The sequence below is a fragment of the Durio zibethinus genome, chromosome 11, assembly GCF_047325235.1.
Source record: "Durio zibethinus cultivar Kanyao isolate XHJ-2024 chromosome 11, ASM4732523v1, whole genome shotgun sequence".
Lineage (NCBI taxonomy): Eukaryota > Viridiplantae > Streptophyta > Magnoliopsida > Malvales > Malvaceae > Durio > Durio zibethinus.
Window position 1 is genome coordinate 9,810,321 of NC_143172.1, and position 72,089 is coordinate 9,882,409.

The 72,089-nt window shown below is 30.6% G+C and overlaps 1 protein-coding gene across 2 annotated transcripts; it reads left to right on the forward strand.

Moving 5' to 3' along the window:
• Positions 1-18,576: 18,576 nt before the first annotated feature.
• On the forward strand, positions 18,577-47,001 carry LOC111291130 (translocon at the outer membrane of chloroplasts 64-like). 2 transcript variants are annotated; one of them, XM_022882724.2, is made up of 13 exons: positions 18,577-18,958; positions 20,084-20,236; positions 20,740-20,864; positions 21,303-21,428; positions 23,349-23,531; positions 23,642-23,786; positions 33,186-33,354; positions 34,417-34,551; positions 34,652-34,852; positions 38,105-38,232; positions 38,320-38,371; positions 40,387-40,456; positions 46,470-47,001. In XM_022882724.2, exons 1-13 carry the CDS (start codon positions 18,756-18,758, stop codon positions 46,550-46,552), a joined length of 1,773 nt encoding a protein of 590 aa, XP_022738459.2. In that variant the 5' UTR covers positions 18,577-18,755; the 3' UTR covers positions 46,553-47,001. The 2 variants fall into 2 exon arrangements, with proteins under 2 accessions (XP_022738459.2, XP_022738462.2); XM_022882727.2 differs by lacking the exon at positions 21,303-21,428.
• Positions 47,002-72,089: the final 25,088 nt, after the last annotated feature.

Sequence of the window (72,089 nt, forward strand, 5' to 3'; positions counted from 1 at the left end):
ACTATAAATGAAATGGAAAATGTCAAGACTACCATTAAAGCAACCCAAGCAAGACATACCATATCCATGTGTATTATATCCCCTATCTATATGAATATGAAACAAATAAAAAGGAATTTTTCCATTATTGTTCACTAATAATAATGGAATTACCAGCATAGATTCAAAAAGTAAAAAAAATTCTAACTCACCACTGTTGATGAAACATTATATTAAATCTGCTTATAATAAGTTCCTGTATGGTTTCTAGTAAAATTAAGAACCATTAAACACAAACAAAATACACAGTAACACCTTTGGAAGTATCAAAAGAATGTTACTCACATTTAGCAATAATAAGACTTATTATTTCTTTTGGAATTCCTTATTAAGTAAAAGCCGATTATCCATCCAATCTAATATTTATTAGATGCTTGAGCACTCAAAGACTTTCATCAGTCTATATAAAAAGTATCCTCTGACCCTTTTACAACTATTCATTAGTTAATTAGACACTTCCATTATCCAATCTAATTCAAGTATGGCTATAAAGGGGGTTTAAATCATACCTTTTAATAGTACTTTCAAGTCTTGGATCTTGGAATGACGATTGAATATGGGTATAATCAAATGATGGCTTGACATAGTCCCAAAAGGTTCTAACCTCACTGCAGTAAATGTTAGACATAAAGGAAGAAAAAGAAAAAACATATTATAACAAGAAAATAAAAATCCAAATTATAAAATTAAAAGAGTTGTTATCGATAGTGGTTTTCTAACATTGAAATAATCCCTAACAATGACTTTAAAAACTTGATTACTGCATTTTATAGCTTGCAAGTGCATAGGTTGCATCCAAGTAATAAAAAGTGAGTAGAGTTCACGTTCCCTTAACAATTATATATTGGGTGTGAGACCAAGTTCCAAAATTCTTCTTCCTAACTTTATATTTAGAAGATCAAAAAATGTTGGAGATTATATTGAAAGCAAAAAACTAAAGTGTGAAGGCTGAATGTAAAGCTAGACAAGATTGAAACTTGTTAGTAATAGGGCGGCCGAATAGAACAAGAAAATATAAGAAAACAAGTTGCAACTGAAATGTAAATGGAAAATAAGTAGAGCTGAATGCTTGTAAAAAAAAAGTTGAATTGGCCAAATGTAAAGAAAATAAGAGATCAAAAAGCAAAGCTTAAAATAAAACTTAAAAAAACTTTTTATAAGTAAACAAGAGTGATTGAAATGTAAAAGAGAGTTTATGCAAAGTAAATGAAGAAAAACTTTGAATAAAATGTAAATAGAACTTGTATTGAAAAATGAACTTTAAGAAAACAAGAATTTGTATTGAAAATTGAACTTTGAAAAAACAAGAGACTGTTGGCTAGTCTATCACCCTAGCCAAAAATAAAAGAAATTACAAAATTTTAGAAAAAATGAAAACTGGAAAGAAAGAAAGAAAATGAGGGATTGAATAAATGCTTAATGTTCTACAAGTGAGCTCTATATATATTGCATGGCTAGTTCTAAAAGGGATGAACCTAGACCCTTCCATTATGGTTCAAACACTTAAATTCAAAAATACAATCTTCTTGGATTTGAATAAGGCTTAACCAAATGGATACTTCTTGGATGATGTGGAATGTCTTTCTTTGCTTATTCTATATATGCTGCCCATGCTTAGGTGTCTTTGCCAAGTCAACCACAATTTGAATTTCAAGTGGAGATCATGGGAGATTTAATTGGTTTGAATTTGAAATGCATGATCTCTTGATTTGTTTCACTTGCCTTAAGATTCTTTTGAAAATTAAAAGTGTTCTTATGCACATAAATTCATCTTTGGCCAAACATACTACTAGCATTCATTAGGCTTATTGGTTTGGTGACACATAGGCTACTAAATTTGCCACCTTTTGCATGGGTTGAAACTTTTTAGATGTATAGTCGAATAGGTTTTGGTAGACTTTTTATGTTTTGGCTGAATGTTATCCATCAACTTTGTATGGAATGCTTGGTTCATGCATGATTGTCTTCTTGTCACTTTTGCATGTTTTACATGGTTTTTTTTATTTTCATCCAAGTTGTCTAAAGTCTTCATGCACCTTGAAAATCAAGATTTTAACACATTAAAGCATAAAATTTATGAAAATTTTCAAAATTTAAAGGCTATCTCTATATTGCATTAAAGCTTTTATGCCAACATGCTCAATATGCCCCATTCACCAACTCTATATTATGTTAAGCTTCATGCCAACATGCTTAATGCACCCTGCATGCCACTTCTAAATTATATTAAGGCCCCTAGCCAACACGCCAACACAACAAATATGCCTCATGTGCCATTTTTATATTGCGTTAAAGCTCTCACACCAATACACTCAACATATCCTATGTGCCACCTTTTTCTAACATTAAAACTTTTACGCCAACATGGCTAAACAAAGCTCATATGCCACAATAAGATCACAATAGAAAAACCATCTTGTAACAAGGAACACACGCTTTTTAGTAGACTACTTTACTTCTTTATAAAGCAACTATACTTAAGTACTATTGTACTCTTTCATTAACAAAGTTCTCTTTCACCATTTTTGATACCATTACAAATGGCATCAATTATTAATGATATTTTTAGGTGTTTAGCTAGACGAAAGCTGATTATGGGTTAAGTAAGAAGGGACTTGGACCTATAGTCAAAAAATATGATCAAAAGGCACTAGAGTTGGTTCTCCATAATGGGTACTGACATTATGAAAGGGAATGTCTAGTTTTTACGTAAAAAGGTAAATAAAGAGTATTGATGAAGCTTTAATGAGAGGAAATGTCTAGTTTTTACGTACTGAGGTATCCATTTTACCTTATATATGAGATAAAGGGCAATGACATCACTAAGACAGTTTATAATTGATAGTGTCTATGGAGGCTCAAGAAAAGTCCACGTAGGTGATTGTAAATTGCATTTAATGATCTCATACAAGCATGGGCTATATTTAATGGTCTCAAACAAGTTGGAGGCTAAATGTACAGTTTAAAAGCGATGCCTCGATAGGATATCAGTAAAAGTGTTGGGTAAGCCCTTTCTTAATAAAAATTGAGCAAGTTTTATGGCAAGGGATCTGGTTGTTGACCTTTATCATTGGTGACGTGGTAGTTAAGCTTAAGTTGGCTATGTGACCTATAAAGTTGACCTTGTTAACTAAGCAAATAGGTATAACAATTGGCCCCTAAATTTGAGTATGGTAATAAAGTGACCACCTTGAAATTGTTAACAAGAGTCTAAGAAATTCTTTTGGTAGGAAAGCAATGTTGGTTCAGTATTGATAACGTGTCCTTGTAAGGTGAAGAGTGTTCCATTAGCGAGTTGTGTTGCTAATGTGTCCCCAGGTAAAAAGTGATCGATTGGCGAGATTTGTTGATGACTTGTCCCTACAAGGCAAAAGGTGTTCAGTTGGTAAGCTGTGTTGATGACATGTTTTGACGAGGCGAGGGGTGCTCTTTTGGCAGGCTTTGTGCTTTGTTGAGGTATAAAGAATAGTAGTTGAAGACTTAAGAAAATTTTGATATGAAATGCTAGTTCATTACTTTAAGTGCACGTAAGTGTAGTGTGCCTATTAGTGTAGTGTGGGGTACGCACCCATATTTTTTAATAGTGCAACATTAGGACACGTGGTGCAATGGTGTTTAAGAATGGCCAGGCACACTTAATGGGTTTAAATTTTAAATTGTACAGGTTAATTGGGAAGGAATTCATGTTTTTTTTTTGAAAAAATGGGTAACCGAAAGGTCAAGTTCAATGGGAAATTAATATGGATGACTTTGTAAGCGATTGAAACAATCCAAATTGCTACCATTTCACTAATGTTGTTTGGTATTGAAATGGTTCTAATCAATGTCATTTCATTCATGTCAGTTGGCTAAGTATATAGGAAAGTTAGAAAAATTTTTAAACTTACTTATGCAATCTACTTATAAGAAAGAACTTGTTATTGGGGCATCATTATATTATTGATTGTTTTTTTGTGCTCTTGTAAAATTTTTTGTGGGTAAGTAATTCTTTTTAGATTCTTTGTTATATTTTTTTGAGTTTGCATAAGGAAAATGGCACAAAAGAAAAGAATAGTAATTGAAAGTTCTAGTAACAATGAGGGTACCAAAGTACCAATCACAAACACTAAGGGTTAGGGTAAAGATAAAGTAAGGTAGGCCAAAATAGAAGAAGCCTATAGTATGGGAAATGAGGCCCAAGGTAAAGGCTATAGGGCCCAATGAAGTCAAGGTAGTAGAAGCTACAGGTAACGTATGGTTATTAAGAAAATAGGAGATCTCTTGGCTAACGTGAATGTTCGTGGTGCTAGTAAGGGTAAATGGAAGAAAGGCAAAGGGAAAGAGGTGGTGGTGGAGAAGCCTAAGGATCTAGCTCTAAGGATTTGGACACTAAATATCTACCACTTTAATCAACATCAACCATGGTAGACCTGGTACTAGGTTACATGGCCTTCAACCTAACAACTCCATGTATGCCATGTTATTGGTAATGTTATGTTGTTAATTGATGTCAAAATTATGTGACTATTATGGATTGTGTTGTGATTGTAATTGTAATTATAAATTTTTTTGTTATTGTAGTGAAAAAGGTAGCAGTTAAGCCAAAAAATTTATGGCTCATCATAAGGGTCCTCTTGTTAGTGGTATGCAGTAGATGCCAGAAGAAATACCAGTCATGGCTGTCCCCACTGATGTAGAAGGTGTTGAAATGGGTCAAGGTGCGAGCATAGGGAAAGGTAATGTTAGGGCATCCATGAATACAGTAATGGCATTGGGCATGCCAAGTGCCAAAGCCTCTTTTGAACGTAATTATATTATATGTTACTAACTTTGTTTATAGTTAACTGATTCTAATTGTTGTGTGTTTATTTTATAGAGATAGGTTATGCTTCTAAGTTGCAAAAAGTGCTTCAACAAAAAAAGTAAAGGAAGAAAAGGTCTTTATATGTTAGTCCCATTCCCATTAAGAAACAAGTAGTGGGGAGCTCTAGCACACCTAATAATGCAATGCCTACAGTAGGGCCTAACCTTTAATGGCCTCCTAGACTTTTGCAATCAGTGTGCCTCTGCTTGCTTTTATTGCTCTTTTATTGCCCAAATCCAACATTTGTTCCCAAGTTTTCAATAATAATGCACAAACCTCCAACAGTTGCTATTACTCTACTCACTGCCACTACTTCAACTATTGTATCTTTTCTACCAACAGTCGTGGTCAGCACCAATGCCACCAAGGTTACAAATGAATAGTTGAAGGCCACTTTGAAAGCTGTTGCCTTGGATACAGGATATGCTAGTGAAAGGTTGGATAAATGTCTTCTATTGACTTTATCGTGATCAACCAGAAGCCTATCACTTTGTTTGCCAATGAAAGGGGTAGTAATTCCCAATCTTTAGTAACTTATAAGTTGAATTGTACCTGGCTATTGAGGTAAGTGTTTTAATGATTTTGGTGTGTTATGGTTGTGGTTTATTTATGTAAAATAGGTTGATTGACTGCTACTATTTTTTTGCAATCTTTAGCTAATAAGGTGAGCTTTTATGAGAAAGTGAGGCTATTGGTGAAGGAGTTACGTGCCAAGGGCAAAAACCTACAGAAATAGGCTTAGAATAGCTCTAACTAGAAGATGTTATTTCAAAAGAAAGATGCCTCCATCGAGGCCTAAGAAACCTTTAATGCCTTCTTGCTAAAAAATGTGAAGAAGTTGGAAACCTAACTCAAGGAAGCCAATGGAAGGAACATTGCTCTACAACGGTTGTTAGGTGAGAAAGTACTCACCTAAATAAGGTGGAAGGAGAAAAGAATAAGCTACAAGATAGCAAGTGGTGATAACGGTGCATGCCCATTAAGTAAAGGTGGAAAAGAACTAGGCATTGGTGTGGACTTTACAATTAAAGAAAAAGCTGGCCAAATTGAAGGCAGAGCTTAAGTAGGAACATGTTGAGTCTTTAAAGAGACTGGCAGATTAAGAAAAAGAGCGGACTTGTGTTTGTTTGGCCACTGGTAAGTAGTATCATTTGTTTGTATATATCAAGTCCAACTACAATTAGAGCCCTTGGTTTTGAAAGAGCTAGACTTCTCAAAAATGAGAATGCATTAGAAAGCTTCAATGTTGAATATCTAAAGGATCATGCTCTATTAGAAGGGTGAAAGTGTCCGAAAGAATGGAAAGGATCATGGCAAGCTCTAACTTGAATGTTGAGCAAGCTTCTGTTAGAGATCCCAAAGCCAGTAGCTTTGGGTTGAGCCTACTCTTATGGGTCATGATGCTGTTGTTCTAGCTTTTAATGATTCAACCATTTTATTGACTAAGGCTACTCTAACTTCTAACACTGATAGTGGCCTTTCACCTACTACTATTCTTTAAAATTTTGTATTAATTTTGTTTTTTTTATCTTTTGTAATTGTTGTCATTTAAGCTTTTGTACCCATAACAAACAATCAATAAAAACTGAATACTTTTATAACAACTCTTGTCTGCACTTTTATTATTTTTGTTACTTAGTTGCTCATATTGAAATTTGTGTGATAATCACCAAGGTAGGGCCTTGTGCTTGTTTATTTGAAATTGCTAAGTTAAAGTTCTCCAATAGTTCAAGCTTTGACTTATGGTTTGGGTGTTTTAACTTGCTTATGTCAATTATGAATTCAGCATCACAACAACAAATCTAGTTCCTTACCATTGTTTATGTTTTAAACTTAGTTGTTCTTCCAAATACTAAGTATTTGAGGATAATGGTTTTCTATGAATGTAAAAGGTTATTCAACTTAGGCTAAGTTCAATTTGACTTCATAGAAACACTAAGTTACTTGGGTAACATCGTGAGACAACGTGTGTTGTGAAAGTTCACATTTTTTGAACTAACTTATTTTCAAGTTTCCACAAATCTAAATAAACTAATCAGGTGATATGATGGGTTTTCTTTTTACTATAAGGGCCATGCTTCTAGTCTTTTTTAACTTGTGCAATAATTTGCTCACTCATCTTATAAAGTGATATTATGATGTTAAAAAATGTTGAAGCAAAACTTTGTTAAGGAAATAGTATAATAGTACTTAAGTATATTGCATCTTGAAGAAGTAAAGTAGTTTGTTAAGACTAATAAATATGTGTACCTTGTTTCAAGATAGTTATTTGTTGTGATTTTATTGTGGCATGTGAGCCTTATTTAGCCATATTGACGTAAGAGTTTTAATGCTAGATAAAGGTAGCATATTAGGTGTATTCAATATGTCGGCGTGAGACTTAATGCAATATAGAGTGGCACATAAGGCACATTAGGTGTGTTGGTGTGGAAGCTTTAATGTAAGATATAGTGGTGTGCGAGTCATATTGGGCGTGTTGGCTCGAAAGCCTTACCACAATATAGAGATGAGGTATAGGGTGCATTAAGCGTGTCGATATAAAAGCCTAAATGTAATCCTTTCCTTCCTTCCCATCCTATCTTTCTTTCAATACCTCTTGGACAATAGTACTCAAGTCTTGGTCCTTGCTTGAGATGAGACAATAGTCAGGATGTTTTCGCATTAGGCTAAATCAAGGTAAGACAACTTAGCATCCTTCAAGGCATTCACTTGCTTGGCTTTATTATCCTTAATATCAGAAATCCCCCTAGTAAGCATACTAGCATGATACTATCTAATCTTGAAAGGTTACCATATGTTAGGCAACTTGGTCTACACCACCACGTATCTATCGTACAATGGGTGGCTATTAGAGGGCAAATCCACCACACGACCACCCACATGCCTGAAGGTAGTAAAGCCACGCATTGATCTCCCATAGCATGTATAATGCTAGGATGAGATTAACTGAGGGCACTCACTTTTTTAGCCTACAATAGATGAAGTAGGTCACCATGATGGCCTATGCATTCGACACTGTTTAAGGCACAGCCAGGTTGAAAATGGCTACCATTAGGCAAAAGAAAAGAAGCAGGGGTGGATGGAACCCATGTTTGAAATTATGCATGTAAAACCCTTCCATCCTTTCGTTGACCCCAATCTAACTGATCGAGAAGCCTATTGGTGGCATGGATACGGCATATAAAAAGTTGTTGGGGTTAAAGGCCATGTGGTTTAGCCTTAGCACTACCATAGCTTGTGTTATATTATAGTGGTAGACATCTGGTGGCCAAGTTCCTAAAGCTAGATCCTTGGGCTCGTCTACCACCACCTCTTTCCTTTATCTTTCTTCATTTACCCTTACTAGCACCAAGGACATTCACATCAACCAAAAGAGCCCGAATCTCCTTGATAACTATGTCGCACCAGCGGCCTCATTACCTTGACTTCTTTAGGCCTCGAGTCCTCAACCTCGGCCCCTATCTCGCTTAAATTGGGCTCCTTTCCTCTACCCTACCTTACTTCACTCCTACCTTAACCTATAGTGTTTGTGACTAGTATCCTGATACCTTTATTGTCACTATAACTCTCTGTTAGCTTTATAGGTGAGATGGCGATCCAACAGGAGGGTGAATTAGATTTTTTTAAATTCTTTTCAAACAATGATTTGAAAGTAATTGAATAGAAAATTAAAAATAATATCAAAATATGATGCCAATAACAATAAATTGGTAATCTTAAACCAAATACAACGTAAAGAGATAGGGATAAAGAAATCAAATACAAAGATTTATAGAGGTTCGATCTTTCTCCATAAAGCACCTACATTTTTTCTTATTGGTTGTCTACACCAAGGCTTTAATCCACTAATCTTGAATTGAAATTACAATCCTATCTTTTTTTCTCTAAGGCTTAAGATAAAAATCATACACACTCTACTTTTTAAGCTAAGTAGCATCTTCTTAATTTCACAAATTCAAAAAGATACCTCACCTATTGATTACAAAATCACTTAATAAAAATACAAACTAAAAACACCTCTCAAAGGCTAAATGTTTCCTTAATATAGTACAAAGAAATTTGATGAATGAACAATAACAATGATTTGGATACAACAAATACAAAGATATAGACTTTAAAGCTCTAAAACTCTTGATTTCTTTAAGAAAATAAATATATGACTTATTTGATCTTGCTCTCCTAATTCATTAACCTTTTTGATGTGTTGGAGTGGCCAATATATAGAGAAATTGAATAGCTAGCCATTGGGGTCGTTTGGGAGAAGAAAATAGCTATTGAAAGCATAAGAAACTAGCTGTTGGAGTTGTTCCAAGGCATACCCGATCAATCCCTTCCATGAAGAGATCGATTGGTTCACTTTTACTACTCATTTCATGCTTGGAAAAGAAGACTCAATCTCTTCCATGAGGGGATCGATTGGTTCATGTTTTGAACCAATTCTCGACTTTGAAAATGCCTACCTAAAGGGATCGATTACTTCAAGAGGGTGATCAATCCCCTCTATAAGGTGATTAATCACTTCTTGCCATTTCAAAACAAAGTTTGCTTCTGGTAGAAAAAGTAATTAATCCCTTCTCTGAGGAGATTGATCTTGTCCATCTAGGCAAATATCTTCTATTTTGCACTCTACTTACTAAGTTGACCATATCTTGAGTTATACAAATCCAAATCATAAATCGTTTGAAGATTTAGAAACTAGACTTAAAGGGCTTTCTATCCATATAAATTCATCACCTAATTCATTGTGTATGAATTATAGTAAATTTTCAAAACTATCCCTTGTGTAGTTTTTAAACAACTACAAATTGTCTAGTAAAAATTAAAATATTTTCTTACAAAATTTGGATTTTCATTTTGTTTGATCCATTAGAAAGTAGACTCAAAGAGCTTTCTAACCATATAAAATTCAAATATTAAAACTTTGTGAATTAATACAAAAAAATGACACAAGTTCAATGTTGGAAAAACTTTGTTCTTGTAAAACAACTTTCTTAAGTCAATCTATTTCTCAATACCAATATTATTAAAATTGCATTAAGTCCAAAATAAATAAATTTACTTTAAAAAAAACAATTGAACTTTTATTTAAGCTCAAATAAATAATCTTTAAAGATAGATTTGGTTTGAGAAATATGAAACCAAGAAAAGTTTGTTTAAACTTTGAAAATCATATTATTTATTTAGTATCAAATTATAAAACTTAAGAACATGTACTAAATAAACTTTTTTCAAAATCTTGATCAAGCTTATTTAGCTTAATGTTTTGTCATTTCAAAATAAGGATCAATTCAAGGCTAACAATCTCTTTTTTTTTAATATGACAAAACTTAAAGATAAATTTAATTGATAAAAAAAAAACTTTTTTTGAACATTTAAGATTTTGAAAAATATTTTGAAAACTTAAACAATGCATGAAAAAACTCCCTCTCAATTTATGCATCCTAATCCAACACAACTCAATAAACATATGTTAATCAAATATATGAAATAAACATAATCAAATATATACATGTTAAGCACAATCAAACATATACATGTCAAGCACAATGATATTTCTCCCTCTTTTTGTCATAGCAAAAAAACATGAGCATATTAATGAGCAAATAGATACAAAGAGGCATCATTAACAAATATATTCATGAAACATTTCTCCTCTTTTTTGTTTATACTCTTTATACCAAATGTTTAAGCTTTTATATCAATTGCTCTAAGTATATAAGAAGAAATATCTCTAAAACTCTCCTCTTTTTTGTCATTTCAAGAGAAAGAGTGATTAATTCAAGGCATGGGACAAAATGCTAGATACCAATAATATCAAGAGTATTTTGAAGGCATCCAATCAAGTATAATATGCACAATAAATTTCAAATACATGTATTCAAGCACAAAAGTATAAGTGTATCCAATTAAAATGTTTAACGCAAAATCATTTAATTAACCTAACCACATAAAATTTATGAGCAAAAGGATAATAAATTATCTGCAACCTACTCATAAATCATGTTATCATAAGATGTGCTTAGAACCTAAAATATCAATAGCAATTAAGCATAAATTCAAGTACATGTATACAAGCTCATAACAATTGTTAACGATACTAATTGTTAAAGATATGTTATCACAAAGCATACCAATTGTTATCATACAATAAATCAAGCAAAATTATGTTCTAAGATTTCTCTTCCTTTCCAAAATAAGGATTAATCAATTTAAGGAACACACAATTTTATATGAAAGGTACAAACTATTTCAAAAATAGGTACATAAATAAGCATCTATGAAAGTTCAAAAAATCTTTAGTAATTTTGATACCAATTGTTACCAGTTGCTAGCAATTTGATTCAACAACTTTTATAGAGCACACATACTTCAAACATATGAAAGATTTATTCAACACATGCATAAATGATAATAGTAATCTTTCATAAGTTATCCTATAAAAAAAAAAAACCAAAAGCTCATATGTATTTAATAAAGCATGAATACTAATGAGCAATAAGTTTCAATTATCATCATGTTATAACAAAGATTATTCAATCATTTTTCAAACAAGATGAACACATAAGCTATAGCAAAAAAATAATGAAAGCATAATTATTCAAATTTATTCCTATTTATTTCAATTCATGGTAATGAACTTAATCTAAACATATGCAAGTATCTAAATATATATTTCAATCAAAATCATACAAGCATATGCAAAAATATTTCAAATCACATATACCAATATACTAAAAAAAATACAAATCTTTAGACACGATATGGTACATGCTATCTCAATAGACTCAATCAATGAACATGGATATAAAACTTCAAATTATACGTTCATAGTCCATGAATCAAGGCAATTGAAAGATCAAGAAATCAATATATTCAATTCATATCCATGTTCAAAGATTCAAACGAATATTTATGCAATAAAAACTAGTAATCAAAGCAATCAAGAACTAGGCATGAATATAAATGAAGATGACTTAATCTATCCAAGCTTTCAAGCATATTAGAATAATATCTACCAAGTGGCTTGGTGATTAATTTATGCAATATGTTCATATATTCTAGCATAGTATCTCATTTTTACACACAATCAAAGCAAGCATTTATCAAATAATACATTAAACATTATAAATCATAGGCATATAGCATAGATTCAATACAATTACCTCTATCCTTATCAAGTTATATTGTTGTGCTTATTGTAGTTGATTGAGGCTTTGAATCTTTCATTTCACATCATTTAAGCTAGTCTTTAATGTACTTGGGCTTGATTGATGAAGATGACTTGCTTTGCTTGTTTCACTTGAAATATCAAAAATGTAGGTTTATTCATGCTTATTTCGAGTTTTCTTAACATAAACTTAGAAAAATTTCTTGACAAAAGATTTTCATTAGAAGCATTAAGAAAATCAATTGATAAAAATTATACCAATTATTAGAAAACAATTCCATATTCTAAGTCATTATATTCAATAAACACAAGTTGCCAATTACAAGAAAGATATATTTATATACTTAAGCTAAAAGCCATATATCAAGTTAAGCATCAAATATCACAATATGACACAAAGCTAAAGTTCTCATGTAATATGCAAAACATAAATCCTTTCTAGATCATTTAGAAATATTGAACAAAAAAAAGACATATTCAATAGTCATGTATATTCAATAAATCACCAAAGAATACGTCAAAATAAATTTTAGGCCATATAAAAACTAAAAACTCAATGAAGACATATTTATCATCAAAAACATATTCAAAAAATTTTAGCACAAAAACATAAATATGTCTAAACAAATTATAGGCCATAATCAATAATGACTTAAGCTAAAAATAAGCATCATAAGAAATTCATTTACTTAAGTCATGTTGCAACCATGTCAAATCAAGAAAAATCACATTTATCATATATACACACACTTGACAAGAACAATAGATGAACTAATAACACATATCATTAAACACAATTAGTTAATCAATACTTAATCCCAAACCAAAAGATAAGTTAATTATGCACAAGTTTCAAAATATTTCACAAAATTAATAAAACATTTAAGTACAAAAATAAGCATATTTCATAAAATATCTTTCACAATCAAGAGATAAACAATTCAAGCATTTTAAACCATAAACATTAAGGTCAAATTGAATCAATCATCATATGAGCATATATCTTGATAAAAAACATAGATAACAAAGAATCAATATATATCTTTTAAGTACATAAAGTTCATCAATTCATCAACATAAGAGAATAAATAAATATTGAATTAATAAGGATAAAGAATTAAAGCATATTTCAAGACTATTTCATAAGAAATCAAAAGATAAATAATCAAACATCAATATTTATGATTTAAGCACAAGATAATCATCAATTTCTAAAATCACAAATCAAGAGTTAAAATAATTCAGAATAAAATAATCGAGTTTAAAAAACATTTCACAAGATCCAAGCATTACTAACAAGTGGAACAATTTCAAACATCATGGTTATATAGGCATGTTTAATAATCACAAATCAATATGTATAAAAATTCACAAAATCATTTCTATCATGCCAAATCATTCAAACAAATATATTTATGCAAAATACAATAGGATAAATCATTCAAAGCTTAATATTTTCAAGATTTTTATTTTTGATATTTTGAAGCTCATTTTCGCTCGAAAAATACCTTAATAAATCTCATAACTAGTCAAGCTTATTTTTAATCATCTTGAACCATTCAAACAAATTTCAAATGATAAAACAAAGTTGTTCAAGTGGTCAAATTGGCATTAAAAACAAGGGAATCAAAAAGTCAACTCTTAATCCCACATTTTTTTAAAAAGGCTATTAAGATGGGTAAATATGTTTAAAATCATATTTAAGCTCTTCAAACCATTTAGAAAAGTTTTATATCACACTTTAAAAAAAATCTAAATGGTTTTTATGCCTATAATTGTTCAAAAATAAAATTTAACTTTTTGAGCTTTAAAATCCTTTGAAACTTATAAGTAAGACTATGAAAAATTAAAACTAATGCAAGTTCTCAAGTTTTCTTTGTTTGAGCAAGTTTAAATTATTGAATTCAAGGTATTCAAATTCATTTTATAATTAAGAACTTATTAAAACAAAATTTCATATTTTAAGACTTGACTTTAGCAAAAATTATTTTCAAAGTAAAACATAAAGTCTCAAAATCATTAAGCTTTAAGAGCTCCCCCTAAGTTTGTGCATAAATATACAAACAACTACGCACATAAATAATCACACCAAGCATCAATAAAAAATTCATCAACAAAATTATGCTCAAGCAATTTAACACCATAATCAATTTCAACAAGCATTTCGAACATTTTTAAGAGCAAAATAAATGCATATTCAATTCAAGCTCACATTTTCTCAAGATTATGCAACATATGTCTTGTAATCAATGTCAATCAAATTTTGCATAATCAATCAAGCATTCAAATTTCATCAAGAATAGATAACCAAATTAAATTTATAAAAGTTTAGTGGTTACCTATTTTTATTATGTGTCTAGAGTTATAATCTTAAGTATCACATTATAGCTTTTTACTTTAGCACACCTACAAGAGACAATCTCATTTGATTTTTGGTACCCAAATTGCTTTGAGTCCTTGAGAGCTAGTGATCAAGTCTATAGTTTCTTTTAGAACCCATACTTACCAAATTCTAAATAGAGCTTTTCTCTTTATAGGATAAGTATGTATAGTATGACCATGAAAATTATAAAAACTACATTTAATCATTTTAGCACTTAAACTTTTATCTAAAAACTCTTGTTTTTCATTCATCAAAACATCAAATTTTCTTTTCAAATCAAAAAATTTTTTTTCTAAAAATTCATTTCTACTTTGAGAGGTTTCAAAATCTATTTTCAATTTTTCATTTTTTTTCCAAAACTTTTTTTGCATTCATAAAATACTCATTCTCTACATTCAACTTTGAAATCTTTTTCTTATATTTCCTCTTTATTGATTCACATTCAACATATAGCACATATCTTGCAATTCATCAAAAGCATATAAATTTGAATCAATAGAATTAGAGGTTACCTTTAAATCTTCAAAAGCCTTGAGACATGATGCATTTCAGTTGGATTGTTGTATTTCATATATTTTATCCAACTTCTCCCATACTCATTTGAGGTTGAACACTTTGATACCAAATTGAATTTGTGGGAGTTAAGAGCTTCATATAGTAAGCACTTGGCCTTAGCATCATCTATCACTTGCCTCATGTAGTTTGCATCATTTAAAGGAATTTCAAACCTTTTTTCAACCATATTCCAAGCTCTAAATTTTTGGGCTATTATGAACATCTTCATCTTTTTTTTTTCATTCACAAAATTCAAATTTATCAAACATAGAAGCTTTGAGGACTTTTTCACCATCTTGGAACCTAAATTAAGCCATAGGATCTTTATTCAAGGTGGTTAAACCTAAAAAAAAAATATCAAAGCTTTGATACCAATTGCTAGCTTTATAGGTGAGATGGTAATCCAAGAGAGGGTGAATTGAATTTCTCCAAATTCTTCCTAAATAATGATTTCAAAGTAATTGAATGAAAAATTAAAAACAATATCAAAATATGTGCAAATAACAACAAATTGATAATCTTAAACCAAATACAAGGTAAAGAGATAGGGATAAAGAAATCAAACACTAACATATATAGATGTTTGATCTTTTTTCACAAGGCATCTACGTCATCTTTTCTTAATTGTCCACATTAAGGCTTCAATCCATTAATTTTGAATTGAAATTGTGACCTTATCTTTTTTTTCCAAGGCTTAAGATAGAAACCTTACACACTTTACTTTCTAGGCTAAGTAGCAACCTCTTAATTTCACAAATTCAAAAGGATACCTCACCTCTTGATTACAAAATCACTTAATAAAAATGCAAACTAAAATCACCTCTCAAAGGTTAAGTGTTTGCCTAATGTAGTACAAAAAAATTTGATAAATGAACAACAACAATGATTTGGATACAACAAATACAAAGATATAGACTTTAAAGTTCTAAAATTCTAAAGTTCTAAAATTCTTAATTTCTTTGAGAGAATGAATATATGACTTATTTGATCTTGCTCTCTTGATTCATCAACCTTTTTGGTGTTTTGGAGTGGCCAATATATAGAGAAATTGAATAGCTAGCCATTGAAGGTGCTTGGGAGAAGAAAATAACCATTGAAAGCATGAGAAACTAGCCATTGAAGTTGTTCCAAGGCATACCTAATCGATCCCTTCCATAAGGGGATCAATTGGTTCACTTTTACTGCCCATTTCATGCTTAGAAAAGAAGACCTGATCGATCTCTTCCATAAGAGGATCGATTGGTTCATGTTTTGAACTAATTCTCGACTTTAAAAATGCCTACTCGATCGATCCCTTCCTTAAGGGGATCGATCGCTTCAAGGGGGTGATTGATCCCCTCTATAGAGTGATCGATCCCTTTTTGCCATTTCAAAACAAAGTATGCTTTTAGGAGAAAAGTCAACTGATCCTTTCCCTGAAGGGATCGATCTTGTCCATCTAGGCAAATATCTCTTATTTTATACTCTACTCACTAATTTGATCATATCTTGAGTATTACAAATCTAAATCACAAACCATTTAAAGATTTAGAAACTAGACTTAAAGGGCTTTCTATCCATATAAAATTCATCACCTAATTCATTGTGTATGAATTATAGTGAATTTTCAAAACTATCTATCATGTAGTTTTTAGACAACTACAAAGTGTCTAGTAAAAATTCAAAATCTTTTCTTACAAAATTTGGAATTTGATTTTGTTTGATCCATTAGAAAGTAAACTCAAAGAGCTTTCCAACCATATAAAATTCAAATATTAAAACTTTGTGAATTAATATAGAAAAATAAAAAAAGTTCAATGTTGGAAAAACTTTGCTATTGTAAAACAACTTTCTTAAGTTAATCTATTTCTCAATACCAATATTATTAAAATTATATTAAGTCCAAAATGAATAAATTCACTTTAAAAACAACAATTGAACTTTCATTTAAGCTCAAATAAATAATCTTTAAAGATAGATTTGGTTTGAGAAATATGAAATCAAGAAAAGTTTGTTTAAACTTTGAAAATCATATTATTTATTTAGTACTATAATATAAAACTTAAGAACATGTAATAAATAAATCTTTTTCAAAATCTTGATCAAGATTATTTAGCTTAATGTTTTGTTATTTCAAAATAAGGATCAATTCAAGGCTAACACTCTCAATCATTATTCTTCTATTTGGTGCCATTTTCTTCATAGAAGCTCAACAAAATACAACAAAAAACTTTAAAAATATTGCTTACTGACAAAAAATTTTGCAAGAACACAGAAAGATAATCAATAGTAGAATGACACCTAAGCAACAAGTTCTCTTGTAAGCAAAATGTAGAAGTGAAAATTTTTCTAACTTTCCTTTATATACCTACCCAAATGAAACGACATTAATTGGAACCATGAAACAATAACAATTTGGACTGTTTCAACCACTTGCAAAACGATCCTAATTTATCTCCCATTAAACCCAACTCTTCGGTTGCCTATTTTTTCAAAAAAAGACACATGCATTCTTTTTTAATGAACTGATACAATTTAAAATTTAAACTAATTAATTGTGCTTGATTATTCTTAAAGCCCATTGCATCACGTGTCTTGAACAATCTCACCATTAAAAAACATTGGTGCGTGTCTTACATTGCACCAATAGACTTGCTACATGTATGCGTGTTCAACTTAGTGAACTAGTATTTCACACAAAAATTTTCCTAATTCCTTACCTATTGCTCATTGTACCTTGACAAAGCATACAGCTTGCCAAAAAACATCCCTCGCTTTATTGGGACACTCCATCAACACAGTTCGCCAAATGAGCACTATTTACCTCATAAGGACTTGTCATCAACAAAGCTCACCAATTGAGCACTTTTCATCTTGTAAGGACACGTTATTAACACAACTTGCCAACAGAGCACCCTTTACCTTGCAGTGACATGTTATAACACAACTTGCCAACAGAGCACCCTTCACCTTGCAGTGACATGTTATCAAAATAGCTTGCTAAACCAACCTTACTTTCTTGCTAATTGCATTTCTCATACTCTTATCAATGGTTTGAGGGCAATATCTTCATAATACCTTTTAGATCTATGAGACAATTATTATACTTATTTACTTAGTCAACAAAATCAACTCTCTAAACTGCTTAGCCAACTCTTACCTAATTATTATGCTACCAATAATAAGGGTCGATATCAAAATCCCTTGTTATAGAATTGGTTCGCCCTTCGTTAAGGAGGGGCTCATTAAGGAAAAAATTAAGAATTTTCTATTATAGTATATTTTTATAAAATCTTGATTCCTAATTTAAAATAAATTTTTTTTGGGTTTTGAATTGATTTACTATATTAGTTTTTGTGCATAAAGATTTAAAAATATAGGAAAATAAAATTGAAGAGAAAATTTTAATTTCTTTTTGTAAATTTAAATATTTAAATTTTATGTAGATTTATTGTCAAGGATTTCAAAATTTTTTAATTAATTAATTTATTAATTTGGTGTGATTTATTGATAAGCTATAAATTCAAAGCGGTGCACTAAATATTAAGCCATTTAAACAATAACAACAAATAAAGAAATAAATAAAAACACAAGGAAATCGGTCACTCCGTCCCTTTGAGAAAGTAGAAGAAATCCAGCGCCTCATCCACCCAAAGCCAAATCCCCCCAAAACCCGCTCTAACCCCAACGCCTCCGCCCTCCCTTCCTTTCTCTCTTTTATTATCAGTTTTTTTCGTTGTCATTCAAGTTTCTAGGGCCTTATTCAAAAATCGACAGCCGCAGAAGACATGGCTTCTCACGCCGCCAATCTGTGGGTGCTGCTGGGGTTGGGCTTAGCTGGAATCCTTCTAATGACCAAGAGGCTTAAGAAAACTATTAAAGCTGATTTTGGAGCTTTTATTCAAAAGCTAGAGCTGCTTCCACCGCCTCAGCCTGCTCCTCCCAAAGCTCCCCACCCTCTCGCCGGTCTCACTTTCGCTGTCTCTGACGTGTATGCTGTTTTCCTTTTATTTAATATATATATATATATATATATTTATATGAGTCTGCTGTGGCTTTTGAAGTCGAGAAGTGTTGGGACTGTTTTATGGTCGCTGCTACTTTAATTGCAGCATTTAATTTTGTAGATGGGAGAAATGGTTATGGTTAATGGTCAATATGCATGGCATATTTATTCTTTAGGGAAAGAAAGAAAGAAAGCCAACATATATATGGGGTTTTGTCGCTTCCATTAAGTGTCAATTGCAAAAATGGAGTGGCATGCGAAGTTAGATTTAGTTGAGTGAATATACTCTTTCTTTTTCGGCCATTAATAATAATCCAGTTATGTAAAGCTGGTATTTGAATAAGAAATAGTAGCTCTATTTCTATAAGACAAACACTGTCAATCATATTCATGGACCTTAATAAGGATTTGGTTGTTGCTTTTTCTACATGTTCTTGTGTTTTTGGAAGCCAAATGTATACAGCATCGTTTGGAATCAAAAGAAGTAATGTTTTTGAATAATTAAAAATGAAAATTTTAGTTATTTATTTAATAAAATAAAATATTAATTTCTATGAATAATGAGATGCATGAGTTTATGTCTATATAGAATAGTTATGTTTGAATGTTTGTTTCATTTTAGTTTAGCAACTTGGAAGGAAGCAAAAACCAAAAGTAATAACCTAATTTTTTTCTGCTATTTTGAATATTTTGGAATTCCTTGTATTTCTCAGTTATTTATTTCAAAGGATTGATTTGAAGTACGGAAAGGAATTCATGAATTTTGTGATATTGACAGCCCCATTATTTTTTGAAAGCTTATGCAAGATTTTGAGGCAGGATTTTGCCTTAGGACTTTCTGCTTGCATATGCTCTGATTGGCTTGTGATTTTTCATTCTTCTTTTTCTCTCCTTTCGAGGGAAATGTTTAAAGAGTTGAGTAGGAAAATTCAATTGAACCTTTCAACTTTCTGGTATTCTTTTGTGCTTTTGGCATTTAAGTTTTCAATTTAGATTATTTATGTTATACATGTTCAGATTGACATGGTTTTGCTCTTTCATATGCTCAACATCATGTCTGTCACTATCTGTTTGGCTTCTAATAGTTGATATTTATATCATGCTTATCAGATTTGACATTGAAGGATATGTGACTGGGTTTGGCCATCCAGACTGGGAGAAGACACATGAAGCATCGTCTCACACATCTTCTGTGGTTTTGTCCCTTGTAGAAGGAGGTGCCACTTGTGTTGGGAAAACTATTGTGGATGAACTGGCATACAGGTACTTGCCATTACGAACTATTTTCATGAACAGCAGTCTTTGGATTTACGACACTGTTGGAAATTAGGGAATGGAGGGAAAGGGAAGAGAGGGGGTGAGTTGGAGGGGAATGGTTACTTAGTAGTAATGTTTTTAATGCTAAGACAAAATTGACCTTATTTTGACATTTTATTTAACTCATAAATGATGTAATAGTAAAATGACATTACACGTTATCATTCCATTCCCTTTCCACTCAACCAAACAAAGTTTCTAACATACCACTCTCCTCCTGCCTGTCCCTCTTATTTTTTTAAGCTATCCAAACAAGGGAAACCAACCCTCTCCTTTCTACACTTTACTTTACCCTCCCTTCCCTTAGTGGTTCCCAAGATTGTTCATCCATATTTACTAAAGACGAAAATCTCTCTTGGTTTAGCCATAGTAGTCATCAAACATGATTTAGTCTTTTGGTTGTTAAGATTTGCATGATTCTAGCTGCTTTTGGCATGTTTGATTTTCAGCATCCATGGAGAGAATAAACACTATAGCACACCAACCAATCCTTCTGCACCAGCATGCATTCCAGGTGGATCTTCTAGTGGAGCAGCTGTTGCTGTTGCTGCTAATTTTGTGGACTTCTCTTTAGGTCAGTTTTGTGCTACCTTTCTGACTGATTAGCTTTCTCAGTTTCTGCGAGTTGCATTGTTGGTCCTGGTATATATATAAGATATGACCTTTTGGGGAAATGTTAATATTATTAATCAGTTGCTGTAGACAATTGAGCTTATTCTGTCTCATCTTAAGAATGAATATTCCCTGAGTAATAGTTTGAAAAAGTTAATCTTATTCACTAAAATCTCTGTAGTTTAATTTAATTGTAATATTTTAGGAAGTGCTGCGACACTCTAGTTATCTCAATTAGTGGTATTTGGGATATCTAATTTTTCTATTGAATGGAAGTTTGATTTTCATAATGTGACTTTGATCAAACATGATGAGATCTTCTTGATCCTGTTTGATATTATATTCTAGAAAATCCTTCATAATTTTGGCTCTAATTTTTCACATAATATTCTATGAGTAGGTATTGATACTCTTGGTGGTGTGAGGGTACCTGCAGCTTTTTGTGGTGTTATTGGATTCCGACCCTCATATGGTGTTGTTTCTCACACTGGAATTATACCTGTTTCATCAAGTCTCGACACTGTAGGTGTGTATGAAGAAATATCAAGTTGTATGTTGTCTTATGGCACATGGGAACATGCAGTCATATAATTATGTGTCAAACAAATTGGTTGTTATTTGATTCAAGTTTCCTAGTTTTTTTCCTTGTATGACAGAAGCTTTGTAACATGCTCTAATTGTTTGCCCATGTTTTGATGTAGTTATAGAATAAAAACAACAGCATTTTTGTTTGCTTTCTATTATTTTCATCATAATTTAGTGAGAAAAAGAAGATATTTTTGAATCTACAGCTGCTTGTTTAAATTGGTCTTGTCTTAAACTAATTTTATGTTGGGGCTAGCCCTATTAGCTCCCTTGATTTTTGAAAGTTTAGTTTGGTCATGGTTGTCTATTCAAAGCAGCTTCTAAGTTGAATTTTCGCCATATTATTTTCTATTTTTGTTGAATTTTCCCTTTACCCTGGTTTTATTCTCTATCTGATTCTACAAGCAATCTGGTTATAGTTTTTCTTGTTTGTTGGTCCAGTTATATAAAATTATTGGTAGATAAACATTGAGTAATAACCTGTGCTGATATAGAAAAGCACCATGAGGTAGTTCTGGCTGATAAACTTGGTGCCAATCTCTCTCTTATTATGTCTGTTATCTATATATGTTTGTGTGTCTCTGTGTGTATCTATATATACATATATATGTATATATTATGTTTTATATATTTATTTTTAATTATTTTAATAAAAATAATACTATATACAAGTAATTGTAGTATATAAAAATTTTTAATAATGAACTCTGATCATTATCTTCTTTCTTTTTTTTTTTCTTTTCTTTAGATAAGTTTCGGTAAAAATGATTTTCATTTGAAGTTTTCTAACTATTTATTTTTTTCACACTAGTTTAAGTTTTAAAAGTTTGAACTTATTAAGCTATAGAATAACTACTGATTAATAAAAATAAAATAAAATAAATGTAATTCAACCAAAATTCAAAATAAGTATAATATAGTCTTCACAAAAGTTGCATGCCTCTTAAGTCAATTAAAAACTTGCATGTAGATACAGACACGAATATATTTCAATATTGCATAAATTTGATAAGGTTAAATACACATTTGATACTTGAACTAAAGTTAAATTGTCAATATGGTACCTAAAGTTTAAAAATTTGCAATTAGGAACTTTGCTTCTGTCTATTAATTTGCAAATGAGACTAACATCATTAGTCAAATGGGTGACATGTCCAAAACATCCAATAAAGTTGCAACATGTGGCATGTTTTTATTGGATGTTTTTGGACATGTCGTCCATTTGATAAAGGTGTTAGTCCTGCAAGCAAACTGATGGATGGAAGCAAAGTTTAAACATAGTTGTGAATTTGATTATAGTTTTTAAACTTTGTTCCAAATCAAGAATTTGATTATAGTTTGGGTACCAAAGGTGCAATTAACCCTATTTGATACATTTGGTCGAATAATTTTGGTGCATTGGGGATAAAAAACTTGAGAAACCTTCACGGATTTAAAGTTTTATCGATGAATGTTCCATTCATAAGCTACATTCATATTGATGTATGATTTGAACAAAATGCTTTGCATGTCCTTTTTCTTCTGTCTTATGTTTAACCAGTGCAAAGCATTTACCGTGCATTGTACTCTGCTTCTAAAAGATTCTAGCATGGTGTGGTTTTAAATTTAGTTATACATTATGAAGTTGAATTTAGCCTTGCAGCACATAAAATATTGGGTAATGATAATAACTTATGATTATGTATATCAATCAGTCATTTTCTGATCAGGCATTGTATTTGCTTTTGCACTTTTATTCTCTTTATATATTAATTTTCATGTTTCTGCTAGATTTGTGATTTTTTTAGGCAGAATCTTGTCGTTATTCTATTGTGCACTTATTAAACTTGATTGTATTTGACTTGTGAAACTACTATGGCAGGATTATTTGCTAAGGATCCCAACATTCTACGTCGAGTTGGCCCTGTGCTCTTGCAACTTCCATTTTTGGTTCAACGCAATCCTAGGAAAATTCTATTAGCTGATGATTGTTTTCAACTGCTAAAGATTCCCATGGACAGAGTTTCACAAGTGGTGATTAATTCCACTGAGAAGCATTTTGGAAGTATGTTCTTGTCTATATGCCTTGTGGCAATAAGCTTTTATGTAAATGAATTTGTTCTGATTTGTTTTTTAGAGTTGTGTTGAAATTGCTAACTTTTCTACTTACTTAAGGACAACTATTGAAGCATGAAAATCTTGAGAACTACTTCAGTTCTAAGGTCCCAAGCTTGAAGGAGTTTTATAGCGAGAAAATAAATTGCGGTTCAAAGATTTCATCCATAAGTTTGCTTGCAAATGTTGCACAGTTTCTTCAAAGGTGAGGTTTCATCTTAATGATGTGTACGCATGTTATCATTTGATGCCATTACATATGATGAAGTGCGTTTTTCTCCCTTAATTTCTTTTGTAAATGTGCAAATCTTTATTTATTTATTTTTTGTTTTAAAGCTTTCATGGTTTATAATTCTTTGCTCTTTGTAGTTTGATTTTTGGAACACCTTATCTGTTTTGATGTAGGACAAGTAGGGAGAAGAGACAGAATGTAGAAATTTAGGGAGAAAACTCAGAAATAGACAAACAATTAGAGAGAAACTGAGAAATCAGGGACAAACCGAAAAACTTAGCTATGTTTGGATAGATATTAGTAAAAGAAAGGAAAGGAAAATGAGGTTTTCTAAAGGAAAGGAAAAGAATACATATGCCCCTTGTTTAGATAGGTAAAATTAATAAATTAAAAGAATCATTACAACCATTGTTTGGTTAAAGAGTGAAAAGGAAAGGAAAGGATTTATTATAATATTTTTTTCAATTATTTCTTTTTTAAATAAAATTATTTTTTATATATTAAAAAATCTAAAAAATATATTTTTTTTCAAAATTAGAAACTAAAAGTAACATTTAGTTGATATATATAATTATCATGTCCAATATTTTGAGTAATAAATAAATATACATATTTTATTAAGATATATAAGAGAAAATTGTTTATAACTTGTCCCCTTGGTTACACATGTCCCATTATATCCTCACATTGTCCTGTTTTCCTTTTCCCATGACATCAACCTAGCAAACCATTTTCATTTTACCCCACCTCTGCAATAATATCTTATCTATACAATCTTGAAGCTTCTATAGTTTTTTCTTTTTATGTGTAGAACCTTTCTTTTCTCATGTGAACCATGTAACACCCATGTGATTTTGCTTTGAATTGTTTGTGGTTTTTAATTGTTTTTTTTTTATGGTGGTTTTCAACTGTTGTGTTACTGGACTAGCTAGTGAGTTGAAGATAATAGAAGCAAAAGAGTTTAATGAAAAAAAACCTCATAAGTTTACCATTTTATTTTTTAAATGTGTTAATATATAGTCTTTTTGTATGCGGTAATTATGGATGCATGACGGATGTAATCAGCACCTTTGCTTTTTCTTGGCCACAGTATATTTTTCACTAGTCTTGGCCATGGTATTGGCTCTCTTTTTATTCATCAAATATTCATGATGACTTGCCAATGTTCAAACAGATTGGAAAATCTCATCCATCATTATATGTTGGGTTTTTCTTAGTGACGATGCTCCAGAAAAAAAGTTTTTATATGGAGTTGTCATAGGGTTTGCAGAAATAATTGAGGGTTTTATGGACATTTCAATGTCTTTTTTTTTTTGCTTTTTTCCTTTCTCTTCCTTTTCCTCCAATTTGGAGAAATTGAAAAATAGAGCTTTTGAGGGAAACCAAGGGATGTTAAGTTCCCCTCCATTTCACTTTTTTTATTTTATTGGTTATCCAAACAACCCTGTTTCCCCACCTTTCCTTGCCCTTCATTCCATTCAATCCAAACATGGGCTTAGGGAGAAAACCAGAGAGAATCAATAGGAAGGAAAATCTTAATATCACAACAACTCCAATATTCAATATCCAATACCTAAATGAAACTAAAATAACTTAAGTATTTATAACTAAACCCAAAACCCTAATAAACTGTAAAATTCCAATACTAACCCCAAAGCCTTATTATTTGGAAAATAACTCAAAACACTTTATAAAATGACCTAAATAATTTAAGATAACTCACAAATATATGTAAAGATTTCACTCAAACACATAAAATATAAAATAAAGTCCTAGATAGTGTAATACCTCAACTAAAATATTTGCATTCTTCATTCTCTCTTGGTTGGAAAAACTCAACCTCGATATTTTAAGAATCAAAGCTGAAGAAATTTCCAACATGATCCATTAATATCAGCATCAAATCTGAACTTCATTAGCGGGACAAATATCTTCTACAAAACAACTTGCGCCTCATTTTAAGCACACTGGGAATGACAAAGTCGATTTAAGAACTAGCATTCACAATAATAGACTTTATATCAACAATCGTAAAGATCAGGTCAAGAAGTAAATGATCTTCATCAGGTAGCTTAACTTCTTCAATTGCTTGGACAACCAACAACAACCTCTAAATTTGTAGATTGAATGTTCTCATTTTCCACATTTGCAACTTTAAGCAAATCACCTCGCAATAACTCAACACCTTCTTCCTCATGCATTTTATCTCTTAAACTTTCTTAAGCTATATTTTTCTTTAGGTTCTCAAAAGTAGGGGTTGTCCTCACAATTGTAACATCTTCAATATGTTTATGCTTAGCAAGATTTTTTTTTATTTCCTTTGATTCATCGTGACACTTATTGAATGTATCTTTTATATTGATCATTCCATCTTTTACTTCCATCAATTTATCATATATAAATTGTGAATTCCAGTCTTCAAGTATTTTCTTACTATGAAGGATATAATCTTTAATATCATTATATTCATAAGATTGAAGAATGTAAAATTTCAAAGCCATTTCTATCTCTCAAAGCAGTCAAATCTTGTAAATGCAAAGTAGTCGTATAAATATCATCTTTTGCTCCAAATTATCCATATTCAACTCAAAACAAAGATTTTGGGTCCATAATTCCATTGGACCCACAGTTTGGTGTGAATGTATCTCTTTTTGGGTCCGATCGCACCACACTTGGTGTTTGGATCACCATGGGGCAGTGTGGTTGGTGCTTATCAATTGCACTACACCAATGGTTTGGGATTGGACCCTTAGGTGTATACTCAGATTTTCCAAACCCACAGCAACACTTATTTCCAAAAATGCTCATACTTCAGATTTTTGGCCCTTGAGGCTGCAGGGACGAAAATGCTGCAGCTAATTAAACCTTTTCCTTATCCATTCTTTTCTTTTTTTAAAAAATTTTTTATTTAAAAAATTTCAAATAACTATATTAATTTAATATAATAAATAAATTTATATAATTATCTAATAAATAATTAATGACTAACTAAAAATTGAATAGATAATAAATTATATAATCAAATAAATTATTAAATAATTGAATAAATCTTTTAGTCATTTTCAATTATTTATTAACAAAGTTATTATTTGAAATCAAAATAATTTTAGTAATTTTCAATTTATTAAAAAAGTATTATTTGATATATAAATGATTTTAATACATTTTAATATTTTTATTAACATCATAAATGTCAAATAAACTATAATTTGCATTATATACAAGTTTTACTCTAATATTCTTAATTGTCATTTTCACTTCTCATTACATTTCAACTCACAACCACCGTTGTTTTTGTTATCTAAATATATATCTCATTACTAATTTTAATTTCATCACTACGACTGTTTTTAGTCTCATCACCTATCCAAATGGACCTTAATAAATTGACCAATTAAAGTCTGACCTTTAGAGGATGAAACTTGGAAATATACCTCAAAACTGGAATCAGGACATTGAAATTATTAAAGAATGAGGTTCTGGAAAATTTGCTGACATGGCGGTCTATGCTGTCATGGCAGTCAAAGCTGATGTGGTGTTGGTAATTGATGATGTGTTAGATGATGTCAGCAAGATGACGAAGCAAATTGGAGCATGGAAGTGTAAGGCGTGTGACCAAACTCAGCTTCTGCTGAGTGTGTGGTGGCATCTAAAGACGAGACCTCATTGGTTAGATGAACTTAAACTGGTGATCTAAGCTGCTTACCTGAAGTCGGAAAACCACTGATCTAACGTTGAGGTTACTTTTATTTTTTATTCTTTTACAGACAAATGGTAGGGTGAACATTGGTGAAACTTTCTGGGATTACCAACCAATGGCTGGCAAAGGTTGGAGAGTGGACTGCTGGATGACAGTGAACAGAATTTTTTTTCCATTTGTCTTTTTAAATAACAGAACTGATCTATTTTTTCTTTTTCCAAAACAAGAGGCTGATTTTTTTTTCTGGGGTAAACAAAAATAGGATAGACAGATAGCAAAGGCTCAATCTTGAGCTCTGAAACTAATTGATGTAGGACACAAGTAGGAGAAGAGATTGAATATAGAAATTTAGGGAGAAACTTAGACAGATGAGAACAATTAGAGAGAAACTGAGGAAATTGGGGGAGAAATGGAAGAAAATATGGAGAAATGAGAGATAATCAATAGAGAGGAAAATCTTAATATCACGATAACTCCAATATTCAATATTTAAAATCTAATTGAAACTAATATATCATAAGTATTTGTGTAAACTGAATGTATATTGAAAAACTGCTTATCTACAATTATACAAGAATCTTAGGTTTATATACAACTAACTAGGGGTTAAACTAGGAAACTAAATCTTCCTTAATTCTAGGGATACAAATACTTAATTCTAGAGATACAAATATAAATATACAGATTACAAGATTACAACCAGTTGTAAATAAGTGTTTTCCCACTCTCCCCCTCAAGCTGGTGAATAGGTGTTTTCCATTCTCAGCTTGGAAATAATTTCTTGAAATGTTGCACTGCTGAGACCTTTAGTCAATACATCTGCAAGTTGACCCTTGGTTGATACATAAGGTGTACAAATCAACCCACTGTCTAGTTTCTCTATGAAATGCCGGTCTACTTCAATGTGTTTTGTTCTGTCATGTTGCACAGGATTGTGTGCAATGCTTATTGCAGACTTGTTATCATAGTAGAGTCTCATTGGTCCATCCCACTTGATCTTCAAGTCTTCTAGGATAATCTTTAACCATAGTAGTTCACAAATTCCTTGAGCCATTGCTCTGAACTTTGCTTCAGCACTTGATCTTGCCACCACATTCTGTTTTTTACTCCTCCAAGTCACAAGATTACCACCTAAGAAAATACAGTAGCCTGAGGTAGATCTTCTATCAGTTACTGAACCTGCATAATCAGCATCTGTATATGCTTCTAGAACTAACCCCGAATCTCTTTTGAATAAGATACCTCTCCTAAGATTGGCCTTCAAATAGTGCAATATACGGTAGACAGCCTGTAGGTGCACTTCTTTAGGACTATGCATAAATTGACTTACCACACTCACAGCATATGCTATATCAGGTCTAGTATGTGAGAGATAAATGAGTCTTCCAACTAATCTTTGTTACATCTCTCTATTTACAGCAACATCTTCATTAGCTTCTCCAATTTTATGATTAGAATCTATATGGGTATTTGCAGGTTTACATGCAAGCTTCCCAGTTTCCTTCAGAAGATCCATCACATATTTTTTTTGTGAGATAAAAATACCATGCCGTGAGTGAGCTACTTCAATTCTTAGGAAGTACTTCAATCTCCCAAGCTCTTTTATCTCAAATTCTCTAGCCAAACACTGTTTTAGAGATTCTCTCTCTTTTTCATCATCTCCAGTTACAATTATATCATCAACATACACTAATAGAACTGTGACTCCTTGAATCAGAGTGCTTGATAAACAATGTGTGATCTCTTTGACTCTGTTTATATCCCATTGCTAGCATCACTTTGGCAAATCTCCCGAACCAAGCTCTAGGAGACTATTTAAGGCCATATAAAGCCTTTTTTAGCTTGCATATTTTGTTTGCTTCTAGATGACCTCTAAATCCTGGTTGAACCTTCATATATATTTCTTCTTCCAAATCACCATGTAAAAAAAGCATTCTTTACATCAAATTGTTGAAGCTGCCAATTGTAATTTGCAGCCAATGATAATAAAATCCTAACTGTATTTATCTTGGCAACTGGAGCAAAGTTTTCCTGGTAATCCACTCCATAGGTCTGAGTGTAGCCCTTAGCCACTAACCTGGCTTTATGCCTTTCAACAGTACCATCTACCTTGTATTTTACAGTGAAAACCTATTTACACCCCACTGGATTTTTTCCTTTAGGCAACTCTACTAGTTCCCATATCTGATTTTTCTCTAAGGCCTCCATTTCTATTTTCATGACTTCGCTCCATTTCTCACTGGATAATGCCTCGGATAATGTAGCTGGAACAGAAATAGTGTTTAGGCTCACAAGAAAATTTTTGTGGGATGGTGAGAATTTTTCAAATGACACAAAATTAGATATTGGGTATAGTGGATGCTTGGTACATTCTCTTGTTCCTTTCCTAATAGCAATAGACAAATCATAATCACTAGTTATAGTTTTAGGAGATTCATGCTCATTTTGAGAAACAGAATCAAAAACTGTAGTTACCTCATTTCTAGAGTTAGGATCAGGTTCTTGGACTGGCACTGGTTCAGGATCTGGAACTTTCCTTCTTGAGTACACCTGTAATTCCTTCATAGAATCAAGAACAATATTATCCTTTGTCACATCTTCCATATTTGGAATGGGTTCAGACTCAAATTCAATGTTTGACTTGGGCTTAGCAAAAACAGGTTTCGACTCATAAGAATTAATGAGTCTAAATGTTGAAGAAGGGGGCAAATCAAGCAAAAAGAAGTCTTTATCCTTATCTTCCATGAATGAAGTCTCCCCCTGAAGATAAGGTTGAGTAAAAAATGGTTTATTTTCTTCAAAAGTGACATCTGCAGACACATAAAATTTTTTGGTAGGAGGATGATAGCACTTATATCCTTTTTGAGTTGAAGAATACCCCACAAAAATACACTTAATCGCTCTTGGATCCAACTTTCTCCTGTTATGACTGTGAACATGAACAAATGATGTACAATCAAATATCCTAGGTGTGAGATTGTTTGTGGTATTGAGGTTGGGATAAAATTGTGAGAGTAGTTCCATAGGAGTTTTAAATCCCAAAACTCTTGAAGGTAACCTATTTATAATGTGTGTGGCAGTGAGAACAACTTCCCCCCAATAAGATTTAGGTACATTTGCTTGAAAAAGAAAGGCTTGGGTTGTGGTTAATAAATGGCTGTTTTTTCTCTCTGCCACTCCATTTTGCTGTGGAGTATTAACACAAGATGACTCATGGATAATCCCTTTGTTTTGGAAATAGGTGGATAGACTCTGGTTGAAGTAGTCTCTTGCATTATCAGACCTAAATCTCTTGATTCTTACTCCAAATTGATTTTGGATCATGTTTTGGAAGCTTAAAACCACACTGTTCACATCTGATTTGGATTTAAGTAAAAAAACCCAAGAGACCCTAGTACAATCATCTATGAATGAAACAAACCATCTCGCACCAGAAATATTAGGAATTGTAGAGGGACCCCAAATGTCACTATGAATCAAGTAAAAGGGAGTAGAACTTCTTTTGTTACTGATTGGAAAAGACACACGTTTATGTTTTGCAAATTCGCAAATATTCCAATGAAAATCTTCAACATTTAATTCTTTGAACAAAGAAGGAAACATGTTTCTCAAGGTTCCAAAAGAAGGATGTCTAAGACGAAAATGATAAAGCCAGATTTTGTCTTTATTGGAAGATTTTTCAGAAAGAAATGACAAAGGTAAACTATTTTTGATACTACTTGTGTTATTTGATGTCTCAAGATAGTATAGTCCATCTTTCTCCTTAGCAAGTCCAATCATCTTCCCCGAACTCTGGTCCTGAAATTCACAATAAGAGGGATAAAAAGTTACTTTGCAATTCATATCTCTGGTAAGTTTTTGTATAGATATCAGATTAGTAGACAATCCAGGAACATGAAGAACATTTTTGAGAACAAACGACGGATTAACTTGAACATCGCCTAATCCTGCCACTGTGGTAAGTGAACCATCAGCAACAACAATTTTCTTATTACTAGGACACAGGTTATATGTACTAAACTTTTGTGGGGAATGTGTCATGTGGTCTGTGGCTCCTGAGTCAATGACCCAAGAACTCGTAATAGGCTTAGCCGAGACATTTAATCCATGAGAACCGGAAGCTTTACCTGAACTAGAAACTTTACCCAAAGAACATACCATAGTCGGCTTTTCAAGGATTTTCAATAAGTTTCTTAGCTTTTCAATCTCTTTCCTGTTGAACACTCCTTGTTTCTGAGACATCTGTAGTACTCCAGTGATTTTTTCAGTTAACATTTCCTCAAATTGGGTGATAGTGATATCTTTCTTTGAAAAGGTTTGGCAATGAAGGCCTAAACAGGATTCGGCAATGAAGGCCTAAAAAAGTCGGCAATGAAGGTTGAAAATTTTTCTTCCCAAGAAGAGCCTAAAGCTCTGATACCATGTGGAAATTGAATGTATATTGAAAAACTGCTTATCTACAATTATACAAGAATCTTAGGTTTATATACAACTAACTAGGGGTTAAATTAGGAAACTAAATCTTCCTTAATTCTAGGGATACAAATACTTAATTCTAGAGATACAAATATAAATATACAGATTACAAGATTACAACCAGCTGTAAATAAGTGTTTTCCCACAGTATTTATAATTAAACCCAATACCCTAATAAATGGCAAAATACTGGTATTAATACAAAAGCCCTAATATTTGGAAAATAACTCATTGTGGCTTAAACCATCAATTTATGAAACATTCATTTTGGTGTGGGAAGATTATCCTTATTGAAGGATTAAACATTTAGATTGTGTTATTAATTTTATACATTTTTCTAGGTTCAGCTGTAATTTCTATTATTTAGGAATTATTAGGACATTTAGCATTTATAGTATTTCATTTTTGCAAATTATGGTTAAGGGTGCAAGATACAGTTAGTTGTATTATTTTAATTTTATCAGTTAAAGATTATGAATTTGCAGTACAAAAGTATTAGTATTTCATATTTATAACATTCATATATGTATTTTATTATTTATTATATCTTTCTACATGTTAGGCTGTAACTTCTAGTATCTAGACAATTTTAGTACATTTGGGGTTTATGTGTTATTTTGTATTTGCATTGAGGATTGCGCTGTAGCTTATAAGTACTTATTTTAGTTTCTATCTGCTTTAGATTTTGGATTATTGTCTGTAAAAAAAGAAAAAGATTGCCCATTACTGAAATTTGAGTATTTGGAGTGGATTTTCTTTTCTTTTCGTTTATTTGTTTGTTCTTATATCTTTGTAATATCTCTCCTTTATATCTTATGTTCCCCCAGTCTTCATCACTTTTCCCTTAACCATAACCTTGCATCATCAGACATCAACTAAACATTACCCTGAGCATGCATATCTTCCTTTTTTGTTAGTTTTGCAGAAAAGTTTTCTGTAATACCATACCCTTTTTTTCAATTTAACAATATAAATGCGACAATGAAATCCTATTCAATTTGATGTGCAAGTTGGGAATCTGGAGTGGTGAGAAAGTTCTCGTTGAAAATGTCTTCTTCTGTGCTCTGATAAACTGTTGAATATTGTAAGTGCATGATATCCATTGATGCTGTAACTGACCTACCAGATAGTTCTAGTTTAACACCATAGGGGCCATTGCCTTGAGTGAGATTTTTCTGTACTCTTTCTTACTGCAGATATGAGTTTAAATGTGTGCATGAAGAATGGATTAAATCAGAAAAGCCTGGTCTTGATTCTGCTGTCTCTGCACAAATAAATGAAACACTGGATATGACAGATAGGGAGATTGAAATCTGCAAATCGATTAGAAATGAGATGGGTTTGGCAGTCGATTCTCTTTTGAAGGTGAGGAGTTTTCTTAGATCTTTTGTGTTGGAGATATATTGTGAGATTAACAATTCATTTCCTGGTTATTCTTAAAAATGCAACTTATCTTGCATGTAAGTTCAATTCAACTTAATTAATCCTTTCTGGAATGCAGTTGAAAGATGGTTGCCCCATCTAACCTCCTAGTTCATACACAACTCACACCCAATTACATATACATATGAATTTGTGGTGTGCGTCAATCTCAGGTGTAGTATTAATTTTAATCATGTAATTGTTCATCTAGGTTGCAACTAAGCTTTAACTAGACCAGATCTCTAGTCTGGTTTGTCCTTTATGAACTTGAACTGTATGTTTGTACTCTTCAAATCAATAAGTTAATTTCTGATAAGGACTTACAACATAGTCCTTCATGTTTGTCCTATGTTGCATTCATTACAAAACATGGTGTAGCAGATAGAGCCAAAATTTACTCCTCAGCTATGGGGATGAGGAACGAAAAGGAAGGGGAGTGAGAAGACCAGGTTACTATTTTAGTATGTTTGAAGACATGGCTGACAATTCTAGTGTGCTCCTGGTTTTTGTTTATAATCTTTACTCATCTCATGATTTCTAGATGTGTTCTTATTTTCTTTTGATCTGTGTTTCAAAACTGTATAATTTCTTTTGTTAGTTTGGCAAACTGGAGAAGCAGAATTTTCTTGTAAACTATTTGTTTGTCCTTTTCAAACTTGGTTTCTTATATTCGTCCTTTAAAGACAATAAAAGGCAATATTATGGGCAAATTTATCACTCAACATTGTTTGAGAACCTTTGCATTAACAATAAACTCAATAGTTGTTAATGATGTTTGTGATTGCTTTTCTTTGACTTTTTAATTTATGATTCACAACTACATTTATAGGCTTATATGTTGCATTATTATACATATATTTTCCACTTTTTTTTTCCTCTAGGTAGATGGCTTGCACGTCACTGCTACAAGGTGCACCTGCACTTCTCTTATTGTAGTGTTGCATCACTTTGGTTCTATTGGACTCCTTTATTTGAGGGTTCTTGTTTTATATGTATTTGGTTCAGGATGATGGAATTCTGGTGATTCCTACCACTGCTTATCTCCCTCCTAAACTTGGTAGCAAGGAAGTCTTCTCGGAGGACTACCAGAACTGTATGTTTAGTCTTTTGAGTATTGCTAGCATGTCTGGTTGCTGTCAGGTGAAATTCTCTCATATTGATGTGTGCTAATATGTATTGTTGTAGAAGAAAAGTTTTTTTTTATGAATATAAAATTATTTGTACTTCATTAATGATTCAGGTCACACTACCACTTGGATATCATGATAAGTGCCCTGTTTCAGTGTCCTTCATAGCCAGACGTGGGGGTGATCGCTTTTTACTGGATACAGTGCAGACTATGTATTCGTCTCTGCAAGAGTATGCTGATACTATCTCTAAGTCTAAATTATTGCGTAAGGCTGTCAACCAGGAACACTCCGCTGATGTTGCCAAAGAAAAGGTCAGTGTCATTTTTCTTGCCTTAAAACTTGCCAAATTTTTATCCTCTTGTAGTTAATATGAGTCGTAATTTATCAATAAGGTCAACTTTTTTTTTGGCCAATCATCAATAAGGCCAATGTGGAATGTCTTGGTTGGTGAATTCTTATCATAGTTGGGGTTCTTTGATCATGATTAAAAGACAGTTTACTGTTTCTTTGTCCGAATTAATATTATTATATGCTCTATTTATCAAAACAATATGCCCCTTTGCATGTTCATGTTCATTTTTATATGACTGATAAATAAGTTGATGTGCCATGGTTTGTTGTAGGGATGAAGGAACCAGGTAGAGGGAAAAGGGGATAGAAAGAGAGAAATAGATGGAAAGTTAGATGTTAGAAAAGAAAAAGAACAAAGGAAGAAAGAGAGAAGCACGAATATTTTGGACAAAATCCAATTCCAATAATGTAATATCTCAGTAAACCATCATCCAAGGTTATTGAAACTGAAAACAATAAAAGTACTTATGTGGTACTCCTAAACCTAGCTCATGGTAAACAAGCAAAGGCAGATTAAGATAAAGATCCGAGAATAATAATTGAATAAAATAAACCCTAAGTAATTTATTTTTTCTTTTTGATGCCCTGCATCATTCTCCCATTGTTGTAGAAAAGCGGACCTCAAGTTTTGAAATGGTGAAGCAAAACTTTCCCTTGATATTCTTGATTAACATGAGAAATAGAAGCTCTGGCTATATTTTCTGATTTTAGGTTGATGTTGATTGTAATTTTTCTACTTCTTGAGGTATGATGACTGACTAGGAGGCTCTAGCCAAGGAATGGGATTGTTGTATATGGAATCTATTTGATATCCAAATTGTATCCAAAACATTCCATTTGTGGAAAAAGAGAGTAGTAGGTTGTCTAATAAAACTCCTGCCCTTAAGTAGTTGATACATCAAAGAAGTTTTACCTGGATTAAAAGGACAAAAAGTAGATTCATGGAGCTTTAATTAGCGAATCACTTCTGAAGATCTGATTCTAGGATGTTTCAGGAAGGGTCTAATTGAGTTTTATACATATATTTATTCAAATTTTTCCGCAGTTGTTGGAATGCTGTATTTAGCCTTTTGAACCTCTTCCTCTCTCAACTATATATTACCTATTTCATCCACATCTTCTATATAAACTTGCCTGCCTCTTGTTTTGAAGCATATTTGAGGAACAAGATCATGATCCTGAAGTCATACTCTTGTAATTGTTGCTTGTACACATAGTACGTTTTGAAGCAATTATGGTATAAATGTCTTTTAGGATCACCTTACTAGTAAAATATTGAAGGATTAAAAATTCTGAGAACCATAACTATTTTACAAGGAAAGCAACTCTTTGAAACACAAATAGTCTTTCTTCTAAGTTCTCAATTGGGACACATGATAATACATTTTAAAACCTCAAAATCGATGTTTCGTCACACTAAAATTGGAAAATCCGAATTTTAGTCGATGAATATGTCAAAATGGAAAAATGGATTCTGCACAGCCAAACTAGTGGGAAGGGATCTCTGGTCAACTTGATCTGGGCAAATTATGACTAAAGTGTGGTGGCATGTTTGTCTGATAAGGTGACCAAACTTTGCTGTCCAGAAGGTCATGAGCTGGCCAGCCAAATAATGCTGTCAGATTTCCAATTGGATCAGTTGAGAGTGGAGAGCTAGGCTTTGGCAGTGCAACTTTTCCTCTCTTATTTTCTTTTCCTCCTTTGGAAATGGATCTGGATTTCTTAAATTTTAAAGGGTGGTTCCAGAAAGAGGTATTTGCAGGTTGTTGGTTTGCTTGGGAAGGATGACTTGTGTTTTACCTGAAGATTTTTCTAGGAACAAAGATTCAAAATTTTGTAAGCTGCGTTTTGATGCTCATATATGAAATTTCATGTGGTACTGTGTGAAGGAAATAAGAGAGGAATCATGATATCCAAATAGAGAGAGAAAGCTAGGTGAAGAAAGAATCAGTTAGAGGAAAGGGTGCAGACAAAGGAGAGAAACAGTTAGAGGAAAGGGAGCAAAGGAGAGAAACAATCCAAAAGTAATTACTAGTAATAAACAATTTTGATACATGAAATTTACTAGTTAGCCCCTAAAACTGAACAAATGAATTAATAGAACCCTAGATAATATAGTTCTTCAATTATCATCTTTATTTTCTGCTTCATTATTTCTTTATAATTTATTGCTTTAGGATCATCAAACAAGATTTTCGGAAGGGTAAAATTGAATAGTCTAACTGCTACGTACAGCTTCTTTTAAAACTTGAGACCTAGGATAAAAGAAGTCAGGAGAAAAAGAGTCTCACTCAGCATTCATTTAGCACTTGAACCCTTTTGAGATGGGTGTTGAATTTTCTGTATGCTGGAATTTACTAGATTATCATATGTATAACATAGAAACTTTTCTTCTAGTTTGTTTTTGCCTTGGAATGAGTTTGGAGTACCCGATTGTCATTTTTCAGTTACTACCCTCTCATGAGTCATTATTTATACTCAACGTTATAACATCAACCAATGGGAATATTATGATTCACTAATTCTTCAATCTTCTAATTTATCATGTTAAAGTGTGAATATTGGTTGGTGCTTTCCTTAATACTGTTGTCAATTGTTTAACTTGAGTGTTAATATCATGAGATTTTAGATTAAAATCTTATCAATTATTGAATATGTTTAATAACTCTTCTCGAAACCATCATGGTTGTAGAGAATCTGAGGGCAGTTGCAGGTCACTTTGTCAAGTCAAATTAGTGTTCATGTACTTCTACTTGTTAAATATCTTGTTTGTTATCATTTGATGAATCAATTTGAAAAACTAGATAGAACACTGGAGTGATACTGTATAGGATGACACATTATAGAAGCAAGTAATTACTTGGTTGGGCTGTTAAGAGTAAGTTGCTCTGAAAAGTAGCTGTAGTCATAGGAATTGGATCACTGTGCTTACCATTAAAGTGCTAACTTTTGAAAAGGAACAGAGAATATCGTGTTTTTTTAGTTAAAATTTTCTTTATGTTTGCTTATTTGCCCCCTTGGTGAGCTTATTCACTAAGGCTTGGGAAATGTCTTCTATTGTGCATGATTTGAAATATGACTATCCGTGTGAGGTTACTTAGAGCATAGTGTATGGTATCATATAGTTAGCAGTTTTACACAAATTTTTTGGTTTGCACATTTTCTTCTTTAACATAAATAAATTTCTTTTGTTTGCAAATTCAATGATTCAGGGCAACCAAGCGTACAAAGACAAACAATGGCAGAAGGCTATTGGGTTTTATACTGAAGCTATCAAGCTTAGCGGCAATAATGCAACATATTATGGTAACAGGGCTGCAGCATACCTGGAACTAGGAAGGTAATATTTTACTCTTAAGAATTGACTCCTTCCATATAGGTTTTTTGGTACTTTCTTGAAACTTTTTTTTTTTTTGTTTTCATTCAGTTTCCTCCAAGCAGAGGCAGATTGTACCAAAGCTATTAACCTTGATAAAAAGGTAATTTCTTTCCTGAAAGATAATGATTTGGATTGTATAATTGTTGTTTTATAATTCTTCCTTTATGGCTCTTTTTATGCCTTTGATTATTTTGGCATAAGATTGAACTTTTACTTCAAAATCATAATTTCTATCTTGATTCCTGATATATGTTTCAACAATTGTCTTTCTTCACAACTTTATGAGTTCCATTGCTTTTCTAATGATATGATGTGATTTAATCCATGCTAAGTATTTGGTTGCTTGTTGTTTTTGCTACTTGCTTTTTGCCTAAAAGCAGATAAGGAAAAAGTATAAACTTTAATTTTGAGTTAGTAAAAGTTTTAAAAATTTTACTTTCATGGATAAAAATCTGCATTTATTTAGAATTCATATGAAATAATTTTTTTTTTTAAATTTTCATATGAATAAAATAATTAATATGAATCGTTTTTATTTTTTAATCATGTGCTTCTTCTAATAAAGTGTTCCCTACATTTCAAATTAACTTTCCATTTTACTATTTTAGCATGTTTCACAATACTGTCCACTTCCCAGAAGTAGGAAACATTTTCCCAATGTCCTATATTAACGTACTAACCAATTTATAAACTATTGGTTCTTTTCAAACAAATTACAACATTTAGGTGGTCCAGCCCCCAGATTTTATGGAACTTAAAGGGTAAAATTGTAATGGATAAAATGCCTCATATGTAAAACTTTGTGTCATTTACAAAGTGTACAATCAATTTGAAATGGAGGGAGATTGACCTTGATTTTTTATTACTTTTGAAGTGAAAATTAAGTAGTAAAATTGTTGTAATAGAGCCTAAATCTTTTTTGTGAGGTGTTTGTTGTTGTTTGCATTTAAAATTTCTCTATATTTTCTTCAGAAAGGAATAAAAAGAGTGTGCTATTAATCATTTGGATCCTTTTTATATGAGTTTGGTTTGATGTGAAGAGGCTAGCTAAATAACAAACTAGTTGGCATGGATTATCATGAAACAAAAATTTGGAATTGCTTTTATCTGTTAATTTTGAGGCAATTATTGAAATTATCTCTTGACAAAAGGGTGAAGTATTCAAGAGCATGCATATGAAAATAAGTTGTTCTTGTGAATTGTTTGGTTTAAAGTAGACAGACAGTACTATTTTTTTTTTGAAGCAAGCAGCAAATATCTATATTTTTCCATTCATTCAGGTCCTAATTATACTTTAGATTTCATTTCTTTGATCCATTGACTATGGCTGTTGCTTGTTAGTGAATGCATTAGGATTGCATGATGCTTGAGTTTATTGGAGAGTTTTCTTGTTCTAATTTATTATGGTTATTATTATTATTATTATTATTATTATTATTTACAAATAGTCAATAAAGTGGTGAAATATGTTGGGTGTGTTGTGTGATCGCAACAATGCCTTTAAAGTTAAAGTTATATAAAAACAACTATAAGGCCTACATTGCTATATGGAAATAAGTGTTGGGCTATTAAGAAACAACATAAGAAAATGAGTGTAATTGAGATGAGGATGCTTGGATGTGGTAAAACTAAAAGACAAAATTTGATATGAAGAGATTCGAGGAAAATTAGGGGTAGTTCGAATTGAGAAAAAGATGAGAAGGCAGTTTGAGATGATTTGGACATGTGAAACATAGGTTTATTTGTACATTAGTTAGGAGGAATGAGTTTTTGGATTTAGGATAGACCAAAACTTTTATAGGTAGGCCACGAAAAACGTAGATACAACTAATAAAAAAATGATATGATTGTTAAAGAAATAGATAAAAAAGTTGTTTTGATAGAAATAAATGACATAAGAAGATTCATAATTATGACCTAACATGTTCCCTTTTTTGGCATTTCATACAGCTAACTTCGGAATTATGGGATATAAAGTTAGTTTTTTGTTGTTGTACATATAGTTAGTAAGGCTCACTTATTGCCTCCCCTGCCCCTTATTTTTAGTAGCTAAATGTAAAATTTCTTTTTTTGCGTTTTCATTGTTATAATATTGTTTCCTGTTATGTTTCTCAGAATGTAAAGGCATATTTAAGGAGAGGCACTGCACGAGAAATGCTCGGTTACTATAAAGAAGCGATTGAAGGTGAGTTCTTACTAGGTGTTTTTTAAGTATTTTGTATTGTTATTATGAAAAAATTAAGAAATAAAACTGTATGAAAAACTAAAAGTAAAATTAAATGTATATTGAAAAACTACTTATAAAGAATTATACAAATACCATAGGTTTATATATAACTAACTAGTGAGTAAACTAAAAAATTAAATCTTTTTAAAAACTGATCCTGTAATTGAGGAATTGTCTGTCCTAATTTTTTGTTCTTAATTTTAAGGATACAAATACTTAATTCTAGGGATACAAATATAAATATATAGATTATAAGATTACAATCAACTGTAAATAAGTGTTTTTTTACACTCCCCCTCAAGTTGGTGAATAAGTGTTTTTCATTCCTAGCTTGAAAATAATTTCTTGAAATGTTGCACTATTTAGACTTTTAGTCAATATATCTGCAAGTTGATCCTTGGTTAATACATACGGTGTACAAATCAACTCATTATCTAGTTTTTTCTTTATGAAATGTCGGTTTACTTCAATGTGTTTTGTTTTGTCATGTTGGACAAGATTGTGTGCAATGCTTGTTGCAGATTTGTTATTACAGTAGAATCTCATTGGTTTATCCTACTTGATCTTCAAGTCTTGTAGGATAATCTTTAATTGTAGTAGTTTACAAATTTCTTGAGCCATTGCTATGAACTTTGCTTTAGCACTTGATCTTGTCATCATATTCTGTTTTTTACTCATCTAAATCACAAGATTACCACTTAAGAAAGTGCAATAGCCTGAGGTGGATCTTTTATAAGTTACTGAATTTGCATAATCAACATTTGTATATGCTTCTAGAACTAGTCTCAAATTTTTTTTGAATAAGATACTTCTCTCAAGATTAGCTTTCAAATAGTGCAATATATGGTAGATAGCCTATAGGTGCATTTTTGTAAGACTATGTATAAATTATCACATTCACAGCATATGTTTTATCAAGTCTAGTATGTAAGAGATAAATGAGTTTCAATTAATCTTTGGTACATCATTCTATTTACAACATCTTCATTAGGTTCTTCAAGTTTATGTTTATGATTTATAGGTGTATTTGTAGGTTTACATGTGAGCTTTCTAGTTTCTTTCAGAAGATCCAGTACATATTTTTGTTATGAGATGAAAATATCATGCCGTGAGTGAGCCATTTCAATTCTAGAAAGTACATCAATCTCTCTAGCTTTTTTATCTCAAATTCTCTAGCCAAATACTGTTTTAGAGATTCTCTTTTTTTCATGATCTCCAGTTACAATTATATTATCAATATACACTAGTAGAACTGTGACTCCCTAATCAGAGTGTTTGATAAACAATATGTGATCTCCTTGATTCTACTTATATTCCATTGCTAACATCACTTTGACAAATCTTCTGAATCGAGCCTTAGGAGATTGTATAAGGCCATGCAAAGCTTTTTTCAGCTTGCATACTTTGCTTCTAGATAACCTCTAAATCTCGGTGGAACTTTCATAGATATTTCTTCTTCAATATCACTATGTAGAAAAGCATTCTTTACATCATATTGTTGAAGCTTCCAATTGTAATTTGCAACTGATGATAACAAAATTGTAACTGTATTCATTTTGGCAACTGGAGTAAAAGTTTCATGATAATTCATTTCATAAGTTTGAGTATAGCTTTTAGCTATTAACCTGGCTTTATATCTTTAAATAGTGCCATCCGCATTGTATTTTATAGTGAAAACTCATTTACACAATTGAATTTTTTCTTTTAGGCAACTCTACTGGTTACCATGTTTTATTTTTTTTCTAAGGCCTCTATTTCTATTTTCATAGCTTGCCTCTATTTTTTATTGGATAATGTCTCAGATAATGTAGTTGGAATAGAAATAGTGCTTAGGCTCGTAAGCAAATTTTTGTGGGATGGAAAGAATTTTTTAAATAACACAAAATTAGAGATTGAGTATAGTGGATGTTTAGTACATTCTCTGCTTCTTTTCCTAATAGCAATAGGCATATTATAATCACTAGTTATAGTTTTAGGAGATTCATGTTCATTTTAAAAAACAAAGTCAAAGATTGTAGTTACCTCATTTTTAAAGTTAGGATTAGGTTCTTGGACTAGCACTAACTAGTTCAGGATATGAAATTTTCCTTTTTGAGTACACTTGTAGTTCTTTTATAGAATCAAGAACAATATTATCTTTTATAACATTTTTTGTGTTTGGAATGGGTTCAAACTCAAATTCAGTATTTGACTTGTACTCAGAAGAAACATGTTTCGACGCAGAAGAATTAATGGGTGAAAATGTTAAACAGGAAGACAAATCAAGTAAAAAAAAATCCTTATTCGCATCTTCCATGAATGAAATCTCTCCTTCAAGATAAGGTTGAGTAAAAAATGATTTACTTTTTTCAAAAGTGATATTTGTAGGCACAAAATTTTTGGGTAAGAGGATGATAACACTTATACTCTTTTTGAGTTGATGATTATCCCATAAAAATTCACTTAATTGATCTAGGTTTCAACTTTTCCTTATTGTGACTGCAAATATGAACAAATGATATACAATCAAATATCTTAGGTGTGAGGTTGTTTGTGGTATTAAAATTAAGATAGAATTGTGAAAGTAGTTCGATAAGAGTTTTAAATCTCAAAATCCTTGAAAGTAATCTATTTATAATATATGTGGCAGTGATAACAGCTTCTCCCTAGTAAGATTTGAGTACGTTTGTTTGAAAAAGTAAAGTTTAGATTGTGGCTAGTAAATGACTGTTTTTCTTTTCTGTTACTCCATTTTGCTATAGAGTATTAACACAAGATGACTAATGGATAATCTTTTTTTTTTGAAACTCTTGCATTATCAGATTTAAATCTCTTGATTTTCATTTCAAATTAATTCTAAATCATGTTTTGGAAGCTTAAAAACATACTATTCGCATTTGATTTGGATTTAAGTGAAAATATCCACGAGACCCTTGTACAATTATCTATGAAAAAAACAAATCATTTTGTACCCAAAATATTAAGAGTGGTAGATGAACCTTATATATCACTATGAATCAAGTAAAAAGGAGTAGAATTTTTATTGTTAGCTGAAAAAAACACACGTCTATGCTTTGCAAGTTCACAAACATCACAATGAAAATTTTTGGTGTTTAATCTTTTGAGCAAAGAAAGAAACAAGTTTTTCAAAGTTTCAAAAGAAAGATGTCCAAGAGAAAAATGATAAAGTCGGATTTTGTTTTTATTGAGAGATTTTTCAAAAAGAAATGACAAATGTAAGCTATTTTTTATGTTACTTGTGTTTAATGTCTCAAGATAGTATAGTCTATCATTTTTTTTAGCAAATCCAATCTTTTTCCCCAAACTTTGATATTGAAATTCACAATAAGAGGAATAAAAAATTATTTTACAATTTATGTCTCTGATAAATTTTTGTATAGATATCAGATTAGTAGACAATTTAAGAACATAAAAAATATTTTTAAGAACAAATGATGGATTAATTTGAATTTTTTTAATCGTCACTGTAGTAAGTGAAGTATCTGTAAAAACAAATTTTTTATTACTAGGACACTAGGACATAAGGTATATGTACTAAACTTTTGTGAGGAATGTGTCATATGGTCTGTGATTTTTGATTCAATGACCTAAGAACGCTTATTATTCAATGAGCCAAGAACGCGTAATAGGCTTAACTGAGACATTGAATTCATGAGAACTAAAAGTTTTACCTGAACTAGAGATCATATCTGAGGAACATACCTTAGTAGGTTTTTCAAGGGTTTTTAATAGGCTTTTCAGCTTCTCAATCTTTTTTTTATACAACTCTTTGTTTTCGAGACATTTGTAATATTTCAGTGATTTTTTCAATTAACACTTTCTCAAATTGAGTGGTAGTGATATCTTTTTTTGAACTGAAATAAGTCTTAAGATATAATAAAAAATGATTCTTAGCAATGAAGGTTAAATAAGGAAAAAATAAAAGGGCTATGAAGGCTTTAATAGGGTTCAGTAATGAAGGTTTAAAATAGAAGTCAACAATGAAGATTGAAAATTTTACTTCTCAAGAAGAGCTTAAAGCTTTGATACCATGTAAAAAAATTAAAAAATAAATCTATATGAAAAACTACTCATAAGGAATTATATAAGCACTTTAGGTTTATATACAACTAATTAGTGGGTAAATTGAGAAACTAAATCTTCCTAAAAACTGATCATATAATTAAAGGATTGTCTATCCTAATTTTTTATCTTTAATTTTAGGGATACAAATACTTAATTATAGGGATACAAATATAAATATAGAGGTTACAAGATTATAATTAGTTGTAAATAAGTATTTTCTCACAGCTATCTGTATATAAGCTGCTAGCGAAATTTGTCGGAATGATGATTGATTAGTGCTCATGCCCTATGTGGATTGTTTGTGTTGAGACAATTTTGTAGAAGGGAAACAATTTGATATTCTTTGCCTTGGCAGATGAAATTTATTTACTTGGTGAGGAATAAAATATAACATGCTTATACTTTTGGGTGAAAGAGGAAAGTCATACGAGTCAAAGACAAAGTATTGAATTTTAGAGAGGTGTTATTTGCACTCTAATTTACTTTTTTCACACTCTACTTTTATTAATCGTAGTTATTAATTTTATTTCGGTATCGATTGGTATCATATGGTATGTTTTAGTTATATCAAAATACGGTATACCTAAAGATGATTTTTCGTATCGAATTTGGTATCGGGTAATTTCGATTGTTTCGGTTAGTTTCTACCTGTTTCGGTGAATTTCGATGAAATAGCATGTCGCGGTTGGTACGTGAGTGTGAAATATATTTTGTAATTTTTAATTTATCTTTTGTTATTTAATTATTTTTAATTTAATAAAAATAAAATTAATTGACAAAATAATTTTTTATTTTTTATTTTAACTTTTTTTTTATACTTTATTTTTTCAAATTAAAATTTATAAGGATTTTAGTTTTTTCAAGAAAACAATTATATTTCTTTTATAAAGTTTAATAATTATAAAGTTTTGATTAATTTTTTTCATGTCTTTGTTTTTTTTTTTTAATATTTATATGAAAAAAATATTTATTTAAATATCATATGATTAGATTAAATGTTTAAAAATATAATGAAAAATTTATGATGTTATTTTTTATATTTTAAAACTTATTTATTTGATTTGATTATATTGCATATTTATTTTGTGACTACTAATAATATTATAATGTGTAAGTTTATGCATGTTTGTAAATATAGTTGTATTAAACTGAAAAATTCAAAATAATGTACTGAAACAACGGGTATCGATATATGTCATATTTTTTAAAGAAATCGAAATGTTGTCCAATATTATATTAACAATCTTGCTATTAACATCCAATTTTTTACTCAATACATTCCAAACACAACATAAATTTACCACAACTCCAAACACCCCATCTCCTTCCACCTTATCTATTTTTTCTTCCCAACCGAAAATCTAAAGGATTTCAAGCTTCAATTAAGCCAAATTTCAATAAAATTTCACCCATTTGAAGTTGGAAATCATTGAATCAAAGGCAAATCATTTGTTTTTCTTACTTTTTCGTTTGATTTTGTGTTTAGTTTCTTAAGAATTCATGTTGAAATATTTAGGTGCGATTCAAAACTTATGAAAATGGATTTATGGAAATTCTTAAAGGTTTTCAAAAATGGATATTCGGAAGCTTTTAAATTTAAGGATTTCCAGAAGTTTTTAAAAGCTTTCGGACATTCACTTTTGGAAACGTTTAATGGAGTGTGAAAGATAAAAAAATAATTGACTAATGAATATATAAGTAATTTCATTAAAGGTTAAATTTTTGGGATGTATTGAGAGGAAGTTGAGGTGCAAATAGCAGCATTCAACTTTAGATGACAACATAATGCTTGTATTCAAGTTTTATCCTTGTTTCTATAGAAAAATTTCAAAATTTAATGCCTCTTTAAGAGTTGGGTGGATAGAAATAGATTTCTGTTGCAATAATGGCACTTTTGCAAATGCAGATTTTAGGTATGCCCTGGTGCTTGAGCCAACCAATAAAAGAGCAGCCCTGTCTGCTGAGAGATTAAGGAAGTTGTTTCAGTAGGCGTTTGGAAGATAAATCAAATTCCAAGTGAACTCACTGTTGCAGAATTAGTTCATATATTTGAAGTCTTCATTGATTTTGTGGCATCGATCAAGGACCCTAATTGGATGGAGATTTTTCATGCAAACTCAGATGGTCGCTGGACGAGTTTTGAGATATGCTTGATTACGCCAAAGTCTCCTCGTTATTAAGGTCTGGAGAGATGTTATTTGATCTCTGTCACTTCGTCTGCAGCATTACTTAATTTATTAGTCAGAATTTTTGTAGGTATAGCCCAATTTTGTTTCTTATAATTATTTTTGCATTCTTAATTCTCGTGTAATACTAGGGCTGGGATTGGGGGTGAGGTTGACACAATCATCCCGGTTAAGAATGGCTTCTATACATTTCTAGCCTTTAATTTTTTGTTTCATATCAAGCTGTTGGGCCTGTTTTTTGATTTTGAGAAACTTGTTTGTCAAGTGCCTTTTTGGGCCAGATTTGCTGCAAAATGTGAAAGTAGAATGAATTCAAAAAATAATTACCGATATATACAACAATCGCAAAGTTTACTCGTCAACACATGCTAAATCGTAAAAGTATGGATATATAAAGCGACTTTTTGGGTCAGGGCTTACGTTCTTCCTCTCGGTATTAGATCCCAGGGTATTGTTACACGCATTGGCATGAAGGTGGGACGGGGACGGTCATTTGCTATGGATGGCAGCCTGTGTAGGAGAAGTTGTGTTGAAATTGATTCGTTGAGAAGGGATGTTATGCATGATGGTGACAATGGGAAAAGAGAGGTATGGGGAGCCTTGCTATGGAAGTATCCCCACGTAAGTGTGGTTTATTGGGCCACAGTGAGGTAGATTTTAACAAGAAATGATAGCACTAGTCCAGAAATGAAATATGGTGATTAGTTATGTCGTGCTTGAAAAAAGGAGGCTTCAATGCTGTGGGTCGGATAACATAGCTTTCCCTTTTTTTTTTCTTTTGAGAATATGAGGTTATTATGATTTAAATTCTGATTACCGGAGTTCAAAGTTTAGTGCTCTAATATAAATCGACTGATAACTGGGTAGCATGGCTTCAATCGGTGTTCTCAAAAGACAAAAGAACCAAAATAGGGCTGTTGTGGAAGCTGGGATAAAAAGTTGCCGGAGTTTGGAAAGTAGAGACGTGAAACAAGGTGATTACGATCGAGGAGAGTCAACCGATGTTGATCTCGTAAGGCAATTACGTGTTGAGGCTGGCAAAGGAAATTCTGGCGTCGATAAGGGATTGAAGGAGATTTTAATTGAGCATACATCAAGGGGAAAGATAGAAAAGAAGGGAATGATAGAGTTTTGAAAACGAGCAAAGGGCGGGAACATAACTCTATTTTAAAAATATTGTCAGACGTGGCTAAAACATATTTGATGTGTTAAAGCGCCATCAGAATAATTTAAGAAATGTTTAAAATACATTTGAATAGATAATGAAATTGATTTTGATGAGATCAAAAATAATGAATTTAATTATTGTAATGATAAAATTAAGTATTATAATTATGAGATTAAAATTAGTAGTAAAATATATGTTTAGATATAAACAATGAAATTAAGTATAGTAAAAAAATAAAATGTTCATTAAAAATATAAATTAAAATTTATCTGAAAAAAATGAAATTATTTAATATTTATAAAATTAATAAATAATTTAAAATATCAAATTATTTATATAAATAACAAATAATGAGAGAATAAAAATAAATAATTTGAAAATATTTAAATAAAAATAAAAATAAATTACCAAATAGAAAGGTCAACAATATAAATTTATTTATCATTTAAATAATTAAAAAAATAACAACATTAAAAAAAAAAAACATGAGAAGAAGGGCCAAAAAGGTAAAGAGGTGCAGTGCATTTGCTTTGCTCACTGCACCTTTTTCCTTTAGTAAAAAATTGATACTCCAATGCAATTGAAGACTGTACTGCATGTTATTCAAATAGCATGAAATGGTGTGATTGAAAAAAAAATGCGTTAAATCAATCTACACTGGTGCGTTAGTGAAATCCAATGGGGCTCTTAGAGCTCGTTTAGACGAGCGATTAACATTGTCGAGGCACAATTTTTCTCAAATTTTGTGTCAAATTACATTAGTTTATTGTGTGAATAATAATGGTGAGAGACGATGGACTCTGGTCATTTGCCAGAGAAAAAGTTCCTGCAAAAAACTATCCCTTCCCATCATAGTACACATTCCAATTTTAGTCACGATATATTTTTTTCTTATTTTATCCTTAAAGTTATAATTATTTTAATGTGAATTAACTTTTTATTTTTTCCATGTTATTTTCTATTTAAAAAAATAAATAACTTTATTGATTTAATATAATAAATAATTTATATTATATAATAAAAAATTTGTTTTATTTTATTTTTTATTTTCAAAAATAAAATAAAATAAAAATAAAATAATGATAAAAATAGAATAGATAAAATAGACATAAAAGAAAACTTAAAGGCATAAAATAAATCAATAAATTGACCAAACATCTAATCTGGCTATAAAACCTAGACCAAGTTTAATTAGCCTATTAATGGATAGAAAATCTAATAATAATCTAGGTCTCGAAATAAAAAATATGTTAAAAGACCTGAATAAAATGGGATGTTTACAACTGCTTCTCTTTATGCATTTTTTAGAAAATTAGAATTATACAAAGATATGATAAAATAAAAATTCAGAGATTTTCAATTGAAACAAAGATTCAAAATTAGAAATTCAAACATTTGCAATTGAAAATTAAAAAATTCACAATTTGAAATTTAAAGATTCCTAATTTTAAGTTCAAAAGTTTTCAATTTGAAATTTAATATTCTCAATTTGAAATTTAAATATTCGTAAATTATTCAAAGGTTCGCCAAAAATTGAAAGATTCGCTAAAGATTTGAAAATTCATAAAAGATTTGAAAATTCTTGTTAGCTTTATAAGTGAGATGGTGATTCAAGAGGGGAGTGAATTGAATTTTTTCAAATTCTTTCCAAATAATGATTTCAAAGTAATTAAATGAAAATTAAAAAATAACATCAAAATATGATGCAAATAACAACAAATTGATAATCTTAAACCAAATGCAAGGCAAAGGACAAGGATAGAGAAATTAAACACAAAGATTTATAAATGTTTGATCTTTCTCCACAAGGCACCTATGTCATCTCTTCTTGATTGTCCATTTCAAGGCTTCAATCCACTAATCTTGAATTGAAATTACAACCCTATCTTTTTCTTTCTAAGGCTTAAAATAAAAACCATACACACTCTACTTTTTATTATACACTCTACTTTTTAGGCTTAGTAGCAACCTCTTGATTTCATAAATTCAAAAGGATACCTCACCTCTTGATTATAAAATCACTTAGTAAAAATATAAACTAAAAACACCTTTCAAAGGCTAAGTGTTTGCCTAATGAAGTACAAAGAAATTTGATGAATGAACAACAACAATGATTTGGATACAACAAATACAAAGATATAGACTTTAAAGCTCTAAAACTCTTGATTTCCTTGACAGAATGAATATATGACTTGTTTGATCTTGCTCTGTTGATTCATCAACCTTCTTGGTGTGTTCGAGTGGCCAATATATAGAAAAATTAAAGAGCTAGCTATTGGGGATGCTTAGAAAAAGAAAATAGCTATTGAAAGCATTAGAAACTACCCGTTGGAGTTGTTCCAAGGCATGAGGGGATTGATTGGTTCACTTTTGAAAGCCAATTACGCTTTGCAAATAACATTATCCAATTGATCCCTTTATGTAGGGGATTGATTGGTTCAAGGGGGTGATTGATCCCCTACATAGGGTGATCGATCTCTTCTTCAACTAGGAGCACAATGCTGCTCTCTGGGTAAAAATACAATCATTCCCTTCCCTGAGGGGATCGATCATATCCATGGCTGGGTGGTTGTATACTATTTTGCACTCTATTCACTAATTTGATCATATCTTGAGTTATACAAATCCAAATCACAAACTGTTTAAAGACTTAGAAACTAGACTTTAAATAGCTTTTCTATCCATATAAAATTCATCACTTAATTCATTATGTACAAATTATAGTGAATTTTCAAAGCTACCCCTTGTGGAGTTTGTAGACAATTGCAAAGTATCTAGTAAAAGTTCAAAATCCTTTCTTACAAAATTTAGATTTAGATTTTGTTTGATTCATTAGAAAGTAGACTTAAAGAGCTTTTCAACCATATAAAATTCAAATATTAAAACTTTGTGAGTTAATACAAAAAAATAAAACAAATTTAATTTTAGAAAACTTTGTTCTTATAAAACAACTTTCTTAAGTTAATCTATTTCTCAAAACCAATATTATTAAAATTGTATTAAGTTCATAATGAATAAATTCACTTTAAAAACAACAATTGGACTTTCATTTAAGCTTAAATAAATAATCTTTAAAGATATATTTGGTTTGAGAAATATGAAACCAAGAAAAGTTTGTTTAAACTTTGAAACTCATATTATTTATTTAGTACTAAAATATAAAACTTAAGAACATGTACTAAATAAATCTTTTTCAAAATCTTGATCAAGCTTATTTAGCTTAATGTTTTGTCATTTCAAAATAAGGATCAATTCAAGGCTAACAATATCTCCCTTTTTGATATGACAAAACTTAAAGATAAATTTGCTTAATAAAAAAGAACTTTCTTTAAGACATTTAAGATTTTGGAAAACATTTTGAAAAACTCCCCTTTAAATAATGCAAGGCAAAACTCTCCCTCAATTAATGCATCTTAATCCAACTCAACTCCACAAACATATATTATTCAAATATATAAAATAAGAATAATAAAATATATGTATGTCAAGCCCAAGCAAATTTGTTCATATGATATTTCTCTCCTTTTTTGTCATAGCAAAAAGGCATGAGCATATTGATGAGCAAATAAACATAAAGAGGCATCATTAACAAATATATTCATGAAACATTTCTTCTTATTTTTGTTTATGCTCTTTATACCAAGTGTTTAAGCTCCTATATCAATTGCTATAAGCATACAAGAAGAAATATCTCTAAACTCTCTCTCCCTTTTTTATCATTTCAAAAGAAAAAGAGATCAATTCAAAGTATGAGACAAAATGCATGATACCAATAACATCAAGAGTTTTTTCGAATGCATGTAATCAAGTGTAATATGCATAATGAAGTTCACATACATGTATTCAAGTAAAAAAGTATAAGTGTATCCAATTAAAATATTATAGCACAAAATCATTCCTTCAACCTAACCACATGAAATTTATGAGCAAAAGGATAATAAATGATATGCAACCCACTCAAAAATCATGTAATCATAAGATGTGCTTAGAACCTAAAACATCAATAGCAATTAAGCATAAATTCAAGCACATTCATACAAGCTTATGCCAATTGTTAAGGATACCAATTGTTAAAGATATGTTATCAAGAAGAATACCAATGTTTATCATAAAATAAATCAAGCAAAATTGTATTCAAAGATTTCTCATCATTTAAAAAAATGATTAATCAATTTAAGGCACACACAATTTTGCATGAAAGGTAAAAGCAATATCAAAGATAGGCACATAAACAAATGTATATGAAAGTTAAAAAAAAAATAATCTTTAGCAGTTTTGATACCAATTGTTACCAATTGTTAGCAATTTTATTCAACAACTTTCATAAAGCACACAAACTTCAAGCATATAAAAGATTCAGTCAATAGATGCATAAATGATAATAGTAATCTTTCATAAGTTATCCTATCCAAACAAGAACAAAAAACTTATATGTATTTAATAAAGCATGAATACTAATGAGCAATAAGGTTCAATCATCATATCCTAACAAAGATTATATAAGCATGATTTTTTAAACATGATGAGCCCATATGCTATAGCAAAGAAATAATGAAAGCATAATTAGTCAAATATATTTCAAATTATTTCAATGTATAGCAATGTACTTAACTCAAACATATGCAAGTATTCAATCATATATTTCAATTAAAATCATACAAGCATATGCAAAAATATTTCAAATTATATATAGCAATATACCAAAAAAAATGCAAACCTTTAGACATAATATGGTACGTACTATCTCAATAGACTTAATCAATGAACATGTATAAAGAAATCAATCAATTTAACTCATATCCATGTTCACGGATTCATGCATTGATCAAATATTCATGCATTAAAATTATCAATCTCATCAAAGCAATTAAGAACTAGGCATGAATATCAAAGAAAGTGAGTTAATTAATCCAAGTTTTTAAAAAATATTAGAACAATATCTATCAAGTGGCTTGGTGATTAATTTGTGCAATGTGATTATATATTCAACCACAAAATCATATATTTGCACACATTAAAGCAAGCATGTATATGTATTCAAACTCATACATCATATCATAAAGTTGATACATTTACCTCTATCCATGTTAAGCTTTGTTGTTGTGCTCATTTGGCTTTAAATTCTCCCATCCACTTCATTTGTGCAAAACTAGGCTTGATTTATAAGGATGACTTGTTTTGCTTGCTATATTTGAAATTCCAAAAATGTAGGCTCATTCATACTCACTTCAAATTCTCCTAGCATAGACTTAGAATATATTCTTGACAAAAAAATGTTCATTAATAGCATTAAAAAAATCAATTGATAAAAATTATAACAATTTTAAGAAAATAATTTCATATTCTAAGTCATTATAAGCAATAGAAAATTTATTTACTAAGCATAAGTTGCCAATTGCAAGATAGATATACTTATAAATTTAAGCTAAAGGCCATGTATCAAGATAAGCATAAAATATCAAAATATTGGCACTAAAGCTAAAATTCTCATGTATTGTGCAAAACATGAATCCTTTCTAGATAATTTAGAAATATTTAACACAAAGAAGACACATTCAATATTCATATATATTCAATAAATCACCAAAGAATATGTCAAAATAAATTTTAGGTTATATAAAAACTAAAAACTCAAGGAAGACATATTTATCATTAAAAACATATTCAAGAAAATTTTAGCACAAAAGAATAAATATGCCTACACAAATTATAGGCCATAATCAAGAATGACTTAAGCTAAAAATAAGCATCATAAGAAAATTAATTACTTAAGTTATGTTGCAAGTATGTTAAGTAAAGATGAATAACATTTATCATGTAAGCATACACTTGACAAGAACAATAGATGAACTAACAACATATTTCATTTATAAACAAGTAGTTCATCATATTCAAAATCACAAATCAAAAGATATATTAATTGAGCACAAAGATCCAAAATATTTCACAAAATTAATAAAACATTTAAGCACAAAAATAAGCATATTTCACAAAAGTACTTCATAAATTAAAAAATTGACAATTTAAGCACTTTCAAATCACAAGTATTAAGGTCAAGTTGAACCAATCATCATATGAGCACATATATTGACCAAAAATATAGATGAACAAAGAATCAATATAGATATCACTTAAGCATAAGATGTTTATCAATTCACAAATTAAAAGTTACAACAATTTAGAATATAACAATCAAGTTTTTTTAAAAAATATTTCACACTATCTAAGCATTGAGAACAAATTGAGTAATTTTAATCAACTTGGTCATATAAGCATGTTCAACAATTATAAATCAGTATGCATAAAAATCACAAAAATCATTTCCACCACGCTAAAATCATTCAAACAAGTATATTTATGTAAAATACCATAGGATAAATCATTCAAAGCTTAATATGTCTAGGATTTTGATTTTTGCATTTTAAAACTCATTTTGCTTGAAAAATATCTTAATAAATCTCAAAACTAGTCAAGCTCATTTTTAACCAACTTGAACCATTCCAACAAATTTCAAATGACAAAACAAAGTTGTTCAAGTGATCATTTGGCATTAGAAACAAGGAAATCAAAAAGTCAACTCTTAATCCCATATTTTTTTGAAAAATGCTATTAAGAAGGGTAAATATGTTTAAACTCACATTTAAGCTCTTCAAACCATTTAGCAAAGTTTTATATCACATGTTGGAAAAAATACAAATGGTTTTTATGCTCATGAATGTTCAAAAACAAGATTTGATATTTTAAGCTTCAAAATCCTTTGAAACTTGCATGTAACACTATGAAAAATTAAAACCAATGCAAGTTATCAAGTTTTCTTTGTTAGAGCAAGTTTAAATCATTGAATTCAAGATATTCAAATTCATTTTACAATTAAAAACTTGCTAAAATAAAATTTCATATTTTAAGGCTTGACTCTAGTAAAAATCATTTTTAAAGCAAAACATAAAGTCTCAAAATCATTAAGCTTTGAGTGCTCCCCCTAAGTATGTGTATAAATATAAAAACAATTTAGCACATAAATAATCACACCAAGCATCAATAAAAAATTCATCAACAAAATTGTGCTCAAGCAATTTATCACCACAAACAATTTCAACAAGCATCTTAAACATATTTAAGAGCAAAATAAAATGCATATTCAATTTATGGTTGCATATATCAAATAAGATTGGTACATTCAAGATATATCAACAAAGCACATACCAATATCCATTAAGCACTATATGTCCAACAAGAATAGGCAACCAATTTCATATTCACTTGAAATAAAAGTTTAAAAGCTATCCATTTCCATTGTGTATCTAGAGTATTCAATCTTCAATCTCACATTATAGCTTATTGCTCTAGCACACATACAAGAGACATTTTTGATTTGATTTTTGGTACCCAAATTGCTTTGGGTCCTTGAAAGTTAGTCACCAAGTCTCTTGCTTCATTTGGAACCCATAGTTGCCTAATTCTAAATGAAACTTTTCTCTTTATGGGATAAGTATGTATAGTATGACCATGAAAATTATAAAAATTACATTTAATCATTTTAGTACTAAATGAATTCTTTAAAAGATTTTCTTTTTCATTCATCAAATTATCAAAATTTTTTTTCAAATTAAAATTTTCTTTTTCTAAAAATTCATTTATGCTTTAAGAAGTTTCTAAATTCATTTTCAACTTTTCATTTTGTTTTTGCAAATCATTCTTTGCATTCATTAAAAATTCATTTTCAACTTTTAATTTTTGAAATCATTTTCTTATGTTTGAAATGCGTATTTTCGAACTCAATTACTAAATCATTATAAGTATCTTGTAACTCATCAAAAATGTAAAAGTTTGAATCACAAGAGTTAGAGGTTACCTTCGATTCTTCAATAGCCATGATACATGATGCATGTTGGTTGGTAATTTATCTTTCATGTAACTTATCTAACTTCTTCCATATCTCATTTGAAATGGAGCAATTTGAGACCAAGTTGAGGTTGTGATCCATGAGACATGATGCATGTTGGTTGGTAATTTATCTTTCATGTAGCTTATCCAACTTCTTCCATATCTCATTTAAAATGGAGCAATTTGAGACCAAGTTGAGGTTGTAAGAGTCAAGAGCTCCATAGAGAATGCACTTGGCCATTGCATCATCCATTATTTGTTTCATACAGTTTGTTTCTTTAGAAGGCATTTTAAGCCCTTTTTCAAACACATTTCAAGCTCTAAAATCTTGGGCCATTATGAACATCTTCATCATCTTTCTCCATTCTCAAAATTTAAATTTATCATACATTGGAGCATTAAGAACTTCTTCACCATCTTGGAACCTAAATTTAGCCATATGATCTTTACTTAAGGTGGTTAAGCATACAAAAGGAGACTAAAGCATTTATTCCAATTGTTAGCTTTATAGGTGAGATGGTGATCCGAGAGGGGGCTGAATTATATTTTTCAAAATTCTTCCCAAACAATAATTTCAAAATAATTGAATGAAAAATTAAAAATAATATCAAAATATGATGCAAATAATAATAAATTGATAATCTTAAACCAAATGTAAGGTAAAGCGATAGGGATACAAAATCAAACACAAAGATTTATAGAGGTTCACTCCTTTTCCACAAGGTACCTATGTCTTTCTTCTTGGTTGTCCACACCAAGGCTTCAATACACTAATCTTAAATTGATATTACAACCCTATCTGTTTCTCTCTAAGGCTTAAGATAGAAACCTTACACACTCTACTTTCTAGGCTAAGTAGCAACCTCTTAATTTCATAAATTCAAGAGGATACCTCACCTCTTGATTAAAAAATCACTTAATAAAAATGCAAACTAAAAACACCTCTCAAAGGCTAAGTGTTTACTTAATAAAGTATAAAAAAATTTACTGAATGAATAAAAATAATGATTTGGATACAACAAATACAAAGATATAGACTTTAAAGCTTTAAAACTCTTGATTTCTTTGAGAGAATGAATATATGACTTGTTTGATCTTGCTCTCTTGATTCATCAACCTTCTTGGTGTGTTGAAGTAGCCAATATATAGAAAAATTGAAGAGCTAGCCATTGGGGATGCTTGAGAGAAGAAAATAGCTGTTGAAAGCATAAGAAACTAGCTGTTGAAGTTGTTTCAAGGCATACCTGATCGATCCCTTCCATGAGGAGATTAATGGTTCACTTTTGTTGCCCATTTTACACTTGAGAAACATGACCTAATTGATCCTTTCCATGAGGGGATCAATTGGTTCACTTTTGGAAGCCAATTACGCCTTGCAAATAACACTATCTGATTGATCACTTTATGTAAGGTATCAATTGGTTTAAGGGGGTGATTGATCCCCTACATAGGGTGATTGATCCTTTCTTCAGTGAGGACCACAAAGCTGCTTTCTAGGTAAAAATACAATCGATCCTTTCCCTAAGGGGATCGATCCTATCCTTGGTTAGTTGGTTGTCTCCTGTTTTGCACTCTACTACTAATTTAATCATATCTTGAGTTATAAAATTCAAATCACAAACAATTTAAAAACTTAGAAACCAAACTAAAGGGCTTTCTATCCATTTAAAATTCATCACCTAATTCATTGTGTATGAATTATAGTGAATTTTCAAAACTATTCCTTATGCAGTTTTTAGACAACTATAAAGTGTCTAGTAAAAGTTCAAAATCTTTTCTTACAAAATTTAGATTTTGATTTTCTTTCATCCATTAGAAAGTAGACTCAAAGAACTTTTCAACCATATAAAATCCAAATATTAAAACTTTGTGGACTAATACAGAAAAATAAAACAAGTTCAATGTTGGAAAACTTTGTTCTTGTAAAACAACTTTCTTAAGTTAATATATTTCTCAAAACCAATATTATTAAAATTGTATTATGTCCATAATGAATAAATTCACTTTAAAAACAACAATTGGACTTTCATTTAAGCTCAAATAAATAATCTTTAAAGATAGATTTGGTTTGAGAAATATGAAACCAAGAAAAGTTTGTTTAAACTTTGAAAATCATATTATTTATTTAGTACCAAAATATAAAACTTAAGAACGTGTACTAAATAAATCTTTTTCAAAATCTTGATCAAGCTTATTTAGCTTAATGTTTTGTCATTTCAAAATAAGGATCAATTCAAGGCTAACAATTCTCAATCATAAAGATTCATAAATAATTTTAAAGATTCACAAATGAAATGTCAAAGTTTTGCAATTGTAAATATTCGCAAATAGTTTCAAGGATTCACAAATGAAAATCTCAAATATTTGCAATTGTAACGATTCACAAATAAAATTCAAAGATTCACAAATAAAATTTTAAAGATTCACATCCAAAATTCAATGATTCACAAAAAAATTAACATCTTTTAAAATTTCATGAAAAAAAAAACTCTTCGAAGCAAAAGGCTTAACAACTTTGGAATTTAATACTTGATTAAAGTGATGACATGGACAAAGCTGAAGTTTGGAAATCAAATGAACTAGACTAAGTCAAAGTTTGAAAAGGCAATGACCTAACTGAACCAAAATTTGAAAATGTAATTACTTGGATAGAACCGAAGTCACAATATACAATGAGGACTTGAATTGAGACAAAGTCAATAAATTAAACCAAAGAGCTTGAAAAGAATACCTGAATGATTTAATGGTTATGCCAGATGGTCTTCGGGATTATGGTTGGGGATCTTAGAAATTATACCTAGTGGTTTTTAGGTATTATGCTTGAAGGTCTTACAAATAGTTTTGGTCTTTGAAAAACTCCTTTTCAAAAAAGGCTTTCAAACTTTGTGAATCTAATTTACAAAGGTATTCAAGGATTTTAGAGTTCATGCCTTGAGGTCTTACTAATCATGCTTTGATGTCTTTAGAGAAAATGCTTGGAAGTCTTAAAAATCATGCCCAATGGTCATTGAGTTATGAAAGGAGGTCTTACAAATCATTTTCATCTTTGGGAAAGCTATTTTAAATAAAGGTTAGCAAGTTTCAAATTTGAAAAAAAGAACCTAAAGGTTTTTGAGATTATTGTTATATTTGAAAATGCTCTTCTTTAATAGAAGTTTTGAAACTTTAAAAGAAAAATCATAACATTTTATTTTTGTGTGCCAATGTAGGTGAAGTTAAATCTTATCTAATGGGTGAGCTAAACTAAGCTTAAAAATTATCACCATGTGCCAACTAAATTAAGCTGAAAAATCTTATCTTGTACAGCTAAAATAGGTTTAAAAATCTTAACTTTTCAAAGATTCTCAACATTTCCTTTTAATATCTCACACTTCTTTCTTTATATCAAAGCTTGCAAGAATGCAAATGGCATTCTAAAAATGATAAGGATGCAAATGTTTTTTTTTTATCCAAGATGCAACACATTATCTCACTAATACAAATGCAAATGCTTCCCAAAATGCAAATGCAAATATATATCACAAATATTCTTTCACTATGCAAATGTCTTATTTCAAATATGTAAATGCAATGATCCATAATTACCTAGATGCCCACTAAATAATGCAAATGCATGACCCAAACACTAACACAAATGCCATAATCCAAAATTTATATGCTCACCTAATGATGCAAATGCATGATTCTAACAATGATGCAAATGCAATATTCAAAACCACGATTCAAACGTTCACTAAAGGATGCAAATGTATGTCCAAACCATCACATAAATACAATTATCAAAACAATGCATTTTATTTGCCCAAAAAATTAACTCTTCCAGAAATCATCTCCAATTTATCAAAATACAACAATTCAAATGTGGATGTTTTTCAAAAACTTGTAAACGAATGGCAACAAAAATTGCCTTAGAATAGTAACAAGAATTCTACTCATTTCTTCATTTTTTAAAAATGTTCACCATAAGCAACATAAAATTGCAACTACATAACTATTTTCCTTGATAAAAAAATGACCATATGTGATCAAATCTCTTAAAAACTGGCAATTAATACCTAGAATGAATGTGATGAATCACAACTTGGTATTTCTCAATGGATAAGATGGTTAGCCATATAAGGATTTATTTTACCATGAGAGTCTTTGTCATTGGATAAGAAAGAAGATATCAATGTTTCTTCATCTAGACCTATAAATGAAAAACATGTTTTCTAAAATTCAAAATTTTTGAAAATCAAGTTTTTCACAAAAAGATTTGCTTTGAAGGATAGTTCATTTTTTCACTTTCTTAAGTTCTTGATATATGGCATTTTAACTAATGTTAATATCAACTATGGTAGGCTTAAAATTTTGAAAAATGATAAAATGGTTCAATTTCAAAATAAATATTCAAAATGAGATTGGCCTTTTTGGTTCTTAACATCTCCAATCTCAATAAGTCATTCAAGCTCCTTTCCTTCAAGGCTTCTTGCTTTGCCTTGGTATCATGTATGAGTTACTTTTAATCTTGCTTTAGATACCCTTTTAGGTTTTGATCATAAAGTTTCATTCATTCTTTTTTCTTTTTCTTTCCTTTTCTTCCTTTTTCATTGACTATTCCACCATGCATTTGAAAACTAAAAATTCATCTAAAACTAAATAGTAATGGTTCCCTAAAGAACTAGCTCTTGAACTTAGGTATCTACATATGATTGTAATGAACTTTTTAAAGGAAGTAACGTAGGCTAGGGTTTAAGGTTAAAAAAAAAGTGAATAGGCCTAAAAAATGCATTCAAGGATAATCAAACTAATGATCATTTATTTGCCAAGGACAATTTCCCATTTCTCCAAACATGTTGTCACCTTTTTCATTTCTCTAATTTTTCTTCATTCTTTTCTCTTTCTTTTCTTTAAATATTTCCACTTTTGACAAGTTGAGTTCAAAATTTGGAACTCAATTTACTTCAAACTTGCCTTTTAATTTTAGGCATTCTTTATTTGTCCTTAACTTAAGATCTAATGTTATCTCAAGTAGATCCTAATTCATACTTGCCCCTAATGTGAAGGGCGATCCCTGGTTAGGGTTTTTTTAGAAAGAATTCAACACGTTCAAAATGGGTAGTAAATGGATTTTTTTTTTGTGAAAAGAACATGAAAGATGATTTTTTATCATTTCAAATGAGGATACTTCCATTGAAAAACAATTCTTGAGAGATGACTTTCTTTCTCTTTGATTTTGAATTCATTTGAATGTCTCACATGAATGATGTTAGAAAAACTCTTTTCTTTTCATCTTTTTCCATTTTTCATTTTTTGCAATTCATGCATCATGTCAACTTTCATGTGAAAACCCAATGTAGCAATCTATTTTCATAGCACACTTTAGTTGTTCTATTAAACATTACACTAATTAGGGTATTGATCAAATATATAGAACAAGTAAATTTGGCTTTTAGTACATTTACCCTAATATGGGTGAAGGATAACCTTGAAGAAAGGAATGAACAAGCCAAATAATGTTTCATAACTCAAGGTATTGAATAAAGATATTAAGAAAATATATTCGTTTTGGTAATCATGCCAAAAAAAGGATCAAAGAGTATGAGCTTTGAGAAGGAATTTGGGTATAAAAGTGTTTCAAGTTATCTTGACACTAATTAAATTACCAAAATCCAAACATTTTAAGAGAATGCCTCATGTATTGACTTACAAAAAATTTTCCAAAAAGGCTTTAGAATCCAACCAATTTTTTTATTGCTCATAGCCTTATTAAAGACCATTGACTTTGAAATCATCATTGTCAAAATGGAAGTGAAGTTTATGAACTCAAACTTATGCCTTTGAGGATGTAAGGTTTTGAATGATCTAGGTTTCGATTGAATTGGGGTACAAAATAATTACTGAAATGACTTGGTGTATTCATTTTTTATAGTAATCATAATTCTTTAATGATTGTCAGCACAAATCCTTTCTTGGAATAAAATCATATGGGCTTTAACAATCTTAAATGAAAAGAACTCCTTTTATTTACAAATCTAATCCAACCTATGCATGGCGACATGTTTTATTACCTAATGCTCAAAAAGCTTTTCCAATAAAATAAAACAAGAGTTTAATTTCAACTAAACTATGTACAAAAGTAAGGAAGCAAAGATTGCCCTTGATCAACAATTATGCAGCCACATATTTTATTTATAGGGAAGTAAAATGAAGTAATGCTTGCATAAAATGGTTACATGGATGAAAAGTATATTTTTAAACGTATGCATGCAATTAATGAAAAAATATTATAAAATGATATCATGTGATGCAAAAAATATACCAACTCAAGATCTCACTTTTTAAAGTAAAAAAACACTCTTTTTTGAAAATAATTTAAATTAAAAAATTATCTCAGCAAAGATAAAAATATCAACAAGTACAGGATCAACATTAAGAAATATTTTGCATAAGGGATTGACATGGTTCTACCTTAAGGCTAAGTTCACTACATGCTTGGTTAGGATGTTTCACAATCTGAATGGTTCTCAAAATTTTCCCTACAGTCGTCCATGATGGACTAGTAAGGCGTTCAAATCCTCACTTATCACAAGCTATAAGCAAAAAAAGGTTTAACTTGAGTAAGAGTAGTTTACTAGCCTATGCAGAGGCATGAAACCTTATGAAAGTATAGGTACTTTACTCCCTCTTAGAAGCATGGAGCCAAGGTATAAAGTTGATGCATGCATGTGTTAGTATGTGCAAAAAAGACAATTAAATATTATTAAACTTAAAATAAAAGAATAAAATAAAAAAACTAAATGGAAAGAAAAAAAATCAAGTAAAGCCATTAAATTTATTAAGGCTTGGACAACAAAATATCAAGTACTTTTTTGAATCTTGATGTACCTAGTGGAGTTCCCAAATTGTCATAACGTACAAGTCTTGAAACTTAATCACTAGACACAAACATGAAGTCACCACCAATTTTTTTATTTTGGTGTAATTAGCCATTTAACAAAATTTATTCCCTTCAAAGAAATCCTAAGTTGGATTAAGGTTTCCTTAAAAAAACTGGTTCTGATCTACAAAAATAATTAGGTTCAAAAGTATGGTTATATGTATGAAAGGTTACAACACCTCATAACGGCCAACCAAAGGATATTATTAATTAATTTCGTGTTATCCATTAAGCCTTGAAACATCTTTAAAAACCTTTTTCAAACAATTTAATATTGAAAATTATTCTTAATTAATTCCAATATGTTGGTAACAATTTAAGAATATTTTCTCACCTTAAGAGTATTAAGGAAACTACCTATCGTGCTTGAAAGAGGGTTCATCGTCAGATTTTATTTTTGAAAGTTTATTTTTTTCAAATCAATCAAATCTTCCAATAGTTTGGTATGATTTTATTTTCCAAGTAAGATCCTCCAATAGTTTGGAAAGATTTGATTTCAACATTTTTCTTTGCTAAAAAAAAATCTTCTAGTAGTATGGTAAGATTTTATTTTCAAATAAGATGTTCCAATATGTTGGCAGGATTTAATTTCAAATTTTATTTTATAAATTCTCTATAAAAATCCATGAAATCCTCCAATAGTTTGGTAAGATATTAGAAATTAAATTTGAAAAATATTTTTCAAACCCAAAAAAATCCTTTAATAGTTTTGTAGGAATTTATGAATTTGTTTTTGCCAAAGTTTTCTTTAAAAACTTATAAAATCTTCCAATATGTTGGTAAAATTTTATTTTAAAATGAAATTTCAAAATTTTAATTTCAAGGCAATTAAAATTTTCAATAGTTTGGTAGGATCTTGTCTCAAAATTAACTTTAAAAATTCTCTAATATATTGATAGGATTCATTTCAAAATTGATTTTCAAAAGTTGAATTAATATAAAAATTAATAATTTAAACAAAAAAATCAATAATAAACTAAAAATATCAAAAAATCAAGTCAAAGCCTTGGTCAACACATTCAATCAGCTTGGTTAAATGGCTTAGGAATTGTCAATGGCTTGAACTCAGCTCGAGTTGACAGCTTCGGATCTTGATTGGGTCAAAGCTCCCTTAGGCATGTGCGTGGATCTTTCAAATGACCTAGCTTCTTAATTCCTCAAAATGACATCGTATAGAGCTTAATATAAATATGCTACCTTAAGTTTTTTCTCTTCACTTTTCAATTTCCTTACCCCTATTTCTCCATCTCCATCTAACTAAATAAGATGAATGGCAGCCATTGGATTCTTAAGTCAAGCTTAATTACGAATGATCCTAGACAAGTATGCCTTGTTAGGGTACTTAAGCCTAAATGACTTTTATCATACCTTAACCCTAGTTTTAGATTACAAGTTTATTAAAGTCTTAAATGATTTGTGATCATGTGTTTATTGATATTATTAGAGAGAGATGTGATAAGCAAAACATATGGAACTTAAGCTCACTTTATTGATCTTTGTTATTTAAGTTTCATGTTTTATATAATATTATTAGATTTCATGCGAGGATGTGTGAGAGGTGCTACTTTTTTGTGGAACCATAACTAGGAATGAGTTTAGCTTGGGTTGATTCTTTTATATTAGCACATGTTCATGATTTTACTTTAGTTATATCCATTGATAAATTCATGAGGTATTCATGTTGAATGAGGCATTGAGAGTATATGATGATTCTTGCTCAATCTTGTTTTGCTTGAGGACAAGCAAGACCCTAAGTTTAGAGATTTGATTAAACTAAAATTTTAGTATTTTTATGCTCATTTTTAATGCAATTTTGCTTATATTTTAGCTTGTTTCTTGAAAATTATAGCAAATATACTCCTAAATGCATATTTTTTTCATGTGGATGTAAAAATGGAGAAAGTGAGGATTTTTTCTCAATTTGGATATATTTTTGGGGGGCTTTTTGTGCAAATTATGAAAATGGCCTAAACTAGTGTCAATAGGTTACATTGCTCATTGAGGGATTTTCTTAATTTTTTTTCTAACATTTTTGGAGCTTATTTCTAAACATTTTTCTAGTAATTTTAATGATAAATTTGTTCATTGAATAAATTGAGTCCTTGGTAGCCAAAATGAAGAAGGGTGAAGCAAGAATAGGCATATAAGGTTACAAAGCTTGTGGCATGAAATGTCATGCGAAGTTGGCACCATTCTTTGGTGATTTGAAGAAGAATTCAAAGGGTGATGACATGGTATTATGGAAAGCTCTTAGTGGCTATAGCTTGGACTTTTTGGAAGTGGAAAAACATGATTGGGAAAATCCTACAAGTGCATTGGTCGTCAAGTAATAATAGAGACTATAAAGTTGATTTGGTCAATCAATAACTATGAAAAAATAATTCCTATAAAATTAACAACTAAAAATCAAATAAGAAAACAAATAAAAAAAGGAATTAAAACTATGAAATAAAATGCAATCGCAGAATTAAATTTTTACCACAACAAATCTAATTGACAACTAAATCTTGTACCACAAATTCTAAAATTTCAAAAACATGTAATAAAATGCAAAGCTAAAAAGTAAGTGTGAAATACAGTAGTAATAATCATAGGCAAATATTACCTAAATTCTAGAATTAAAGAACATGAAAATGAAAAATAATCTAACCTAAAGAGCACAGCTAAAATGAAATGAAAGCTGGAAATTTTAAATGCAATAAAAGGTAATCCTAACTTGACTTTTGCTTGAGGTTAAAGGAAAAAAAAAAATAGTGGCTACGATAGCAACCTAAAACTAAAGAGTACACTAGCTAAAGACTAATTCATGATTGTTCAACATATATGACCCAATGAAGTAACAATGTTACTAAATAGAAGCCCAGAAAATAAAACATTTTCATGAAAAGCAAAACTGAACCATAAAACATCATACCTAAAGCAATGAAGAAATTGAAAAAAATAAAACTTGAACACTAACATGGATTTGTCTCCTAATGGTAACTTAATAGAACTTTATTTATCCTAAATGAAGAACTATATGAAAGCTTTGACTAAAAACTAAAATGTAAAAACAAAAAGGTAGAGAAAATGTACAACAGTGACAGAACTTACTTGTACATGACTTGCACCATCACATCTTAGAGTTTGAGTTTCTAAACTACAACAATGAACCTAAATCTAGATGGAAACTAAATGAACATTTAAAAGACTAACTAAAGATTTAAAATGCAATAGAAAACTTGCAAAACAATGAGCAAACACATTAATAAAAAATCATAGAACTTACGTAGAAAACTAGCTCAACAACTTAACTTCAAACAATGCACTGATGAATATCAAATAGGATTATTCTACAATATTTGATCCAAACAACAATTAATTTCAATCAAAATCAAGTCACTCAATCAAGATTTATCAAGCGACACATAAAACTATAGATCTAAAGAGAAGAGAGAACAAAAAACTCCACGAGGAGAGCAAATCCATGAAGGATGTCGCATCTGGCACCTGCAATTGCTCCAATCGTTCTTTCCAGCCTTAATTAGGAAACCTCTGCTCCAAGATTCAAGCTAAATTTGATATATGATGTAGTTATGTATATTAAGAACCTGTAAAAAAAAAACTAGACAAAAACTAACAAGTTTTGATAAGGTTTCAATGTAAAAACCAAATGAACATCAATTTCAACAATTCAATAGACACATGGAAAAGAAAATGGATAAGCATTGTTTTGAGCTAAAAAATGATTGATTCTTTAAAGTTTATTGCAAGATTTGGAAAGAGCATAAGAAAACAAATTAAAACATGAAAATTTGGTTGTACAATGCAATGAAGAAAATTAAAGAACAAGGCTGTTTGGAAGCTAGAAAAACAGAACAAAATGCAAAAAAAAAATCAAACTAAAAACCTAAGCTCTTTAAAAATCTCCCTTCTAAGGTCAGTCCTTCCCTTATTTATAGGCAAAGGGGAGGGACCTTATGCACTAAAAAAAAATTTGGAGACTCGCTCCTCATTTTGGAGCATGCCCAAGGCCTTAGCATTTTCATATATTTCTTGCTAGTGCTGCAACACTAGTACTTGTGCCTGTCTATGTCTTGGGGTGCATGCCTGGGTTCTATTCCTTTCGTGCTTAGCTTCAATAGCTTTTCACTTTCATTCTTTCACATGCATTAGCTTCAACTAGGTCAACTCATTAGCGAAATCATCTTATCTAAAAGTGCTATATTAGCTTTTCAATTAGATACACTCTAACTCAGGTTAGGCAACCTTTAGTAGCTTGATCCTTCATGCACATCCATGTGTGTCCATATTCTTCTTACCTTAAAAATTTTTTTTTTTATAAAAAATTCCCACACTTAAATGAGTATTTCTACCACAAGTTTTACTAAAAGAAATCTATGAAAATAAGACTAAAAAAAATTCACGCAAGAAAAGTTTAAGAAAAAAAAATCCCTAAATGTCAATGTGACCAATTAACACTAATTATGGCCATGAGCACCAAAATCCTCCACATTGTGTTCAAAATTATTCATTTTCTTTGATTGCACCTAAACATAAGGCAATCATAATTTTAGGAGTATTTTTGCTAAGAAATGCTAAAGAACAAGGTAAAATAAGTCAAATGGCATTAAAATTAAACATGAAAAAGTTAAAATTTAAGTGCAATCAAACCTCCAAATTTAATCTTTTGCTTGTCCTCCAGCAAAACAAGATTGAGAAAGAATCACATTATGCTTTCTTCATTATACATAAATGCCTCATGGATTAATCAATGAATATAACTAAAGTAAAATTATGAACAAATGACAATATACGAGAATTGATCTAGACTAAAATCATTTCTAAGTATGGTTCCATAAGCAAATAACATCTCTCACACATCCTTGCATGAAATCTAGTAATGTTATGCAAAAATTGAAAATTTTATAACAAGGATCAATAAAGCATGCTCATGTTCCATAAGTTTGTTTACCACTTGTCTCTCCATTAATGTAGATAAACATATAACCAATGATCATTTAAGACTTTATTAAACTTGTAATGTAAGGCTATGGTCAAGGTATGATAAAAGTCATTTAGGATCAATTACCCTAACAATGCATATATATCAAGGATCATTCATCATTGAGCTGTCAAGGTAAGAAAGGTAAGCTTTCCTAAAAAATCACCTCCTAAACTTTGATTGTGCCTATTTTTCTTTTTCTTCTTTTCTTTGCTTATTCACCGCTTTATTGCTTTTGCTTTTCTTTTTAGTTTTTCTCTTTTTTATTTTATTTTTTTTATTTTCCCATTCTTATTCCAAGCTCCACTCTTTCTCCATAATGATGCATAGCTCATAAATGGTGCATGAATTTCTTAATGCATATATAGGGCAAGGGACCAAAAGGATAAGAAATATACAAAATAAGGCTATGGGCTTGTAATTTGGTTTCAAAACAAATAAGAGGATATCATAAGGCTTAAATGGGGTGACTATGGAAGTATTGTATCAAGGTTGGCTCAAAAGTCTCAAATGACCCAAGGATAGCCTATATCATTTCCCTAATCATGTGTTCTCTAAGATTCATCTCGAAAGATGATGAAAAAAATTTTAGAATCATAAAACATAACTTTAAATACCAATGCAAAAACAATCTCATGCTCGCATAATCAACACTAGATAAAAAATGCAATTAAATGTTCAAAACATCACTAACAAATGAATACCATATTCAAGAAATCACTTAAACTAAGTATGATCTCATATTCACACACATTCAATCTTTTCCTAAAGCTATATTTATTATCAATCACTACCTATCATTGACTTCATGAAGAACTACTTAAACAAAGTATAATAATGATTCAAGCTACCACATGTTAAGCTCAATTTCAAGACAAGCTTAAGAAAAACTTAAAAATTTTACAAAATATTTTTGAAAATTCTCCAATACTCCCAAACTTAAACAACACATTGTTAATGTGTACGCGTAGAGCAACAAAGCACAAAAGAGAAGAACAAGAGAACTCCCCTATCATATGGAGGCATGGTGACTGAATCTTACATCTAACTTTGGCTAAAATTAGTGTATCCATTTCAAGCTCTTATTCTTCCTACAAAACAAGAAAATAACTACACAAAGAAACTACATCAATATGTACAAAAACTAAATAAGCACAAAAATAATGATGTACAAACCATGAAACCCAAATATGTACAAGAAAACAAACATGTAAACACATTTATAGACAAATATGCATGAAAAAAAATAACATGAAAAATAAAACTTGAGTTACCTCCCAAGAAGCGCTTTCTTTGAAGTCAAAAGCTTAGACTAAGAGCTCAAGAGAATTAATCTTGAAGATGAATCACTTTTATCACACGCCTAAGCTTTCTTCCATAATAGTGCTTTAATGTATGCCTATTCACTTTAAATGGAACCTTTTTCACTTTATCCATAATCTCAATAGTACCTTAGGGAAAAATTCATGTCACCACAAATAGGCCATTCTATCTTGTTTAAACTTCACTAGAAAAGCTTTAAGCGAGAGTTAAATAGCAACACATGCTGATCGGGCTTAAATGTTTTATTTGATATTTGCTTGTTATGCCACTTTTTCATCTTTTCCTTAAACAACCAAGCATTATCATAGGCATGCAAGTAGAACTCATCAAGCTTATGGAGTTGTAAAAGTCATTTCACACTTGCAACATTTAAGTCAAAGTTTAAATTTTTCATAGCCTAATATGCCTTGTGCTTTAAGTCTATTGACAAATGACAAGCTTTCTCATCTACTAGCTAATAGAGTAACATCCTAATCAGAGTCTTAAAGGTTATCCTATATGCATACAATACATCATGTAATCTCCTAGACCAATCTTTATGACTTGAATTCATAATTTTCTCAAGTATGGACTTGATTTCCTTATTTGACACCTCTACTTGACTATTACACTATGGATGATAAGTCATGGAAACCTTATGAGTGACCTCATACTTCACTACCAATGAATCAAACACCTTATTACAAAAATGGGATCCCTCATCATTAATGATGACTTTAGGGGTTCCAAATTTAGAAAATATATTCTTCCTTAAAAAGTTAAGTACTTGTCTAGCATCACTCATAGGCAAAGCTGCCACCTCTAACCATTTCAAACCATAATCCATAGCCATTAATATATAGTAGTTCCTACAAGAAGAAATGAAAGGTCTTATAAAGTCTATACCCCATACATCAAAGATCTCAGCCTTTGAAATTAGGTTTAAGGGCATCTCATGTCTCCTAGTTATGCTCCCAACTTTTTGACATTGATCACACCTTTGAACAAATAAATATGTTTCAAAATAGAGTGGTTCAACAAAATCCCAGTTGAAGTATTTTAGCTATAGTTTTTTATCCTCCAAAATGTCAACCATAATCAGAAGCATGACAATGTCTCAATCTATCATCAACTTCCTCCATCGGGACACATTACCTTGAAATATGATCCTTAAACTACCTAAAAAAATAGGGCTCATCCCATACATAATGCTGAACATCATGCAAAAACTTTTTCTTTTGGTGGAATAATAGATCTAGGGGTAAAACTCTTTTAATAATGAAATTAACATAATTAGCGTACAAGGCAAGATATCATGTAAAAATGTCATTAACTGCTCATCAGAAAAAGTCTCACCAATGCTTAGATCACTGTCAATGCCGCCATTATCTAACCTAGAAAACTGGTCAGCCACATGATTTTTTGATCCTTTCTTATCTTTAATCTCCAAATCAAACTCCTGTAGGAGGAGAATCCACCTAATCAACCTAGGCTTTGTATCATTCTTGATCATGAGATATCTAATTGCATCATGATCAATATAAACTATAACTTTGGAGCCAATGAGATAAGAACAGAACTTATCAAAAGCAAATACAACCACTAACAACTTTTTTTCAATAATAGCATAGTTTAACTAAGCACCATTCAAAGTCTTGCTTGCATAGTTTATAGCATGAAATTGCTTTCCTATCCTTTGACCTAGAATAGCTCCTACTACATAGTCACTAGTGTTGCACAAAAACTCAAATGGTATAGACTAATTAGGCGCTATAATGATCGGAGCATAAACTAATTTTTCTTTCAGTGCTTAGAAAGCATGTAAGCAATCGTCATCAAATTTAAACTTCACCTCATTTTCTAATAATTAGCATAAGGGTTTAGAAATCTTGGAAATGCCTTTAATGAATCTCCTATAAAATCCAACAAGTACAAGAAAACTCCTTATACCCTGAACTATAATTAGAGGTGGCAATCTTCCTATCACCTTGATCTTAGCTCTATAAACCTCAATATCTATGGTAGAAACCTTATGACCTAGCACTATTCCTTTTCTAACCATAAAATGAAATTTCTCCCAATTTAGCACTAGGTTGGTTTCCTCACATCTAGTCAAAACACGAGTTAACTGATCGAGACAATCTACTATTTACCTAAGATTGAAAAATCATTCATGAACACCTTAAGGAAATCCTCTTCCATATTGAAAAAAATCACTGTCATCCATTTTTGAAAGGTAATTGGTGTATTGTAAAGCCCAAAAGGCATTCTTCTAAAGACAAAGGTACCAAAAAGATCAGTAAAAATAATATTCCTCTTGTCTTTGAATGTTATAGTTATTGATTGTATTTGAAATATCTATCCAAAAAAAATAATGCTGATGTCCGAATACTCGATCCAACATCTAATCAAATGAAAGGAAAAAGAAAATGATCCTTTTCGTGGCCTTATTTAACTTTTCAATAATTTATACAAACCCGCTATCCGATTATAGTCTTATTAGGAATCATCTCATTATTCTCATTTTGTACCATAGTCATCCTACCCTTTTTAGGTATACATTGAATTGGCTAACCCATACACTATCTAAAATTGGATATATGATCCTAGCATCCAACCATTTAAGAATCTCTTTTTTCATCACTTCTTTCATGGTTGGGTTCAACTTCCATTGCATCTCTATGGTTAGCCTAAATCCATCTTCCATCAAAATCTTGTATGTGCAAAAAGGTGGACTAATACCACAAATGTCAACAATGGATCAACCTATAGCTAGCTTATGATCATGTAAGACTAAAAGAAGTTGTGCCTCTTGATCATTAATCAAGGATGCTAATATGATCATAGGTAAAGTGTCATCCTTACTTAAGTAAATATACCTAAGGTGTGAAGGCAATGGTTTAAGCTCCAAAACTGATAGGTCCACCACAGAAGGTTTAATTACTTTAGGGAGAGTATCTGTGTCTACTAAAGGTTCAACACTAGGAGTTGGTGCATATCAACCAGTAGAGATCATCCAAATTGCATCATCATCATCATCCTTGCTCGATTCTATATCCTTTACCTCATCAATAAAAGGGAAA

Bases quoted from the DNA above. Each gene is read 5' to 3' on its own strand.
- LOC111291130 (XM_022882724.2), top strand. From the start codon at position 18,756: ATGGCTTCTCACGCCGCCAATCTGTGGGTGCTGCTGGGGTTGGGCTTA. The intron at 18,959-20,083 runs GTATGCTGTTTT...CATGCTTATCAG, and splicing joins ACTTTCGCTGTCTCTGACGT to ATTTGACATTGAAGGATATG. The intron at 38,372-40,386 runs GTAATTTCTTTC...TATGTTTCTCAG, and splicing joins CTATTAACCTTGATAAAAAG to AATGTAAAGGCATATTTAAG.